This window comes from Apteryx mantelli, chromosome 1 (genome assembly GCF_036417845.1).
Source record: "Apteryx mantelli isolate bAptMan1 chromosome 1, bAptMan1.hap1, whole genome shotgun sequence".
NCBI lineage: Eukaryota > Metazoa > Chordata > Aves > Apterygiformes > Apterygidae > Apteryx > Apteryx mantelli.
In genome coordinates, this window is record NC_089978.1 from 134,870,857 (window position 1) to 134,925,715 (window position 54,859).

The 54,859-nt window shown below is 46.9% G+C and overlaps 3 protein-coding genes across 12 annotated transcripts; 2 read left to right on the forward strand and 1 right to left on the reverse strand.

Moving 5' to 3' along the window:
- The first annotated feature begins 679 nt into the window (after positions 1–679).
- On the forward strand, positions 680–3,741 carry COPS7A (COP9 signalosome subunit 7A). 2 transcript variants are annotated; one of them, XM_067302960.1, is made up of 8 exons: positions 680–914; positions 991–1,066; positions 1,443–1,531; positions 1,608–1,810; positions 2,284–2,389; positions 2,634–2,785; positions 3,119–3,184; positions 3,467–3,741. In XM_067302960.1, exons 1-7 carry the CDS (start codon positions 753–755, stop codon positions 3,156–3,158), a joined length of 828 nt encoding a protein of 275 aa, XP_067159061.1. In that variant the 5' UTR covers positions 680–752; the 3' UTR covers positions 3,159–3,184; positions 3,467–3,741. The 2 variants fall into 2 exon arrangements, with proteins under 2 accessions (XP_067159061.1, XP_067159056.1); XM_067302955.1 differs by having other exon boundaries at positions 3,119–3,741.
- Positions 3,742–16,458: 12,717 nt separating this feature from the next.
- Positions 16,459–26,792, reverse strand: MLF2 (myeloid leukemia factor 2). Of its 9 annotated transcripts, none has more exons than XR_010885349.1 (9): positions 26,713–26,792; positions 23,350–23,422; positions 21,111–21,237; positions 20,608–20,646; positions 18,998–19,051; positions 18,450–18,575; positions 17,938–18,097; positions 17,605–17,845; positions 16,459–17,047 (listed from the first exon to the last, which is right to left on the reverse strand). XR_010885349.1 is itself a non-coding variant. In XM_067302970.1 (8 exons), exons 1-8 carry the CDS (start codon positions 23,885–23,887, stop codon positions 17,667–17,669), a joined length of 1,026 nt encoding a protein of 341 aa, XP_067159071.1. In that variant the 5' UTR covers positions 23,888–23,902; the 3' UTR covers positions 16,459–17,666. The 9 variants fall into 9 exon arrangements, 1 of the variants encoding a protein (XP_067159071.1); XR_010885344.1 differs by lacking the exon at positions 26,713–26,792 and adding an exon at positions 23,620–23,902 and having other exon boundaries at positions 20,608–20,643; XR_010885342.1 differs by lacking the exon at positions 26,713–26,792 and adding an exon at positions 23,620–23,902.
- A 5,745-nt stretch (positions 26,793–32,537) lies between these two features.
- Positions 32,538–37,751, forward strand: PTMS (parathymosin). Its single transcript, XM_067303001.1, has 5 exons — positions 32,538–32,785; positions 35,023–35,094; positions 35,882–35,963; positions 36,121–36,185; positions 36,785–37,751. The coding sequence occupies exons 1-5, from the start codon at positions 32,738–32,740 to the stop codon at positions 36,833–36,835; spliced, it is 318 nt and encodes a 105-aa protein (XP_067159102.1). The 5' UTR covers positions 32,538–32,737; the 3' UTR covers positions 36,836–37,751.
- Positions 37,752–54,859: the final 17,108 nt, after the last annotated feature.

The following is a 54,859-nucleotide window of genomic DNA, read 5'->3' on the forward strand; positions in this document are numbered from 1 at the left end:
TGGCTGTACTGCTGCTCCTGTTGGCTTGTTGTCACCTTTGCTTTCGTCTAACACCGTCCCTGAATTCTGAAAGAAACCAACTGTGAGAAAGTCAGTATTGGCCTGGAAATGAATGTTTCCTGACTCCTCTTTTCCCCCAGCCCCCTGACAACTCCTCTCAGCCTACTGCATGATTTATATGTAAGATAAGACCTGTCAAGATTTTATGAAAGGACCCTCTGTTTCCAGCCCAATCACTGTAAAAACGTTTCTTTTGCCTCGCAGCGTGGCAATGCCTGCAGTGAAGCCTGCCGATCGTGTTAAACTATCTCGTTTGCCCGTGAGGAGGTAACTGAGGCGTATCGCGAGCGTTTCCATGCAGGGTCCGGGTCCGGGACCAGGCCGCGCTCGGGCGCGGGGCACCGCGCCGTCGCCGCATCCTGCAGGGGGCGCCCTCACACCGAGCCGGCCCCACCGCGCACCCCTCAGACTGGCCAATGGGAAAGCGGCGGAGGCGGGACTGGCTGTGTCCTCCCCCAGTCAGGGGCGGGGGCGTGGCGCGGCGCGGCGCGGCCGGGCGGTGCCAGCACCCCGGAAGCGGCTGCTCTGTGAGGGGGCTACCATAGAGAAGAGGGCGGGGAGCGGGGAGTTGCGAGGGAGGGGACCGAGCTGTGGCGCGGTAGGGCCGGGCCGCGGCGGGGCTGGGAGCCGGGGTGCGGGGGCCGGGGCCTGCCGGCCGCGAGCGAACGAGCGAGCGAGCCGACCGGCCGGCCATGGCGGCGGAGGGGAAGGTGACGGGGCAGAGCCAGGAGCAGTTCTTGCTGCTGGCCAAGGCCGCCCGCGGCGCCGCCCTCGCCAGCCTCATCCACCAGGTGCTGGAGGCGCCGGGCATCTACGTCTTCGGGGAGCTGCTGGACATGCCCGCCGTGCGAGAGGTGAGCCCGGCGGCGGCGGCGGCCCGGGGCGCCCCGGCGGCCCTGGCGCGGGGTGACCCTTTGCTCTTGGCCGCAGCTGGCTGACGGCGAGTTCGCGCCCGTCTTGCGCCTGCTGACTATCTTCGCCTACGGGACGTACGCGGACTACCTGGGTGAGTGCGGGCCCCGTGCGGGTTTGGGTTTCATTCACGAATACCACCGTTTATTCCTCGATTTGGCGAATCTGCAAGAACGTCTTGAGGAAGATATTGTTAGGGGGTGAGGGGGAGGGCCTAGGTGCCCACGGAGGTGTGCAGGCCTCCATAAGTATGACACCAAACTGACTAGAGGCCAAGGGAAAGAGGGCTCAGAAAAGGTCTTCTGAGCTGTGAATTACCAGTGGTGGCTTGTCAAGGCAAGTGTTGCTTGGGGGATTGGTATCTAGAAGGCTTAGGAAATAGGTATGGTGTAGATGCTTGTCTTGCAGCAATGGGAGATGGAAACTGGGACTTATATAGTCTAATACCCTCCTCTTTCCCTTGAGAATAGCTGAAGCAGCAAACCTCCCTCCCTTGACAGAGGCTCAGAAGAACAAACTGAGACACCTATCAGTTGTTACTCTGGCTGCCAAGATCAAGGTAATGGCCCTATTTTTCCTCCCAGTCCTTATTCCACTGGGATTGCCTCATACTAGTTACCCTCATGTTTCCACAGTGCATCCCCTATTCAGTGCTGCTGGAACAGTTACAGCTGAAGAACGTCCGGCAGCTGGAGGACCTCGTGATTGAGGCTGTGTACGCGGATGTGCTGCGCGGGAGCCTGGACCAGCGGAACCAGCGCTTGGAGGTGGATTACAGCATTGGGCGGGACATCCGGAGGGAGGAGCTAAGCACCATCACCCGCACCTTGCAGGAGTGGTGAGGAGGAAGCCCCCCGTAATAACACCTAAAAAGGTTGAAGGAGTCGTCAGGGGCTTCCCCAGATTCTCAGACCCTCTTTGAGGGGAGGAGTGTTTTGAGGTGGTCTACTCAATCCCATTTCCCATACTGCAATGGAAAATAATTTTTCAATTCTTCTGTTTGCTTCTGGGGGGGGTGATGACAGCTCAGCAACCTTTGCACAGTTATGGCTCCTGGCAGGAGACTTCCTGAGCATACATCTGTATAGCTCCTAATCTAATGTCACTTTGTTATTTGTCCCCTGCCCCTCTGCCATGTTATAGTGTCACTACATTTTTACATGGGACTGCTGCTCCTGGGTCTTCCCTGCCTGGTTTAGTCATCACCTTCCAGTCTTGTCGGCCTCTAGAGTTGAAATCTGTTGTCTTTCACTTTTCTTTCTGTGCTGTGCAAATCTATTTGGCCTGTTCAGTCTTATGTCTTCTCTACAGGTGCCAAGGCTGTGAAGTTGTCTTGTCAGGCATCGAAGAACAGGTTAGCCGAGCCAATCAGCATAAAGAGCAACAGCTGGCACTTAAGCAGCAGATAGAGAGCGAGGTGAGTGGGCTGGGGAGGGAGCAGCCAGTACCGCTCACTTAAAAATGACTGGAACCAGTACCATGTAGTTGTTTCTGTCTTTGCTTAAGTAAGGCATTACCTTTCCCCTAGGCCAGGGCCCCAGGGGTTTGTGCCTGAAGAGCCCTAAATCAGCTAAACGCTCCTCCACAGTACAGAAATCTGGATAGTTGTTAGCTCTTTTGTTTGACCTGTTTGTTTGGTTCTTGCTTTTCCAATATGACAGGTGGCAAATCTGAAGAAGACAATTAAAGTGACAACAGCAGCTGCTGCAGCAGCCACATCCCAAGACCCGGAACAGCACCTAACAGAGCTCAGGGAGCCAGCCCCTGGCACCAATCAGCGCCAGGCTAGCAAGAAAACTTCCAAAGCCAAAGGGTGAGGAGTGGTGGCAACTGAATGCCACTATTTGTGTGTATTGAGGAAGTGAACTGATGCAACTCCTGTTTCAAAGCAATGGGGTTACCGACTGCAGAGCTCTGCTCCCTGGACATGGGATGGTCACAGATGTAGTCCCAACTGAGCTCTGTCTCCTACTAATTTGGAGGGAAATGCGTGCAGTTCTTGGTCTGAAACAGAGTTCATAAGCCTTCCTAGTGTCCTGCCCTTCTCCTACTGAGAACATCAGCCACTTTTCTTTGTGCGCGTTTGGAAAAGGAAGTCAGGGATGAGCCTTAGTGCTCCACTCTGAAATGTTCTCTCTCTCCACAGGCTCCGGGGCAGTGCGAAGATTTGGTCTAAGTCAAACTAGTTGGATCTTCCTTCACAACTGGGAGGGTGAGAGGGAGAGATATTTGGTGGGGAGGAAGGGTGGTAGCAAGGGTCCCAAGTGTGATGCTTCTAAACTCATCTCCAAGATCAATTTCTTCAACTAATTCTGCTGCGTGTTTGTTCTCTTTCCTATCTTCTTTCTTTCCAGGCAGTCTGTCCCTCTTCTCTATCATAGCATTTTACTCTCTAAGCTTCCAGTTGTATGCGTTGCTATTTTCCCTACCCCTCAAGCCCCCATCACCACGACCATATGTTTCTCTCTCTCTTTCTCTCCCTGTCTTTCAACAGATTAAATTTAAAGAGCCATAAAACTGTCAGTCACCTTTGCACCAGTAGGGCATCACAGAAGCTTGGAAAGAGAGTGCTGGTGCTCAGCAATCATTTTGGCTTTGAGACCCCTGGGGTGCTTTGCTCCAGGATGCAGCTGCCATCTTTGATTGTTTTATCTTTGTTTTGCTGGGTCGGAGGGTAGTTTTTGAAGGGATTCTTTTAAAAATATATAAATATATTATAAATATCTATAAAACAATAAAAATATAGATCTATGGACATATCTATACAAACTCGTGCTTCTGCAGTGGTGTTTCATTATGCCTCATGCATCCTGGTTCTGGATATACCAGAATAACTTGTCGTGTTGAAAACCTCTGTCCAATCTATGCTTGGAATGCCCTCAAAATACTTACTTCCTGCACAAAAGAGAAGTGCTACAGCACCTGTTATTGGGATGAAGGTCCATAAAGCAGGAATGAATCGTAGCTCTTATGCAAAGAGTTTCTAGTTAGGATCTGCAACTGCTGTTGATCTGGAGAAGAGCTAAGACTTTGGCCTTACAGTGCTTCTGAACTTTGAGTTCAGCTGTGATGGAGGGAAATGTCCTGCTGGATGATTTCCTTTGAATTATCAATGAAGAAAAGATATTTTTAAGTTATCTTGTGTAATTGATTTGCATCCAGAATTTTCAAAACATGATTTTCAGTGAGTCTCAGAGCACTAGGAAGGTGCAGAGACTGGGAGAACATTCATATATTTTTGTCAGTACTAAGTGATATAGTACTTCTGTGACAAAGAATTGAGAGTAACAAAATTAATGTCAATCAGTGTAAGTTTTTGTAGAATATGTCTTGTTTTACCCATTCCTAGGTGATGTAATGTCTGGTTGAAAATAAACATTAATGTAATTGACTGCTGTGAGATGGCCAGAAAAACTCATCTGGTTCTTCAGAGGATGCATCCTTGAGACTGGCTTGATGCAGAGTCAGGCAGGTGTGAGTGTCAAACTGCTGTTTCATGTTGATGTAAGCTGATCTAAGTTGACATACATCATGAGTCCTTCCTCCACTTGATTCTGCTTATTGCTTTGTGCCAGTGCTAATAATGTTTGATTCCCTGAACCTGGATTGCTGTGTGTCAGCAAACTGGCAGAAAATTTATCCAACAACTACAACAAAAAGCCCTGGTGGTTGGCTGCAAGGGTGAGACTTTATCAGTTCATTAGCCTGGGCTAGTTTTTGTCTAGCTTAGTGAGCTGTTTCAGCTTCTTATGCAGATGAATGAGAATTAGAGCTAATGGACAAGATGGGACTGTACAGATAGGAGCAAGACTTGTGGGGATGAGACCATCTTTCTTTTGATGGTGGTAAGGCATTATGTCATCTTGGTGCTCATGCTTCACAATAAGCTGATCTGCGCCATCTTGTTTTATTTTTCTGATTCTCAACTGTCATAATACAGCACTAACCTTCACTGGGAAACCCCACTGTCCTGTGAACCCATAAACTCATAAGCGACTTCCTTCCCTGCCTGTGAACAAGGTCTGTGTGTAAGGTCACAGGGCAGGGATATACCAACATGCTGTGCCAGGGATGGGGATGTGTCAAGCTGTTCCTGGGTGACTGCTGTCACTGGTTGAGGTGTTGCAAAGAGCTAGTCCAGCCCAGCGCCTCTTCCCTGTTCTGTGACCCTATTCATCAAGCCTATTAGGTATAGTTGGTTGGTGAGGAAGTGCTTAGTAAGAGGGCTTTGGCATGATGTTCAGGCAGAAGATGCAAATCCAGCTCTAGGGAAGCATGAGGAGGGAGTTAAGCTTGTTTTGTCCCAACTCACCTGGAGAGGTCTGACTAGTTCAGTGCAATAGTGAGTTTACTTGACAAGTTGTATTTTCCATAAAACACAGGGAGAGGCTGTGATTATACTTTCATCTTTTGTTTAAATTATCTTGAGCCTTCCTCCGTCTGCATCACGTCACCTTTGCCTGTCTCAGGGGGGAAGGTCACCGTACTCTGTGCATTTACAGTTGTCTGTGAGAAGCAGTAATGTCCCTGTGCATCAAATTCTCCACCTCTTTAGGAAAGGCTAGTCTGGGGCTGAGGTGCTAATAGGGGATGTGATACCTGGCAAGCCCTGAGCACCTGCCAAATGTCTGTGGCACCTCATGCCCTTTGAAAGAGGAACCTCTTGTAAAGGCGTGGAGGTGCGATTCTAAGGAAAGAGCCAAGAATGGGCTCTCAGATGAAGTGGAAGAGCAGGACAAAGCACAAATACTAAAAGACTGTTGAAATCCAATGGGAAAGGGAGCCAGGCATTTCACAGTCACTCTGACCTTTTGACATGAATCCCTGTAATAGGGATGGAGTGGTAGCACCTCTAGGGAGATCTGAAGTGACCAATAATGGATGAGGATATTTGTGCCTCATAAGAGTCACATTGCCACTTATGGAAAACAAATATAACTACCTGGCACAGCAGCAGTAGGGTGTACTGAACATCTGCAGAGCTACCAGCAGTGCCAGAATCTGTGTTCCAAGTTTCTTGGCTCCTTTCTGACTTGTTAGTCTTTGCGTTCTTTAACCATGTTGTGGGCATTAGGTATGGAGGGTTTTTTTTAAACACCTTGGGTCCACAGTTTAAGTCCTGGCTTCAGAGTCTAGAAGTTGAGTCAGAAAAGCCCATTTTGCTCCTCGAATCAGTACCGAGAGCTCCATGCTGGTTATTCTCCGCAGTATTCTTGTCTGAGCACCCTTCATGTGCACACATTAATGCAAAGAAGCAACTGGGCTCTGGGCCCGTTTACATACACGTGCTCCCTTTAGTCTGGGGAGCACAAAAAATGGTGCCTGGCTAACAGCAAGCAAAGGGCAGGCTGAAACAGGGGCCCAACAGGGGTCTTGTTACACTAGCTTCTAGGCTATGCTGAAACCCAAGGCTCAGATACCTCATGGCTCTGCGTACGTTTGTTATCTTATTAAAGCCAATGTAGGTTTGCCTCTGTGCCTCAGCCATAACTTTATTCTGTGGCACCACCTTCACCCCTCCCTCCCTCCCTGCCCAAGGGTCAACTCAACTCTCCTGTAATGGCATTTGATAAGTGCAGTCATAGCTCCCTCTTCCTTGCACCTCTCAAGGCTTGTTGTGTTGTGGATTTCAGAAGAGTTTCAAACTAAATGGATTTGGTTGAGGGGCATTTGCACAACCCTGAAAGTCTTCCATTTTGTTTACTTTCAAAGAGAACCTTTTAATACCTCCATTAAAGAAAGGAAAGCAGAAGACAGCATATAAAATTATTTTAGACTTTTTTTAATGACTGAAACATCAGTGAGAGCTGTTCAGTGCAGAAGGAAAATATTGCTGCAAATTGCCTTGCCTGATGGCAAACAGCGGGCAGGATCATAGGTTTCCCTTCACCCTTCACCTAAAAAACCCAGCTTTTTATTTTCCTGCTCACTTCGGCCATGACTTTGAATTTCAGTCAGGGAGGATGTGAAGATTAATTAATTAGTTAACATTTGTAAATCACTTTGAAGATGGTGAGAGTGAGATAAGTACTGAGCATTATTCTTATAAGTTTTCATTTTAATTTTAAATGTCTTTGTGTTTTTAACCCTGTTTTCTCCTAAAGAAAAGATTGAGAAAGCAGGCCAAGTAGAGGCAAGCAGAAAGATCTGGACACATGACACCTTAAGCACTGGCAAGGGAATGAGGCTGGGTGGATGGCAGAAGAGGGGATATGAAGAGATGGGTTAGTCCTAGCTCTAGGAGCAGGAAATCTGCCAGCCCTCACAATACAAGTTTAAGGAATCTTGAACACTGATCCATTGCAACCCCTTGTTGTGTATTATATATAGGGCTTTGCCGTCAGGGTTCAAATAAAGGATAAGGGCAGGAGGTAGGACAGACGCTGAGTTGCTCTGTCCCCACACCTCCTATTCACACCTGGCTGTGGAGTGCGATGTCTGAATTTTGTCAGATGCTCCCCCAGCTGTCTTGTTCTAAGAGGTACCTCCAGATTCTTACTGGGAACTGGGGTTAATGATAATAATGCTCCTTATTGAATTAATGGAGCGGGGGGATGGGACAGGACAATTTCTCTCAAGGATATGGCTGTTCCTCTTCCTGTACAACATCTTCCCCCCTGATTGGCCCTTGGGAAGCTTTAAGACTGCTGTGAGGCTGCCCCCCCCCCCCATCCACACCCCACAGGCCCTGCAGAAATTCTTCCAGGCTTCTTGTGGCTTCTGCTGTCAATTACAGCCACACAATTCCACTGAGCTGAGGCATTAGCAGCTATCAGCCAGGAGCTCAGAAATCCCTTTTAAGCCCCTCAGGGGACTGGGGGCGGGGGGGGGGGGGTCAGCTTGGAGTAGGAAGTGCAAGGGAAAGGTGTGGTGGGTGTTCAAGAGGGGTCCAGGATGAGGGACAAAGAGACTGGTAAGTCATAAGAACAGAGCACTGGGTCACAGCAAAGGTCCAAGTAGCCCAACATCCTACCTTTAGCAGTTATCTATATGTGGTGACTAGGGAAAAGCATAAGAACAGGGCAAGCACTTTGCAGAACTTGCCCATATATTCTCCCATCCTCCAGTGATTTGTGCTCAGGGACTTATGGAGTCAGAGGTGATGTCTTTACATTTAATAGCTTTCAAAAGGGCTCCCTTCGATGGAAGGTGATGGCAATTTTGTTAACTGAGGTAGTTGAGGCTGTCCTTGTCTCTGATCCCCAAAAGGGACAAACGAGAGTTTTCTCAGATGGGCTAGTGCTTATCAAAGTGTTTGTCAAAAATGTCCAAACCTTATTTGTGCAGGGTTTTGGCGGGGGGGAGAAGACTCTTGACAACAGGTTTCAGAAGGCCTGGTTTAGGGCATACATGACCCAAAGGATCAAAGTCCTGTTTCCAGTTTGAAGTACAGCTGGTTTCCCCATCCCTGGGGCCAGTGCCTGAAGCAGGGACACCTCTCAGCACCCCCTTCTGCTGTGCCTCACCAGCTCAAAACCAGATCAAGCTGGCTCCCCTCAAACACTGAAAGAAGGGGAGAAACTCTCCGCCTAGCCTGCCCCTTCCACCCCTCTCCAGTGCCCTTTTTGGCTGAATAACTGGGGTATGGGAGAGGGGTACGTGTGGCAGGGGCAGGCTGTGGGGCGGCTCCTGGAGGTGGCCCTGTGCCAAGGGCGGCCCCCAGCCCCCCGGCCCAGCCTGGCCCAAGGCGGCCAAGCAGAGTGTGGGCTGCCGCTGGCCAGAGGAGCACAACAGGCCATGGAGGCGGCGCGGGAACGGGGCCAGAGCTGGCACGGGGACCCCGCACAGGGCGCCGAGCCCCCACGGAGTGTCTGCAGGAAGGTGAGGGTGGAGCAGGATGGGTGGGCAGCCTGGGCAGAGCTGGGGCTCGCAGGGCCCGTGTGCTGTCCCAGGGTGCCAGGCCATGCCCTCGCTGGCACCCACTGTGATCTCCCCTGCTTGCTCCCGGGCTGCTGGAGGTGCTGTGGAAATCACGCTTAGAAATGGGCCAGTGGGATGGAAGGAGCAGAAGAGAAACAAGGTCAAAATAAAAATAAGGGCAGAAGGAAGCCAAGGTAACCTGCTTGCACAAATGGGTTGTGCTAGTTCTGGGGTCAGCTTGAAGTTAAAGGAGTGCAACCCAAAGCGAAGTTAAAGGTGTGGACCAGCACTGCTTGGGTAAGGAGGATGGATCTTACTCACTTCTCCCAATGGAGAGACCTTCTAAAAGTGTGGGTTACCACCTTCCCAACTGAAATTAGTCTGGCAGCTTTCCATGGGATTTATAAGAGTTGTAGCACATGCTGGTGGTAGGAAATCTGCTGTGCAAGCTATATCCTCATGCATGTTCCCAGTGCCAGCCAGAGACTGGGTAGTGTGGGGTCAACCCACACTACAGAGGCTTGGGACTATAGAGACTACATCTGTGACTTTTTCTGTTCTTACAGGGCATTAGTTTGTCTCCCATACAAAGACTTTTGCAAAGGGTGGGGTACCAGAAGGTCTGGTCCACAAGATAGATGGGTGAACTGGTGTCTCAGTCTGCTTTCTTTGGAGCTGTACCCTCTCTCAAACTCTCTCAGTCAGCAGCAGCCAGGCTTTGCTCCATCCTCTTGCCACGACAGGAACCAGGCCCTGTGGGCTGAGCCCTGACTTTGCAAGACTAGGGCACAGTGCAGGTAGAGGGTTCAGCAGAGTCCCACAGACTACACCTGCAACTGCAGCTCGCAGACCTTGGACACCCTTCTTATCTCTGTTCTTTTTATGCACTGGAATAGTGACTTGTCCTATTCTAGCACCCTTCTTTCTCTGCCATCCTTTCCATGGGCATCTCTGTAGTACTAGGACCTGCAGGGCTCTTCTTTCCTAATGCCTTTTCCTAGTACTAGTCCTTAGCTGGCTATCTGTAGTACTCAGCAAAACCGCTTGAATTCTCTACAGGTTCTTCAGCCACCCACTTCTTGGGTGCTTCTCTCCACAGCTGCTCCAGTTTTTCAGGGGCATCCCTGTCAGAGCAATATAGGACAGCACTGGATTTTCATCTGCCATCTCTGCTGGGACCAGCTAGTGACAGAATCTCCCACTGCCAGGGGAAAGGAGTTCATTTGCAACAAATTTCTTTGTGTAATGTGCAATTATATTCATGTTGCGATGAATTCAATAGATACTGAAATGTCAGCTGGACTCAAGGGTTGTGCACTTTATATGGATAACAAGAATGTCCAGAGTTGTTACTGTGTTTGTGCATGTGTTAAAAACAACTCCAGGCCCTCCTGCTCTGAGGCACAAATGAAGCTCCAGCCAGTTCAGATCAGGAGAAAACATTTCTGGGGAGGGCTTACTTTGCCCTGCTTCCTGAAGGATTCCCTGCAGCTGCCTCTGAAGCATTTAGCAAAGGCTTCAGAGCACTGGGGGAAGAAGGATGCTCTGTTTGGTAGGAACAGAAACAAGACAGGGCCTCCTGGTGACAGAATGGGATCTCTTCCTGTTGCAAGTATTGTGTCATAATCCCTTGCATAAACTTCTCAACTGTTGACCTAAAACTGGTTAATTTTATTGTCCCCACTAGTGCTCTTGAAAAGCTGCTGCAGAATCTAACTGCTGCAGTGGTTACAAAATTTTTCTAATTTCCAGCTTAAATGTATTTACAGCTAGTTTATATTCACTTGTTCCTGTGCCAGTGTGGCTTTAGCTTAAATTGCTCTTTTCCTCCTTGGTATTCCTCTCCCTTGTGCATAGACTTTGCTTTGCTTGACTAAGCAAACCAGTCTCCTCTTACATGATGAGCTCTCTGTGCCATAGGCCATCCTACAAGCTCTTACTTGCACTTTGAATCCAGCTTTCTTGGCTAGAAATGAACATAGTTCCCATCCACAGGTGAGGTCTTATCAGCATCTTGCACAGCAACAGTAATACATGCCTATAGCTACTAGAAACACCTTCCTGATTGCATTTGTCTTTTCCTTGATGCCTCAGTAGATGCTTACAGTCATTATATGACCGACTGGTGATTTTGAGTCTTTCTTCTTTTCTGCTGCTTATATTCAAAAAAGCTCTAGTTTATAGCCAAGAAAGTCCTGATTTTAGTCCCTGTGTGCCTTTACTTTTCACTTCGGGATATTAACTTTAATCCCTTTTCTGTTACGGAGGTCTTTAAGGCCATCTACTTCCTCCTGTGTGATATTCTGATCCAGTTTGGCAATGTGTCCTTTTTAAAAAAAAAAAAAATCTTTTTTTTGCTTTTCTTCCTATTAATAAGGGATGGATATTATGAGGCTAGTATTTCTGCTTCCAGCTTACCTCTGATCACTATGGGACAAGCAGCTGGAGATAAGTGTCGTTTATTCCATTCCTCCTCCCCTCTGGCCCCCAAATCTTTTATCAAGCATCCTCAGGATTTATAAACTCAGTCAGCCAAAACAGCCAGATGTAAGGAGATAGTGGAAGTAACAATAATCTAAGTGGAGTTTCCCCGGGGGGCATTTTTTGAAATGTTATCTCTAAAAAAGAAAATTCCCAGGAGGAAAAAAAACACTCAGTTACATTTAAGTCAGGGTTGAAAAATACAATCAAGCCATTTTTTAGAAACTTTTGGAAATTTGAAAGTAGTTGCAAAATCTTGCAAGTGATTTTAAGCTAGATTCTATATTGAGCTCTAGTCTAAATCCTGTTGTTCTTCACCACTGGAGTCTAGCGGCATTTGTCTTTCGGATTTTACACTCTTTCCTCACTCAGATATGCATTTCTTTCCCAACCAGAATGTTGTGCCTACAGACAGCTGTTTCCTGTAACTTGGGCTTTTCTCCTGTCCTCTTTGAAATATTTGCCAAGTCACCAGTTCTCTTGCTCTCCTTCCCACTTTTCCCAGCAGCTTGGCACTGTTCCCTCTCTGATTCACAGATTTCTAAAGCCTGAAGGAACCGGTATGATCATGTAGTTTGGCCTCTCAAGTAGCAAAGAACTAGCTCACGCAAGTCTTGTGTCAGCTCTCTAACTTCTGCTTGAGACATCCCATCTAGGTTTAGGAATAGCAAAAGCTGGAAAATCCAGGTCTGTTGGTCTGATGATCACTCTACTGAAAGTCTGCACCTCATTTCCATTTGCATCATTAGGTAGCTTCAGGTTTTCTGCCAGGTTAAAGAGCCCTCTATTATCAGAAACTTCATCCCCATATAGGTAATGCCAGCCCATGCTCAAGTTAGACTGCCTGAGTTCATTGCATCTTATGGTGCCAGTCAGATTTTCCAGGCTTCAGGTCATCCTTGTTGCTCCCTTCTTGAGTCCTTCTAATATCTTTGGTGTCCTTTTTAATGGAGTGTAGTTGGATTAGCCAGTGTTTATGCACTGGTTTCACTACTGTGGTGTAGAGAAGACACTTCGTCTCCCTACTTGATGACCCCAGGCTGATGCATCCAAGTATAACCCATCCCCACAGCTGAAGAAATATGCAGGTAACATCCTTGGTTAACTTGGTTATCTCACAATTCCCAAATCCTTTTTTGGAGTCCCTCCAGAGCTTCCAGAAAACAGTCCTCCATCTTGAAAGAGCACAGATTACATTTATGTTCCCAGATGAATGTCTTTTTGCTTTCAGTACAGCCAAAAATACTTATTGTTTATAAATAAACACCATACCAGTGGATGCAGATAGCTCTGTACAGCTCATCTTTTTCCACCGTTTATAACCTTCAACTTTCCTTGTGTCCTCTGAAAGCTTCATCAACACTGGTTTAATACCTTCTTTCAGACCATTAATCAAGATACTAAAGAGTATTAGTTTCAGAACAGCATCCTACTAGAAATACTTAGCTATGCTGGGGACTCTTTTTTTTCCTTCATTGTCTGAAAACTTTCAGTAAACTAGAATTTGTAATATAGGTCCCCTTGTTCTTTTAATATATATATTTTTAATCAGAGAATAGTCTTGTGTGATTAAGTTAGATATCTTGTGTGGCATAACTTTAAGCTTCTGTACTGCTTTTGTTAACTCAGCCCATGATCTCATCAGAAAATGTTACAGCTGTTGGACAAAAACAATTTTGAGAAGGTGAGAGTGAGAACATCATAACCATCTTTCTTTTTTTTTTTTTTTTTTTTTTAAACTGATTGCATTTCCAGTTTTTTACCTTAAGTTGGCATCAAGTCAACTTGTTTACAGCTATGGATATCATCTTATTTACTGTTTACAAATATTGGCACAAGGCTGGCTTTCCCAGGGCTGTCACATTTCCCAGCATTCTACAATGCTTTAAAAAGTATCAGGAAAGGTGCAGAGAGCTCCAGGGCTTCCAACATAAAAACATTTAAGGACAAAGTTCCTAATAGCTCAAACAGCTCTTATTTTCATGACAGATTAACAGATATGGGAAACTTTGGCTTTTTTGTTTGTTGTGTATTACTTTAAGACTATATTCTATTTGCGTGTAGCTAATGTACTCTCATCTGGTGTTATGTTATCCATCTCATCCCTCTTTCTGCCAGTGTTTCCTGTTTCTCTCCATTACACCTCATTCTGCTTACCTAATCTTCTCTATTATTTTTTATTTTTATTTATTTTTTTGCATGGCAGGCCCCCTTTTCTCACTCAGTAGGTGCCCTACTTGAAGACTTATTTCTTCAGCAAGACCCACAAGTGCCACTGAAGTGCATTGCTCTGGTGCTTCAACAAGTCCCATTTGAAGTTGATAGCTATGGGAAAGGGAGTGAGAATTGCTTTTATCTTCTTCAGATGGACAAGATGACTTGGAAGCATGCCCTTTGCACCTTACACAAACATTATTTGTTTGATTTTCATACTGGGAACATCCAATCTTATCTTTCTCCATTCTGCTGGAGGAGTTGTCATAGAAGTCTCAGAAATGTAAAACAAGATTCATCCCAACCCTTCAGCTTGCCCTGATACAACATGTGGACTATTTTTAACAGGGAACCATTCCTAATTGAAACTGTAATGAATGTGAAAATCAGGGGGATAAAAATAACCAAACTTAGGTGTGGTCTAAATGCAGAAGTTATAGTGGTTTAACCAAAAGTGGGTTTTCTAATTGTGTGGGTGTTCTTGTTTTCAGGCAGTTCAATTAAAGCTGTGCACCTTCTGTGCACACAGACTACACCTGCTTACTTAAAACAACTTACAGCCTCTCACAGATTGTCTAAAAACAGAGGAAGAGGAATAACTGAATGGTGTGCATGCATAGCTTTTTGTTGTCACCCTGCTATGCTCTGCATGCCCTTCTTTTGGATTTTAACATCCTACTTCAGTGATCAGTTAGTCAGTTTTAATCAGACCAGGGTATTGGCTGAAACGAAAACCCCAAGCACAAGTAGCGCTGACTCAGCAAAAGGCACCAATGACAGTAGATCTTACTCCCACTGAGACACAGATCTGTCATCTTTCTCCTCACCTTCACATTCTTTCCTCTTCTCCACAGTCCCTCAAGCCACTGATCAAAAAGCATTGCCATGCCTGGATCAATGCCAGCCTGGAGCAGTTGAGAAGGCTTCTTCAGCAGACCCCAGAGCAGCAGGTAAAGAACTGCCTTATGTGATAGGAGGAGTCAAAGGAGCTTTACTACTGCTCTTCTTTCAAAAACAACCTGCTGCTCCCTGAAGTCAGAGGTTCACATACTGCCATGATCTGCAGACTGGCAAAAGAGAGAACCCTCCCATATGCTTCTTATACTTACTTTTTGATTCAGAATCTCTAAAACCTCTCTCCTGGGCTCCTGCTTTTGCTTCTCAGCCTTAACACAGCATATTTTTCTAAACAGCTCTCTTTTCCATTTTGCCAGAATACCAGAGCCTTGTCATGCCTAGAGAAGGCTGAGATCTTGGAAATGACCATACAGCAGTTAGCAAGGCTCAAGAAGCCAGGTAAATCTTTTTCTGTCACCTCTCCCAGAGTGCAAGAGTACACAGTGGTTCGAGATCTGTAATGGGAGTGGCACCTAACCAGGCAGAGGGGCTGAATCCAGATAAAACTGTGTCTCTTTAAGAAAGGCATGATTGCTCATGTGTCATTCCAGTTTGCGGGGAGTCACTGTTAGAACAAGTTATGCCACTAACATCACTGTTGCTACACTTCTATCTGTTCTTTGTCAAAATTAGGAATTCCATGCCCAAAGATAAATGTATCCTCATATCTTAAAGTTCAAAGGTAACTCTTCCCCCTGCTATGTCCATCTGCCTGTTCTCATTCTCAGACATTGCCTCAAAGAATGGCCAGGACTTTGCTGCTGGTTACTGCCACTGTCTCAATGCTGTAAGCACCTTTCTAAGCTCAGTTGGTTCTTTGATGGATCAAAACATCAGATCTCACATCTTGCATCAGCTAGAGACTACCACTGAGATGAAGGCTGCTATTGCTCCAACTCCTTCTCCCAAAGTCTGGCAACCCCAAGGTGACTTGCCCTCCCCTAAACCTCTCCAAAGCCCTGCTTTTCTCCACGTAGCTACTCCTTCAGCCTTGCTTTCTTCAGGACCTGCCTTGACTATGACATCACCAGAGACTCAGTTCACTCCCAGGGGGCAGCTGGCTTATCCCTCTCCAACACTTACTTCACTGTCTCAACCAAGTTTCTTCCCTTTGCTTTCCCAGATGCTGGAGACCTCTCCAACTGCACCCCAGATGTGGAGGCCCTGGTGAGCTATCACCTAAAGAAGAGGACTCTAACCGTATTGGGGTTTTCTATGGGACAGCTCAGAGTGTGGAAGTGGGGACAGAGCCTGCTCTCAGCTCTGTGCTTCCCTGAAGGCTGGAGCATGCGAGAACTCCAAATTTTAAGGGGCCAGATTCTACATCCTATTTTCAGGGCAGGAGAATCGGTACTCAGTGATGTGTCTATCCCTCTATTAGTGCCCAGATGTACAACATGGGAATACAGAGCAAGATCCTAGCACAGCATGTGCAAGTGGTAGATTTAAGTCATGCATCATTTCCTTTGTTCTGTTCCAAATACATTTATGAAAGGGTTTACATAACAGTGTTTGCTGTGGCAGGGAACTGCCTCAAGAACCCAGGAGATCTTTTCTAGTCCTGTGTTTCTAATGACTGCCCTTCTAACTAATGCTTTCTAAGTTTCACCTAATACTCAAGAAGTAAGAAAAGACCATTATTTCTCTGCAACTGAGGCTGTTATTAATAAGAAAATAGCAGAGATATTCCCTGGATTATGCAGAGATTGTGCAGACCCCAGAGGCCCACTCAGGGCTGCACAGGATGACCAGGAAGCAATGAACACCAACAAATCCCCTTGGAGTGCATTGTGAAACGACAGCAATTAAAGGGTATTTTTGCAAGTGGTGGGTTCCTGGGTTTTCTTTTACAATTTCCATGTTGTCATTGCGCATTATTTCATCATTTTGTAACTACAGGGGAAGGCTTTACAGAAAAAAAGCCTTAAAATTAGACACCAAGGTTCCTTCAGATTTCCCAAGGACATGAAAGAGGTTACTTAGTTCCACAGCTGGCATACTTAGATTAGCAGAAGGCAAGAACTGATCCAACAATTCTTTACAGTTTGTTTCTTTATTCAGTAAACATCTAGTTACAAGTTTCACAAATTAAAAAAGTGAGGGAGCTGACTGAATAGGGGCCAGGGGGACAACAGGCTGGTCCAGCTTTTGTTTTGCTCCTCCCTTCCCTATCACACACATCCTTCTGCTTCTCCATAGCTGCACCAAGGAGCAGGAGGGGAATAGAAGCCTTTGTCCCAGTGAGGGGACTAACACAGGGTTCTAGCAGAATTTCCTCTTTTGTTTCACAGGGGACTAAATACAAACTTCAGAACCAGCCCAACCCAGCACAGAAAAAGTGGAAAGGATGGAAGAGGCAAGGCCGCAGCTTCTCATGCCCACCACTAATGGCAGAAAGAACAGAACCAAGGGAGAGCAGAAAAAGGATGGGCAATGAATGTGTTCCTTGCACATCAGTGAGATTCTCCATGCCCCACTACAGCACCCAAATGGGGCAAGAAGAGCAATGCAGAAGATTAGTTGCTTTGTTTCAACTCTTAAGGGTGGAGGGGGAGGTTAATATTAAATTTGAGGAGGGTCCAAGTGGTGCTTTGAAGGGGCTTCAGAGTTTCACTGTCTGTACCTGGAAGTAAGGGAAAAAAAGGGAGAATATAAAAAGAATAAGTAGTGATTAGAAAGCAGCACAGAAGACAGATAAAGACAAGTTTAAACTTGAAGTTTAAAGAGTGAAAACAAATCCCCAGTTCTAAGCACTAGATCACATCCTAGTGAACCCCATTCAAACCACAGGAGAGCAGACACCAACACTTATCTGCTTTGCCTAAACTCAACTGGATTCCATCTTTAAAAGTAGACGAATTGACTACAAATGGGCTCTAAGTTTCATACAATGACAATATAAACATTAGCTGCTTGTCTCTACAGATTGATATTCCCACACCATTTCAACCAGCAGTTAAGGCTGATACCACACTTTTTTCTTGAAGACAAAGCTAACTTAAACAGCTTCCACCTTCCCCACTCAAAATATCCATCTTCCTCTGCTGTCCAGATTTAGTGGGAAAATCCATTTCCAGCCCAAACTGCAAAATAGTACAAGATTGGGGCAATAAAAAGAAAAATCATATGGCTAAGAGGCAACCACACAGTGGAAGATGAGAAAAACTTGTTAAGACTTACAAGAATGTGTAGGTAGATTTGGGGGTGACAACACAGCACCCCCCACAAAGTCTGCTTTGCGTTCACCAGTCATACCGACGGGACTGTCTGGAAGGAGAATCCTCAGGGCCCTGGATTGCAAGACGAGTCCCCTCAGCCCGGCGGCCATTGCTGCCTTCATGACGTCGATAATCCAGCCCCCGCTGCGGCCGGAAACGGGATGTCTCTCGCCTCCACTCATCATCAAATGCAGCTGCATCACCTACATAAGGAAAGAAGAACAAGCTCAGTTGGGGAGGAGGTGGGAAAGTGGCATCCAGATTTGCTGATGAGAAGGACACAGACAGTACTCACTTTCATCCATATTGATGTAGTCCTGCCTCTCCTCCTGGTCACCTGTACGATGGTTCCGGGATCGCTGCATGATGTGGGCTCGCTCCCTGATGTGGTGTCCAATCGACATTTGCTCCAGGCCACTGTCTGAATCCCTTACAGTCCGTCTAGTTTCACGTATCTGTGGACAGATTCCCATGCAGAATAACATTTCAATTCATCCTCCCAGCCCCATTAGGCACTCAGATTCTTTCCTGCAGTATTTCAGTCACATACCACCACCACTACTCCCAGGATGTCAGAAGCAACATAATAATGAGGGAAAAATGGATTCCCCCCTGCCAGTACTTCCTATCCCCTCCCAATGGCCCTCAGCATGGTTCAGTGAGTCACACTGGGTTCCTCAAACAGCAACTGACTGCAAAGCAGAAGTGCTGTGGGTGGCCAACACCATGTCATCAAATGAAGTCTATCCACCCACAGCAAAACCAGCTGCCTAGTGCTTGGTAGACATGCTCCAGTCTCCTCCTTACCCCACCAGGTGCTGAACGCATCTCTGAGGTCTCTTGATAGACTTTGGGCCCATCACCCAGGTTGGAATAGGAGATGACAGTTGAGGAGGTAAATGTCTGGCAGTTGGCACCACTTGTCATATGCTCCTGAAAGAAGAAATGGGGAATAGTATAGAGAAGGGACCAGGGGGAAGAAGAGATGCCAGTTGCTTCTCTCTCTCTGTAAAACAAAGTGGTAAGAAATTACATATAGGAAGAGTACAGTCCCCATGGGTCCATCTTTCTGAAGAATACCTCTTCCTATTAATTCTGGTTCCTTGCTGAACAAGTCTACTTCTGCACCTCTTTCCTCACCCATTTCCCTCCCTGCACTCAGCAGGCATGCCCCAGGAACAACCTATCCACTGCTCCAGCCTGGACAGCAAGCCGAGGTTATAGCCTCTGCCACTTTGGCAGCTTGAGCATGACCAATACCAAAGAATCATAGTAAAACGAGAGACAGTAAAGAGGATGGCAAAAGCACCCTCAGCGCTGCTCTTAATATGAACCATTATATGGAGGATTCTTACCATGTTTCCAATCATGTCGTTCATCATTCCAAACATATCTATGAAGCCACCCGCCTGAGAAGAAGGAAAATAGAGTACAGGACAGTCAGTTTGGAAGGATACAGGAGGAAACAACAAATCATCTGCAAAGGACATAAAACTGCTGTCTAAGAAGAAAAAAAAACTTGTTCTTTTCCCTTTCTTTCAATAGGGCAGAAAAGACAGAATTTAGGGTTGCTGTTCTCCCCAGTCCCTCAGGTTTCGTAGCCCAAACCTTCTGTCCCTCAAGATCTCTGGATAGGGCAAAGGGCATTTTTTTCTTTGGGTCTGATTCCTGATGCACTGGGATTCATGAGTCCTTGCACACAGTAAGGTTAAGAGAAGAAAACTCAGAACATGTACAATGGTCTTACTACAGAACAGCCATCCTTGTGGACGTTTTAACCTCATCATTGTTAACCCACAATTTAAACCACAAAGATGTTTCTGTGCGTTGTATTTGTTCTAACATAATAATAAGTTCTCTTATTTTCCCTATAAACACTTGACTGTTTTTCATCTTGTAAACCTAAAGGCTTTGCTAATATACTGGGCCAGCAGGTCTCACAGGTTAATTGTGCAACATGTAAACAAAATTACTATGTCAGTTTAAACTTGCTGATTTTTTATTTTGAGGAGCCTCTTTTTCTTGTTTTCAGAGGACCAACAATCATGTGTAATATTATTATCCTTTGAAGTCTATTAATCCTTCTCAGAACTAGAACAATTCCAGGATGCTTAACCTTTTTCACTGAGGCAATCCTGCAGAGCAAGTCAGCTTAAGTTACTGAAATCTGGAGTAACCCCTTTCCATTGTATTTTAGAGGATGACAAAATCCATACAATCCAAGAACGATGCTCTCACTCATGTACAGACATTCTCATTCCATTCCTGTTCACCTGAAACATTCTGTTGGCTTTTCCATCTTCCACTGCTGGCCAAGGAGGTTCAACGATCACCTCTGCCTAATAATGGCCGAGTCTTCTCCCTGAGTTGTCACAGTTCCTTCAGGAGCTCCAAACTGAGCTCCTTGGTTTCTTTTTAGACGCATGAGGTTAGTAAGAGTCTATCTGCTCTCCCTAGATATTATCTGTCCCTTTTCTTATGGAGTATTATGCCGTAACAGCTTTAGAACTCTTCTCTATTTGAGGTTCAAATACAAACCCCCAATATAAGAATCTCTCCTCTAAAACAGCTCATAGACTTGATTTAAACATTAGAGAGGAAACAAGAGACTGGCCTGAAGTCACACAGCAAGTCAGTGAAAGAGCTCCAAGAGAAACCGGCTGCTTTTGGTTTCAGTTCAATACTCACTTCACTATTCCATTTACTATGAATCTAAAGCTCATTCTGGTGTCCTCACCTTCCCATCCTCACTGCCTGTTAAGACAGACTATCTTGGTCACAGATGCTACATTTTAGCACTACTTGCACAGAGCACTGACTCAAAAGAGCCACTAGTTGTGAAGCCTCAAATAAGATCTAGTGACCTTATGAAACCTGTGGGACTGGGAGAACAGCAACCCCAAATTCTGTCTTTTCTGCCCTGTTGAAAGAAAGGGAAAAGAACTCAGAAAAACTGAGGACTCACCATGCCCAGCATTCCAAAGGGTGAGACAGCTCCTGCCTGCTGGGACAACAGAAAAACAGAACAGAGAATGATCTTACAACATCCAGCTATTAGAACCTCCTCAAAGCACCCTCATCCTTTTTGGAAAAAAGGACTGGTAACACTCAGACCCAACAAATAGTGTGAGAAAATACCCCACAAACTCATGGTAGTTCAAATTATACCACCCCTAACAAAACAGACAGAAGCGATGCTCATAAATTTCTCCCAGTTATATTGACTTAGGGCCTTGAGAAATCGTATATATCCCTTCCCTTCCTCCCATTCACCCTAGAACGCAGTTGCCAAGGAATGTATTAATGAAAGTGGAGCAAAGAAAAGATGCAAGAACACCACTGTTTTAAGAGGCCAGTTCTGCCTCCACCATCTGCGTGAAGGTGAGGGGCAAGCCCAACCATGGTGGAAGACAGCAACCAACCAGGCAGTTTAAGAAATCTGATGCTGTACTCAGCTCCTCTTTTTACCTGCATCCTACGACTGGCCTGGCGAGCCCCAGGTGTGGTCCCATCAGTGATGCCAAGCAGCGGGCCAAATCCAAAACTTCCAGAAAGCATGCGGTTCATGTGCTGCCGGTGGATAGCAAAAGGGTCCCTTCAGAAGGGTTGAGAGAACAATAATGAGGAAGGGATGACAGAACACGAAGCCCCAAATAATCCTCCTGTTCTGACTCTCAGTTCCTCTTACGTAACTGTGACTGTACCTTCCTCTCCAAGTTGAGAGCCCAGAGGCCCAAAAACTTAGTGTTGTGTATGCAAATCCTTGGGACTGGCAGATCCCATCCTGTTTCTTGCTATTTTGGGTAGTACACCCTAAAATCCCTCTCAGGCACTAACAGACCTCTGTTCAGAAACCTGTTTCTTGCTATTTTGGGTAGTACATCCTAAAATCCCTCTCAGGCACTAACAGACCTCTGTTCAGAAACAGCTAGTACTCTGCTCCTACTAATGCTTTAAGGCCAAGCGTGGCTTAAGTCCATTCCAGAACCTCACTGTTCTGATAAAAGCCACTTCTCAGATCTGCAGCCCAAGTATCACCATCCTTTCATACCCATTTCCTCTTGTGCCAACAAAATCACGTAAGTTAACAGCTCTGCTAAACAAATCAAGCTCTTCTAGAGGAGAGCTTTTCATTTTCCAGGGAAGTGCATGAAGGCCCTTCTGGCTCCGCAGAGGACTACACCTAATGGAGTTAGATAGCATGCAACCCTAGTTATTGCCCTCTCATCCCTTCACGTGTGCACAAACACTCAAACACAAAGACTGAAACCTTCAGAATACACTGCATGGCCTGACACTAACTGTTTGGCATCCCTCCTTCCCCAAGCACCTCCATCTGCTATTCTTCTGCAAGGTTATGTTTACACCTGTCAGAGGCTGAGACCACATAGAGCTTCTGTTCCATACTTCAGTGTGGGAGGGAAAGGAAACATTAATTAGGGTCTCTAACTGTTTTCTCTTCTTGCTTTCTTTTGCAGCCTCCACTTTGAGGGCTGTACATATTCACCACATGCTAGAGGAGCAAGAAGAGAGAAAGGAGAACAAGGAAAAACTGTCACAGAAGACAGTGGACACAATAAAAAAAAGTCTGAGAAGCATCATAGCATTCCTTTGCACCTGTTATAGTCTGGATTTATCTTTCCTGAAAAGTATATAGTATTCCTGAGATCACAAGAGCACCTAGTACAAACCAATACTTTTCTTTCTCTACTGGAAATACTTTCCATAATAAAAGCTAGACTCACACCTGCCACATCAGTGAGAACATACAGTCATTCTGTGACTAACTGGGAGATCAAGGGCTCTTCTCCTGCTAATTTGTTTACAGCTGATAAAATTCTTGCTTTATCATCAATTTTATAAGCAAAAACCTGACTTTGTTCTTCTACATAAATTAATTTCATCGAATTTCTAGTAGTTCCATGCTTAACACAACCAAATTCTTACTGTATTACATTCTAATCCTTATCTGCTTTGACAAGAACTGTCAATTCAGTTTCACTGCCAAATTTTATCAATAGCATCCAATTTCTGGATTGTGTACAGAAACAAAAATATTCAGTAAAATGAATCCCAAGAATAGTTCTTGGAACGTTTGTTAGATTTCAAGACTCATACAATCCCATTTTAAAACTAATTGTTGTCATCTTCTCTTTACTTAGTTCCTTACAACTTTACAACTGCTTTAGCAGTCTTCTCCAGCTTCATGAATGATATCCTGTGTGGAACAGTAACAAGCACTTTACAGAAAAGTAGGTTTTACATAGCTGAAGTCTTTCCTTTTCTAAAAAAATAAAAATAAAAAACCTTTTAACAAAGAAAAAGGTTAGGTATTCTAGCACACTCTTCCTTAGATGATGCCACAGTGCATTTTGTCCTAGTTTAGTTCATTATGCTTTCCTCCAAAAACATGCTCTAATATTGCTGAAATCAGACCAGCATGAAGCAGTTATTCCCGGTGCTACCCCTTCAAAGAATGTTTACAATTTTCTCCAAACAGCTCCCAGGTTGCAGTATTTACTGGAACCTTCAAGGCCCTGTGTCCATCCATTTGGACATTAGGATAGAGTATACCTGGTGCCCTCCTCAGCCTCTCAGCTCTGTGGGGAGCTCTGTCTACGCCGCAGCTACCAGCGCTCTCTCCCGCTCGCCCCCAATTCACCTGCCCTCGTCCTCCCTCCAGAACAGGACTTGGAGCTCCGCTCACATGGCAAACAGGGGATCCTCTGGCTCGCCATCCCTCATTAACCGGAACATACTTCCCTTGATCGGGGCGGTCTCTGCAGAGAGGAGAGGGGGTGAGCACAGCCGGGGGTGGGGGGAGGAGCGGCAGCGACACCCCGCCCCACAGCCCGACGCAGCTGCCCCATCGCGGCCAGGCCAGGCCAGGCCAGCGCTCCCCACCGCGGCGCCCGAGGCCAGCTCCCCCCGGGCCCGGGCCCGGGCCCGGCCCCGCTCGCGCCCCTCCCCTGCCTGCCGGTGCGCCGGTCGGTGGCGGGCGAGGTAAGCGGCCCGTCCTCTTCCGCAGCAGCGGGGCACCTGCGGTCGCTCACGCCTCGGCTCCCATCGCGGCCTGCACCCCGCTCGCCCCTTCCGCTCCGCCCCGCCCGCACCAGCCGGCTCGGCTCGGCTCGGCTCGGCTCCCCTCGCCCCGCGCAGGCGCGCACGCAGGTGGGGAGGAGGGGGGAGAGGGGAAGCGGGTCCGGCGCCCCGCCCCCGCCTCGCGCAAGCGCAGCCGTGCGCATGTCCCAATGCTCTACAGTCACTGCCACCGCCCCGAGGAGGCAGGAAGTGACGCTCAGCCGGCCCCGCCCTCCCGGCGCTGCCTCCGTTGCTGTCTCCCGAGGCCGTTGCTCGGCAGCAGCGGGCGCTGGAGCCGCAGGACGCTTCCAACGCCACGCGGCCCCGGGGAACGGCGCGCTGCGGCTGGCCGCGAATAAAAACGTGCCCCAGTCACAAAGAGCCATTGTTTCTGCGGTAAAGCTGATGGCAAACGGCTCTGGCAGTGTTTCTGATTTGCTGCTGATCCTCCCGCTGTAAGATGGGGGGGCTGGCTGGGGAGGCCAGCACTAACATGGGGGATCAGAGTAACAGGGGACACTCTGACTGGGCATCTCTGCCAAGGTCACAGAGACGGGAGACAACTAGCATGTAAATGTCACCACAGAGAAGAAGGTGGTTGCCATCTGGCTGCTAATAGCAATAGCCCCCAACAGTTTGTGACCAGTTAGTTCAGTGTCTGAGTCTGCAGCCACGATCTCTGAGTAGCTACAGGGAAAGCACTTTGCCCAAGTTTCCTGGAGAATGTGGAAATGGAGGAGGTCACTGACCAGTTTGTTTGCCTGTGCTGAGGTGATGGACAGCATACGTACACCTGTGTTCTGCCTGGCAGGGACACCAAGATTTGACAGCAATATGGAGGGTATTTTATAAAACAGCAGTGGGTCATCACTGTCCTTGGGCAGCAGCCTAGACCATGTGAGGCACAGATATTCAGTATGTTCACCTACAGTGGCAGAGGGAAACCCTAACCCACCTGGTGGCCAGCACAAATGAACAGTGTAAAAGCCTCTTGTGTACTCATTTAACCATCCCTGGGGAATGCTGATTGTCTTCAGCTACCACCCGTTTCATTGGATTAAAAGGAAGACAGCAGATTGACTCATTCAAGCTTGAGACCAGTGCACACTTCCTTAGTGGTATTTTTGTTGACTGTTGCATCCTGCCCACTATGTGCAGGAGCCAGACTAAACCCATGCCAGAAAACTAGAAATAGCAGGCTGCAAGATGTGGTTGACAAATCAAACTCCTGGGATGTGGCAGCAGCTATGTCCTTGGCTGTCAAAGTCTGACAGAGGAAAATGAGCTGACAGCATGCTCTGGGGTGGAACACATAGGGGACTTGGCAACAGTTCTTGCTATGGTAGGTCTCAAAATAATACAAGAATACAAGACCTCTCACTGGAGGCCTGTGCCTATATGCATGCAGAAGACTCTTCAGGTGTCCCCCGCTGTGCCCAGTAAGTGGCATTCTCCAGAGGTTGAGAGTGAGCATCCACAACAATGGAAGCTGTGGATAGCACAATGATACAGGACCGGTGGATGGAGACAGATACCATGGGCAGGGCACTGGCTAAGCAGAGACAAAACTCTTAGGCAGTGCTTGTTACTGAGACTGTTCATAGGTGAACTGGAGAAACATTGCCCTGTCATCATCTCAGAGCTGATCTGCAGCACAGAAGTTCATACAAAGCCTCTGCTAAAGCCATTGTCCTCTTGAGGCAAGAGACAATCTGTCCCAACCTCTCTGTCTCTTTTTTGCAATCTTGAATCATCCCTCAGAGACCTACAGCAGTCTTGAAAGCATTTCCTGTTTGGTGTGTTTTCTTTTACTTTGAGTCTGGTGTGCTGTTTGATTGGAGTATGTGGAACTGATCCAGAGTGGCAGGATTCAAAAGCAGGTGAAGAGCTTCTTGGACAAGAACATAAGCATCTTTTTTTTTTCTTTGGAAGCTGTAGGATAAAACCACTTGCCATCCTACAGTTACCAGTGATTTTCTCACTCATGGAACAACCTAGAAATGGTAGGACTCCCTCAGGTTTTTTTGTTTTTTTGCAAATACTAGTGAGTCAGGCAGTAGTACCTCCCAAAAAATGGAGGTAGAGAAAGGAAAACAATAGAGGTTGGCAGCAAACGCTTTGCAGCATTCTTCTGTTCCTAATGCTGCTTCTTTGCAAATGGTTTGGGACCCAAAAGGTTGACATGATATTGGGGGCTGTGGCTGTGTACCTTATTAGACATTTCTCTAGCCTTGTATGCAGTCCTTACACTTGATGTCAATGTAACTGAGGTTACCAAAGACTACATTAACAGTGATACTACCAGTTCAACAAATCTTGAAGGAGTCCAGCTTGCAAAGAATTGTGCTGGTGGCTAGTGCTGGCTGAAACCCTGGAAGGAGGGAGTGGAAATGCAACCTTTTTCTGGAACATGGACAAGCCCACAGAGCTGAGAAACTCTGAAGCAGTATAATTGCACTATCTGTACATAAGGTTTCTGTATACTAATCACTACATTATGTCTTATGTGCACCAAGTGGATGACCGTTTGATAGGCTATAATAACTAAGCATGGGGAGTGCAAATGAAAAGCAAGGTTCTTACCTTGCTCGTGTTACTTCTCTATCTAGGCTGTTTCAGTTTTCTGTCACGAATTAAAGCTGTTAACTACGTCTGTCATTTCCTTTCTTTTTTTTTTAAGCTGTCCAGGTTGTGCTGGAGGTGGTGGAGGATGGGGGAAGGGAGAGGAAGAAGGAGCTCAGCAGGCAGCCAGGAGGAGGTGAGTGAAGGGCAAAATGGAAAAGAGATCACTGACGCCAGTGCCCTGACTCCACCTTCATCCGCCTACCGCTGACTTGCTGCCAAGCTGCTTCCCTCCCCCTAACATCCCCATCACCACTAGCAGCACAGGCAGCCAAAGGGGCAGCCACAGTGTAAGCATTTTAAAAGCAAACTGAATATCACGTGGTGAAGGTAAACTAACAGCACGCTGAACATCATGCTTTTTTACCTGCTTATTCCAGGGACTGATCATTTTGGCCAAGGAGATAAAAACAGCTTCTTTATGTATCCAAATGTCCAAGGGCCCCTGTGGATGCCTATAAGACAAAGAAATCCTGGTTATCAGAAGGTATAGCTACCCACAGCCATTTCCTCATTGGTTCCCTTCATCTGTGCCTGTTACGTAATCCTCACCCAACAACTAACTCTGACCTCAGATGAAGGGCACCCTGAATGAAGTACAGCTCTGATTTGATCCTCAAACGTGACAATTTGGGATGCTAGAGCTAGTTTATGGCAGCTGCAGTTTGTGTTGCACAGCAGTGATTACTTTCAGAATATTTTGCTCGTGTTAAGGATGTCTGTCATACTGTGAGAACCACAACCTCCATCTGTGCTATGACAGTGAAGACAGGTTCACAAAAATTATGATTCGACACCTCCCCCCCTTTCTAATCTTCTTACAGGTTCTGCTGGTGAGACAGAGTCACTCCTTAGTCACTCCCTTCTACTCATCTTTCTTCTTATCATGTTATCTACTCTGCTTCCCAGCCACGGTCAATGCTTATTATTTGTTTCCCCTCAAGAAACCATTTCCCAACGCAAAGCTTGGCCAGTTGTTGAATTCTTGAGCATTTCCTTTTGACTTCAGGATACAACATCACAAAAGAAGAACAAAAATCAATAATCTGCTTGGATTTTTAATGGACATAAGACAGAAAGATGATCAGCATAGATTAAATACCTACATACATGCAAGTGCATTCCCTCCTCACACTGAAATTTTACTAGTCTCACTTTAAGTGAAAGGGTAGGTACTGTTTCTGTCTGAATTTATGTAAATATATGAAAAGCTAATGCAAATATATGGCCTTCTGCTCTCTTGCTGTTCAGCAAACAGTTTGGAAGAGTTTTGGAACCATTTATGAGTTACTACACAACAAAATTCTTGAAACATCCAGTATGGTTTTACTGTTACTCAAAAAATGTCTCAGTTAGCTCAGCCTTCAACATAATCTACAAACTGCCCTCCCCCACTAAGCAGGATAGGGCAACAAGACTAGCAAGCTATTAAAAAGAAATGTACAAATATTTGCTTCTAGGTGCATGCACACAACTCAGAACACACACCCTGCATATGCTAGAAGCAGAAAAACACATACCATACATATAAAACCCCCCCCACATACGCAAGCACATGCTCACAAAGACATGTAGGTGCAAACTTAAAACATGTATCAGTAGAAAAACACCATACTTCCTATACTCGCAAAAGTATATGCAAATAACAAAGACAATATCATCACAGTACACAAACTTGCACGTATATATGTACATGCATATATGCTATATGTATATATATGCATATACATGCACACACCTGCATAAACACACAGCATAAACAAATCGCAGCACAAAAATTGTAACTTACCATACAGAGAAAATTACATTCATACTGTTCTCCAAGCTGCATACAGACATGCATATTGTCTGTGTTCCCATACAAAGCTCTATCGTGTAACTTCTGTATGTCTCTCATTTTGTTTAAGGGCATATGACTCCTAAAAGGATGGAGACAATTCTGCTGAGTTTGCAATGCAACTTAAAACAGATAACAGAACATACTGAAAAAGGGCTCCTATGTACATACTCCATGAGTATAGTTGCATTTGCAACAAAGGGAAAAATACAGATGGGAGAAGGGAGTTGATCCAGTTGCAAATGGATCTGGCAGGTGAGAGTACCACAATGTGATGGAGGAACAGAAGAAACAGGGACAAGTTAGGTGAGATGGTTATGGGAATGCCCTCAGGATCCGAATGAAGAGGTGCACACCAGAAGCCAACAGCATCTCAGTCATGATTGAAGGGCAAGCATAGCTGGGATGCAGAAGAGGGCATGCTACAAGGCATGGAGAAGAGTTTCACATAGGATATAAGGGAAATCATATCCAATATAGGCACATAAGAGAAAAATGGACACATGGAAAATGAAAGTGGGATGTGAAACAAATTTTGTATATAAGATGAAGAATGCTGATAAGAATAGACACGAGGGAAAAGTTAAGAAGGGTCAGATTAGATAATAATAGCAAACAGAATATGGTGCAGCATGTGGATGGGAAAAGGTAAGGATGCATACTGAAAGTACTAGAGCGTACTGAGGGGGGAGGAAGAGGTCACAGGTGGCACATCAGCTTGCAGAGCGAACCACATGGTCCCATCTTACAGTTTGTAGGAAACAAAATTTCTCTTACGCAAACAGGTGTTTGTGTATTTGCATCTGCGGGTGTGTTGTATTGATAAAGCTCTTTGGGCACAGGCACATCACTGAAGTATAACCCTTGCTTTCTCCTCTCTAGTATGCTGTGCCAGGGCCTATTTGTGCATTAGTATGAAAATGTCTCTGCTATGGGATGTCTGTTGGTGTAGTTTTGCATTTTCAGTAGCTGACCATGTAAAGGAAGGGATGAAAAGCCTGCACTGATGAAGAGCAGAGCAGAGCCATGAGCCGTCTGTCTCCTGAAAAGGAGAAGCAGATAAGAATGGCAATTGGCCACTTCATAGATTTTTTTGGGCTATGTTGGGTGTATCTCCAGAAACGAAGCTTTTTTCCTGCAGAAGAGAGGGATGAAAGAAGGGCACTTGAGCCAAACCAGGGCTTGAATGATGCTAGCAGCCAGGCCTGAGAGGCTGGTTGGAGGGGCTTATAAAACAGAAGGGAAAAAATGAATGTATTTTCACAATTTGCCTTTTTGGTACTTGTCCAGATGTGTGTGTCTGGGCTGCATTACAAGTTCTTTGGGGCAGGCACTGTGCACTGTATGTGGCTAGGGAGAAGCATTGGTAGATTTGTCACATCATTGGAGACAAGCAGCTGTAACTGTGGAGACAAGAGATGACAAGGTGGGATCCTCCTACTTTCCTGTCACACATTATAATTTATCCAATCTCTTTCTCACTTTCCTCTAGGAGATATTTTTTATTAGATGTTCAAACTGAAAGAGATTTGACTAAACCCAGAGCACCGATTCTAAATTCAGACTTAGCACTGAGATTTACTGAGTTTGTATCAGATACTTTTTCCATATAGCTGGATTAATAACTTTGCCTGGCACCTATGAGTATGTGCATGTAGATGGTAGCCATTCACACGTTTTTATGTGCATGCTTACTCTTGTACTTACATTGGCAAATGCATGCAGATTTCTTTGTGTGCATGTATACTGTGATTGTGAGTAGGTTAATATAAATCTTCTAGGAAACAAAAAGGGAATTTAGTCATCCTGGTCTGTTCAAGCTGTTGGACAGAAGTATGAAGCATGGCTACAGAGACATTTATTTATTTAGTAACAAGCCTTCATAGCTGAAAAACACAAACCACCATTCTGTATAAAAGACTTTCACTTAAAATGAGAATTACAGCCCTATTGCTGGAAGGCTTTGTATCACTTACCTTATCGTGCCCTGCCCCAAATCACTGCAAACACCACCTCTCCCGACCCTGGGCAAGAACAGATTTGGTAACCTTACGGCAAAAGCCAGTGTCCTGGCAGCCCTGTCGCCAGTTCAGGCCTGGAGATTGCCAGTATAATGCTGCCAGAGAGACAGCAGGTGTCAGTGTTGCACACCTTATCCCGCTCGAGCTTTCCTGCTCTTCGCTCAGGGCTCTGGCTGCTCCCTTTGCTCAGCCCCTGGATGAACCAGAAACGTTTTGCATGACCTGAATCTCACCGTCAGCATCAAGGATTCGGCGCAGATGGCTGCAGCCGGGATACTGGGCTCTGGGCTCTGCCTGGCCTGACTCGGGACAGAACTGAAAACATGATGAAGGGATTGCCCCTGAAGAAGAGCATCATTACAGACTGCCATGTCTTTGGGCTGCCAGCTGCGTCGCCCTCCTTGCATGTGCAGCATCCACTGCAAACCTCTGCGCTCAAAGTGAGCCTTGACCGCTGCTGTAGTATCTGCTGTACTAAGATAAATGCGATCAATGAAGTTATCAAAACGTTGACCGCAAAGTGTGGGGATCTGCAGGAGAGCCCCACTCGCACAACTAAGGGCTCTGGTTTAAATGCTGGGTGCATACCACGGGCTATGTGTCCCCAGAGATGCCCATGTGCTTTGAAAAACCTCCATCTTGTCCTCACAACCAACTTGGGATGTGAGCCAGGACCTGCCTCCTCACAGCAAGAGGGCAGCTCCCGTGTAAAAAGGGGAAGGGTCCTGTCCCGGGTCACTGCTGCGCCCCGCTGTGCCCCAGCCCCCGGCGTGCCGAAGAGAAAGGGTGCAGCGCCGGCGTCTGTGGCACCGCTCCCTCGCGCACCTTCCCCTCAGCCCCACGTGCAAGGGGCCCCTCCCACCTCACCGCACAAACGTTCCTGCACCCCCCTCCCCCATGTGACCATCCCTCCCGCCAGCCAATGAGAAGGCTGTTGCCAGGCAGACGGCTCATTTGAATTGCCCAATCAGACGCCCATTATTAGTCCCTCCTTATATGGGGAACCAGGATGCGTTCGCTAAGCCCCCCCCCCCCCAACTCCCTCACCAACGCGCGCGCTAGCCGTGCCATGCCGCGCCCCGCCCTCTCCCTCCGCCGCAGCTCGGAGCGCGGGAAAAGCGGGCTCCCGCCCCGCCCCCACCCCGTCCGGTTCCCGCGCGGGGGACCCGGCCCGGGCAGACGCCTTCCCGGCGGGACACGGGCAGCTGGGGAGGGAAAGAGGGCCGCTGGGATGGCGGGAGGAGCCGCCGGCTGGGAGCGATTTCAGCGGGAGGGTAGGCAGCTGGAGTGGAAAATTCCAGGCGGGAGGAAGCATGAGCGAGACCGTCGCCAGCGCTGCCCTCCCACACAGCCCCGCTGCGATACGCCGCCGCCCGCCCCGCAGCACCTCCTGCTGGGCACGGCCCGCGCTGGCCGCCGCCGGCCTGCCGGCCCCCTCCGGCTCCTCCTGGGCGAGGCCCGGCCGGCCGGAGGCGGGAACTCTGCCCCCAGCCTGGCCTCAACGTGGCCGGGACTGGCAGGCGTCTCGAGGCAGGGCGCCCCCTCCTCCTCGGTCCTCGCCTTCCTCCCCCCCCCCGCAGCAGGGGCGTCCGATGGGCAGGCGTATAGGGAAGGAACATGCACGGACCTGCTTGCGGCTCTAGACCGTGAGGCCCTCGTCTCCTCTGCTAGCAGGAGACATGGCTAAGCTGTATGACAGCATCCCCAGACCATGCCGCAGAGACACTGGGTCCGGGGCAGAGGGCTCCATTTTCCCAATGGCAGGGCCCCACCCTTGTACATCCTGGCTATGAGCAGCAAGGGGCTGCACAGAGCCCTGTGCTGTCCGGTGTGGGCAGGAGTCAAGGGTTCAAGGGTGAAATGAGGGCAGGACATCTGCGGTTAACACCCCACCCCCTGTCCAGCCTGGACAGGCTGGGCAGCTGCAGCGCAATGCCCACACTGGCAGGCTTCAGCTCAGTCCCTGCTGTGTGTTCACGTGCTCACTGGCTCCTTGGTGCTTGTGCGGCAGCTGTGCCGTGCCACTGTGCGCGGGACACTGCTGAGACGTCCCCGCTCAGCCAGGCGAGAGGGAGGGCAGAGCACAGAGCTGCCAGGGGCAGCGACCCCTCCAAGGTCAGGGCCGCAGCTCCCATCTTAAGCCCCCTTTAACCCCCGGACCACCTCACTGCTGTCCCCCGCTCACAGGCACTTGCCAAGCGCTGAGCGCACATTGTTCTCGGTATTCCGCTCTTTCCCGCAGCCTTTCTCTCCTCCCTCTCTCCTCCCTCCCAGTCCCTCTCCCCTCCCTTCCCCAGGTCCCTCCTTCCCTCGTCACCAAGTGGTGTATAAATCCCCTTCTCCAGCGTATCCCCCATCACGGGAGACCCTGGTACTTTGGCCCCCTGGGCAGGAGCTGCAGCCTCCGGCCTTTGGATCGCTGGGACTTTGCGCTCCCTCCTGGACCCCTCGCTCTCAGCCCCGCTCACTCTCCAGAGGGGTTTCTGGACATTTCCGACTGGCCTCTTCCCTTCGCCTCTCGCTCCTGTACCAGGATGTCAGAAAAACGCGTAGAGGAGGTGCCAGCGGAGCTGAGCACCAAGGTGAGACCCCCAGCCTCCCTCCCGCTAGCCTGCTCACCTCCCCCTGTCCTTGACCCCTCCGGCTCCCCGCTGTCCGGCTCCCCGACCCGGGAAGCACCCCGCGTGGAGGCATCGGGACTGGGAGAGCACGGCGATCTTCCCCACTTATCTCCTCCACAGGGTCCCTTCGCCGCCTCCGTGCCCGCTGCCCGGGGCCCGCCGCTTTGCCCCTGCGCACCTCCAAGGCGCTGCCCTTTTCCTGCCCTCCTCACCTCGCTGAGCGCTCACTGGGGTGTTCCGCGCCCGCTCGCTGGAGCCAGGGGGCCGATCCCGCCGTCGCCGCGGGGGCGCGCGGGGGGGGGGAGGCGGCGCGTGGCCCCGCGCGCTCGGAGATGCCCGGCCAGCAGAGGGGCGCGCGCGGCTGTGCGCGGGGCAGCCAATGGGGCCGGGCGCGGGGCGGGACGCGGGGCGCCAGTGCCCGCGCGCGGGCGGCTCGGCGTGGCTCGGCTCGGCGGCCGCCTGCGGGCCGCGCCGCGGGGGGGGAAGTCACAGGCGAACGATCCCAAATGTAGGCGAAGGAGCAGCCGGGCGGACCCTCCCTCTGCCCCCCGCGCGTCGCGCTGGCGTCAGCGGCGCCAGGGCTCTCGTCAGGGGCAGGAGTTGCCCCCTCGGAGGCTTCTTTGCGTCCCGAGCGGCAGTTTTGGCAGATCTGCTAGGAAAGGTTAATGGAGTTGAGCGGAGAAATGAGCGGGGAAGAGCGCGGACAGGAGGGATGGGGGCAGGGCTGGGCCGGGAGTGTGGAGGGAACAAATGCGACCGCGGTGACTTAACGATCCTCGGGCAGACCTAAGTTGTTACTGCATTTGGACAAAGAAAAGCCCCAAATCGTAAAAGACTAGAAAGCCACCGGAAGTTCAGCTGCTGCGAGGATCAAAGAGTGGCTGTAGTTCCTTGTGCTCATTGCAAGCTTAGGCAGACGCTCACCTCCCGAAAAGGAGTGGGAAGGATGAATGACAAAGATCCTAAATAACATGTGCCATGTGGCTTTGTGTTTTTTTACTACTTAGCAGCCCGAATAAGAGAGTCTTCTACTCAAATCCCTTGTGGCAACAGGGAGCATGGGGTAAATGTCAGGGCTACGGCTGATCCTCTGTGGCTGATCCTCTGTGTTGTCTTCTCCAGAAACACTTTGCACTGTAGAAACGGGAGTTGTTCAGGGAGACCCCCTGAGGCTCCTGTGCTACTTAGGGCGAGATTTCTTTCTTTGGTCATTGCCACAGGGTTCCTCGGCATGCAAGTACTCCCATTCAGTGTCCCAGCTGAGAGGTGCCAAGCTCCTAAACTGGAAGGGATGGCTTGGGAGCCCCTAAATCCAGTCTCTGTCCTCTTCCCTTCCAGCCTAAACAGTCCTGGTCAGCTTGTCATGCCCTTCGCGCACTTACAAATAGTTCTAATCAGTTACAGCTTCAATGAGGCTGGGAGACTGAGGCCTCTGAGTGCCCCCCAGAGCTTGACCTCTTTAGGCAGAGCTTAGAAACCACTGCAAACTCTGGAGGGTGTCGGAGGCTGGGAAGTTACCGTGCCAGAAGGCTTGGAGTCCCCTTGCTGCAGGCACTGGAATCCAGTAGCTTTAGGCGCAGTTCAGACAAGCCGAGTGTGCGTCTGTTATGCGGCAGGAAATTCAGAGAACTTTTACGTGACCCTGACCGCGGCAAGAAAGGACACTGTAACCACTCCAAAACACCCTCCGGCGAGGCGTGAGGCCATGGGGCTGGGGCGCTGCCCCAGTGCTGGGCGGCTGCGGGCCGCGGGCGGGGTGCGGCCTGGGCCACTGGCCTGTTGGGTTCGTGCCCTGTGGCGGGCAGCGGCCGTTGGGGAGGCCGAGCACGCGGAGCCCCTAGTGGGCGGTGGGGGTAAGGCTGGTGGGAGGGCAGGCTTATGCCTCCACTGCTCGTTGGCTCCAGCCTCAGGCCAGAGCCTGTGTTTGAGGGAAAAACTTCCCTGTTTCATATAACTTAAGATTTTCTCATTTTTTTTCTGAATAAAAGTAATTCCGACATGTATTTGCAGCTTTTCTATGTCATTGACTGCTCTTCTGCGGAACTGGGAGGCCAGATTTACTGCCTAATTTATGTTTTCTGTCCTCATCAGTATTTTGTATCTCCTTTCTAAACCCCCTTTATTTAAAACTAAGCGTTCCAATCTTTTTTGTTTCTTGCCACTGACCACTGGAATGATTTTTCTCATCTTGCGTATAGGAAATGAAAGAAAAGAAGGAAAAACTAGAGGAGAAAACAGTCCACAAAGAAAAGAAGAAGGAGATAGTAGAGGTGAGGCCCAGTATAGCCCTTCTGTGGGGCATACATTTAGAGGAGTCTGGGAGGATTTTATAAGGGGTGGTTAGCCTGGGAACCTCAGGTCGTGAATATGAAGGGAATATGGGAGATTAATTAAAAAGAGAGGGGAGGCCAGTGGAGCTCATAAGGGAGAAGGGCAAATGAAGAACGAGCGATAGGATAAATGTGGAGAATGAGCCTTGAAAGATTTAGGCAACATAGCCAGTGTGGCCCAGTGGGAAGAAAGATCAGAGGTGCATGAAGACAAGGTCTGGTAGGAGTTAGGAGGAGGTGGCATTGGGAACATAGTACTGAGAGTACTCTGAGGTCCATAAGGGGTACAAGGTGAGGGAGATGGAGGGAGTAACAGTGAGGAGATACAGATTGTCGAAGGTCAGAAGGAATCTGGAAGCAGGTGTGTTACAAGCACAGGCTAAGTCACATGGGTAACCAGAGAGATGCTCTGATTGTTGAGAAGGGATTTCAGCAGTTTGTTGGAATTTAAACTTGTGGAAGTCAGGGAGGCTAGGGCTGGTGGGAAGGGTTTGGAAGGGTTGGTTTTGTAAGGGATGCAGGCTGGGAGGAGGGTTTCAGCTGTGTGAGACAGTTGGGATGGTGGATGTGACAGGGTCTGAATAACAGTGCAGAGGTCACTTACTTGATGTGCATCTGACACTGGAGTCTGAAATAGCTGGAGCTATGGGGATTATACTTGTGCAAAGACAGCATGGGAATATCAACCTGATGCTAATTTCTGCTCTGGCCAATTTGTTTTACTCAGGATGAGGAAAATGGAGCCGAAGAGGATGAGGAAGAGAATCCTGATGATGTGGATGAAGATGAAGGTGGTGATGAGGATGAAGGTGGGAATGATCAGCTTGGGGGAAATGGGAGGAATCAGACTGTGGGAGTATGAAAGATCATAGAGACGAAGTCCTCCTCCGAGCCCTCTTACTGAGATTAGATTTGCCTAAAAGCTGCCTCAATTAACTTGTGATTTCCTCTTTTGTTTGTGCTTAGATGGAGATGAGAATGGGCAAGAGCAGGATGGACATGCAGAAAAACGATCTGCAGAGGAAGAAGAGGTGCGTGATAGTCTGGGGGTAATGACAGTGAGAAGGAACTAGGCTACCTGTTGTGACTTGAAATCCATGTGGATGCCATTGCTGAGCATCTCAAATCAGCCTCAGGTCTCATTGCTGCTTCACTGGGTCAAGAAATCTGATGTGGCAAGGGGATAACAAAACCTCATAGACCCTTTGTGGAACTGATCCAGGTCCTTCCCCCCGGCAGTCAAGGTGCTTTAAATTGTGTTGGGTGATGATCCCTCAAAGAACAGTGATTTCCATGCTTCAGGTCAGAAGCTGGATGCCAAATGGACTTTTAAGGTTGATCTCGGGGTCTGTCTGAGGTGGTGTGAGTCTGGGCTTATATATCTGCTGAAAGTAACACAGCAGGTATCCCTACAAGTGGAGCTGTGCACATCTTAACCATTACCATTAACAGAACAGCTGAGTGTCAGGCACTCAAAGATGCTGTAAAGAAGAGTGGATTTAGGGTAGGCCAAACAAATATTTCCATGTGGAGGAAAGAGCAGCAGTAAGAATCTCATGGAGAAAATATGTGCCTTGGTGTGGTGATTGCTTGATGGTAACACCTTTTTCCTTCTCTTTCTCCTATATAGGATGAAGTGGATCCAAAGAGACAGAAGACAGAAAACGGATCTTCAGCTTGAGTCCTCCCTTCCCATCTTTTCTATTCCGTCCATCTCTCCTCCTCCATTCCAGCCCATGCTTGCACTGTCCATTAGCCTCTGGCTTCACACAGTCTCAGATTAGGAAAGATTAGAAATGCTCTCAGACAGGGAAGACAGCAGTTTCCTTCCCACCTGAAGATCTAGCCCATCTACAACATTCCCCAGCTGAAATTATTCCAGTCTCTCACATCCTTTCAACTGTGCCCCACTTACAAATGATCCTTTTCCCTCAAGAATCTCATCTTTTCCTGTCTCCCAGTAAGTAACCTTACCAGGCCCATATGCCTAACCCTTCACATGGCAAACATGTCTCATTCTTTTTCACTTGCCCTCTCTTTTCACGAATATGATTGAGATTCTTACTGGCTTCTGCTTCTCAGACCTGCTGTCAAATATCCTCCCTGGATTCAGGAGGCTGTGGGCACAGATCTCATGGTGCATTTTCCAGTCCTAGGCCTCCTATCATCTTCTTTCCCGTTGAACCCTGAGAGACAAAGAAAAAGAATATTACAAGCAAATAATGTTTCTATTAAACCACACACAGAGACAGAATTTATTTTAACCTTTTTTTTAAGTTTACATGACAAACAGCAAGCTGGCCCTCGTGAATTTTTTCAGAAGATAAAGGTTGGTTTTATATATGAATTTCATCTGAACTGCATATTTTTTTAATTTGGAGGCTTTTTAAAAACAAATCAAGAGATAAACAATTGAGGACCAAACTTTGATTTCCATTTTTCCCTTCAGATTCTCTTGTGACCATTTTTTTGTAAATTAAAGGCAATACAGCCACAGCATTTTCTATGGCACAAACATCACGAGGATGATAGTTATAAATATATATATTGTTTTCAACTAGCACTGTAAATAAAAGCATTTAAAAATATTTCAAACAGCTCATGTGGAAAGGTGTGTCTATAAGTCTTAGGTTATGTCTTGATCTGATGAGGAAAAGTCAATTTGCACAAAAACAATAGAGTATATGTCGGCCTGACCAGCAGCTGGTGAAAAGAGGAACCTAAGTTTAGTCAAAAAACCTGTGTTAATTATTTGAATTGCCCCTGCATATTGGAGACCAGTGTACATGGATTCTGTTCCCTCCCTCTTGCATTGCTCCATCTGCCAGGCATTTACAATGAGGACGTGCCACAAACATGAGATAAAACTCCAGGCTTATTGTGAAGCTCTCAAAACCAGACCTCTGCACCAGATGTTAGAGGTTCAGAAAGGGAACCTAATCTGTGACTAGTGGACATAGGCAAGGACTGCTCTAACTTTATGCTATTCTGCAGCCTACTTGCTCTAACTCACATCAAGTGTAACCCGTGTAGTATCAGTCATGCAGAACAACAGGAAGGTGTTTTAAGAAGCAAGAGCTTCAGTTCTTTGTCCCACCAGCTGCCTGGGAGAGATCTGTCAAACATTTGCGTTTTATCTTTGGAGATCTTTGAAGTAGCTATTGGTTTTTCTTCCTTTTTTAACTTTATTCTGAAAATCAAATAATGAGCTACCAAGACTGGGAGCTGTAAATAAGGTCTTTTTGTCTTAGCATCAGTGGCTTTGTGTCTGTTCAACTACAGCAACAGATCAGATACTTGAAGCACAGTTGCTGACCTCTGTAAATGGAAAGTGTCAATCGTTTATTTTTCTCCAAATGACCACCTCTGGCTGAGGCATTCTCTGCCCTGCTTTGTGGCTGACCCCAGGGAGCAGAGGGACACAAGCTTGGTGCAAATGGCACAGCTACTGGCAAGCCCCTTCTCACCTACAAACATCTCTGGGATGCACATGCCTGCCTGGTGGGTTCTCTCTGCACTGCAGGGTGTGGGTGCACTGCTGCCCCTGGCACCCATTTGCTTGTAGAGTCTCTACTGGGTCTGGGCCTGTCTCAGCACAGGGGTCACTGCAGTCCTGGTGCTCCTGTCTCAGCCCCTTCGTTTCTTCCCAGCTCAGTCATAGGGAACAGATTTGGGCCTTTCTCCTCCAGGCAAGGCTGGGTCTGGCTCAGACAGGCTCCTCCAGCTGGGAGGGACATCCCGTCTCCAGCTGGAGCCATGTGTTTGGTGCTGCAGTTGGTCCTTTGTTGTGAAGCTGTTGCAGCCATTTCCTCTCACTGTTGCCCAGTGTCAGCTGGAGGCCATGTTCACTGTGACCCTGTCCTGCTTCCAGAAAGCTCTCTTGGCAGTTGGATCACGGCTATTTGGGGTCTCCTCCCAGTGACCAGTATTGCAGGTAGCTGTGCATCAGATTGACTTGAAATGCCTCTCTGTGCTCCCCCTCGCCTTGGGCACAGTGACAAGTGAGCCAGTTCAATCTGTTTGTATATTTTAACTGCACTTTTGCAATTTTATATTCCTGCTATTGCTCCATTTTCCCTTGATAGATTTTAGTCTCTGTTCATTTCAAAATATTTTCATACTGGACCGAGTCTTCAGAATTCCCCTGAACTTTCCGCTGGCCAGTCATCTTTTACTGTGCTGTATTGAAGATAAATCTGTAGAGGATGGTCTAAGTTCTGCAGCGGCTGATTCCAGTTTTCATGCCTCTTCCCCACCATGACTGCAGCGATGCAGCAGTGCTGGCAATGAGTAGTGAAGTGTGTAATTGCACATGAGGTATGGAGAGATGACTCCATCTCTGCTTTCTGTATGGATACAACAGCAGTACGTCTGGTTCTATTCATCTGGACATACAGAAGTATGTGAGGGAGCAGATGATATGGCAGCACTAACTGTATGAACAGCCATTCCTCATTCTCTCTGAGGGAAATGCTGTAGGATGGAGGGAAGTGCTCAAGGGCTGCCAGTTGGGTTCCATGTGTCTCTGTGGAGTCCTTGACTCCAGAGCTTCTACTAGTTCTTCCACCTTATTCCTTTGTCACTATCTATGGATAGGATAGTTGAAAGAAAATCTGCTTTGGTGTTTGATCATCTCAGTGACCTGCAGGATATCATCACTGACTTGAGGTGAGCGTTAAAGATAACATAATGAGAAACTGCACAGTTTCTTCCCTTTCCTCAGATCTGCAAAGATGCATGCTACATCTGGTGCTATTTTAGCTGCCAAGTCTATCACAGCAAGAAGTTGCATAGATTTCCAGGAAAAGTTGAGGATACAGGGCTCTGCACTTCATCTCAAGCCTGCCTATGCGCTTGGTTTGCACAACGCCCATCTTCTCCAGTGATTCCTCAGCAGTAATGATACCATTCAAGGGCCTTATTCACATTTCTTGACTCTGTGCTAATCCTTCACTTACTTCATTTAATTCCTGCGACAATCAGTTAACCTCATCAGCTGGTGGTAGAACTCCCTCAATGCTATCAGTTTTGCCAAAAGTTACACTAGAAATCAGTGCATGCTGGGCTTAAACAGCAATAGACTGCGCAGGAGTGTGTACCAGCTGAACTTAACTGTCTTTTCATCAAGTCTTACAACTGGGACAAGTGTGTCTACAGACCAGACCTTAGTTTTCAATAAGCCTGCAACAAAGTCCTCTGGTTTCATCTGAGAGAGGCTTTGTGCATTAGGAGGGCTTTCCTAAGTAACTTTCTTGCCCTTATCACAGTATTGTTATAGCCTTCAAGGAGGTGCTTGGTGTTCATTGTTCCTTCCTTGCTCCCAATGGAACTTATTCCAAGCTTCCAGCAGCTCTAGTCCTGCCAACAGAGCAGTGTCAAAGATTCCCTCCTTCCTAGTTTTCCTCCAGGGCTGCTTGCTTTAAGAGGATTGTGGAGGTGGCACAGTCACACACTTGCAGGCTCTGCTAGAGTTTCCTCTAGACTGACAATTTCTGCTTCTGATGGCCCTTTTGTATGGTTTAGAAGAGCAAATAGATGCCAGTGCATGGCAAAGCGGGTAGAGCAGCTTACCAGGTCTTAGCTGGATTCCTGTCATAGCTCAAAGTGAGTAATTCTCTCCCTGGCAGGGATCAACACACAGCTTCAGGGACAGGTCCTTGCAGGGAAGGGCTGGGGTGTTTGATGGTCTCTGGCTGTACCCCAGATGATATAGGGCAGGTGCATGTTGTTCAGTGAGATAGCGCCAAGGAGTAATTTCTTGCCCTGAGTCCTGTGACATAGACTGGCTGCATACATGCTATATGGTGTTTGGATTTGGGTGAGGTGTCCCCATAGCCCTAATATTTTTTGACTGTGTTTTTCAGTTCAAAGCACCTGAAACAATGTGATGGTTGGGCCATGGACCCACTGGAGTGGTGAGCTCATAGCCTGAAGCTGAAGGTCTGTGTTTCATGGTCTGGGGTATAGCAGGAAGCAATGCTATGTTTGGATGCAATGTCTGCTGGGATAGTGCTGGAGGACTGTAAGAGAAGCCAAATTGGGGGCAGCCTGGTGCATACCAATTGCCAGGAGTGGTTCCTGGTGAGCACTGTGCCCTGGGCTGCACCAAGGCTTCCTTGTACCAGGTCAGGACCACAGCCAGGAGCTGGCTGGCAGGGAGGCTGTGAGCAGACAGTGCCCAGTGCTTGAGGTCCCTCCCTGCTCCTGTTTTAGTGACCATTGCAGGCACAGCGGTATTTTTTCTCTTGAAGAAGAGAGGTCTGGATGTGGTGCTGAGCTGTAAAGGATAAGCATGAGAGGAGACAGATAATTTCAGTGTTGGCTGAATAAAATCTTTCTTATACATATAAAACAACAGAGCAACCTGATCTAGCTTTGGAGTCAGCCCTGCTGTGAGTAGGGAGTTGGACCAGAGACCTCCAGAGGTCCCTTCCCACCTACATGCTTCTGTGAGTCTATGAAGAACTAGAGGCCTGTCATGGAAACTCTGAACAAAGTCTGAAGATATTTTGAAGTGCTGAACACAGAAACTTATGCTTTTTGCATCTTGAAGCTGTCACCTCCTCATTTCCACCTTAGGCAAATGATCCCCTCCTCCCAGCCTCTTTGGTCTTTCACACCAGTTTTAAGTCAATAAATGAAACAAGACTGGTGTAATCAAAACCACTGCACAGGCAGAATCATGAACCCTCCTTCAGACCTGAAACAAGTGAGCCCTCCAGCCACTTCTGGTCTAGGAGGAAAAACTTTTCTTGCTTTAGTAAAGTCCGTAATTATCCTGTTATATTGGCTTAAAAAAAAAAAAAGTGAAAATAAGATTATTTCCCCCCCCCCCACCCCTTCCTCTGGGACTGGGAGCCTTTTTAGGAATCACATTGCTCTGCCTATTCCCGTATAGGAAACCAAAACAACATGACTTCTCAAATGCCTAAGAAGCCCATGTACTTTTCCCTCCCACCTCTCTCCCTTGTCTCAAGAGCGGAGTCACAGACAGACACACTCATGGTCAATCCAGTCTGTATGTTTTCTCAGGGAAGAAGTCTGTGTTTACATGTGTGGGCTCAGACTGGGTATATATCACAGATTGACAGGACTGGAGCGCTGTGTATCACAGGATCACTTTGGGGTTCATATCCTGGTGAGCTCTTACCATTTTTGCAAAACACAGACAGTCACAGAGGTGAGGAGTGATCCAAGGTGTTAGTATGCAAGGGTCCCAGACACACAAGATGACTGATGGACCAAGCATGGTACCATCAGGTACAGTTCTACTCTTGGGGGAGGCATTTGGGGCTAGACACAGAAGAGGTTGCTTCTTATCTCAGACTCTTCAGGAAGAACTGACCCCAGCTGCCAGCTGGAAGTATCTGTGCACAACATTGATTCCTTAACTGAGCCTCAGAGAACTGGAACATCAAAGCAGACAAGTTTCATCTTTTTTGTTGTATCTGTGCAAGCAGGTTATGGCAGATGACTAGATGACTAGTTGCACATCATCCATTAAAGAGGATAGAAGAGCACAAGACCCAAGTATGAGCTGTTGGTGATATCTAGCTGATGTTACTTGTCACTGGGTGGCTGTAGGAACCGGACATTCTACAGACCTCTGACCTTTCTTATAACAACATTTGTCATTCCTGTTCTCTACCATGTATCTTAAATACTTTGTCTCAAAAAGTCCAATTCAGAATTTCCAATGTCCTAGTGGGATTCGAGATGATTTCTTCTCTATTTAGTTGCATAATCCACGAAGTGGTGTCATAATGTCACTGGGGTGTTTGGCCACATGCCCTGCAATGAAGAATCTTGTCTCTAAGTCTGAAAAGTTACTGGAGCTTCATGTGTCCCAGATGGAAGATCCTGAAACTGGTGGAGATGGTAGAAGGTAGCAAAAGTAATCAGCTTCCAGAGCTCTGCGGTTAAGTGTGTCTTAACCTTTGACAGCTCAGGTAGACTAATATTTTGGACTTTCCCAGGTCTTCCTGCAACTCATCCATCAATTAAGGCACTGAAGATGTCAGAAACTTATTTTTGGAAGCTTAGTAACTCAATACAAAAACAAATACAATGATCAGACTTTGGAACTAAACACAATTAGGCTACATAATTTGTTAGGAAACTCTTCAAATCCCCTCTAGCTGAAGCATCCTTCTACAGTTCTGTTGCTGAACAGCCAAATGATGACACAAAAGAATCTCTGCTGGAGAGCACTTCAGAACATAAACTCAGGTAGCTCTCTGTTAGGCTCATCCATAAGCACACCAGGAAACCTATCTGCAAAATTATAACTTGTTGCTGTTTTTCTGAGTGAAGGACAGTTTCTTAAATGGTACCTACAAATCTTTTCCTGTGTCAGATCCAAGGTCTTGAAAACAGCTGAGGTTGTAGGATGTGGGTCCAACAAACATCCTGAGCTTTCAGGACAGTAACATGGTAGACCTGGACCCAGTTTTGAGCTGAGAATTTGCAAGTTTCCCACTAGGTAAATTTCAGAGAAGATTCAGTAGAGAAATTTGTGAAAGCTGGCCTCATAATTCAAATGTGCCTGCGATCAATTTTGCTAATAACTAAAGAAAATGCAGAATATGTCTGGGGCTGTGCATCCCCTTTCACATATGCAGGAGTAAGCATTCTTGTTAGAGCACTGCTAACAGTGTGCCATGATGACTGTAGATTCTCTTTGAGAAAGGATCCCATTCCAGAAAGTTTCTCTATGTTTTAAAGGGATTCCAGATCAAGTTGTGGTTCAAGGTCTCCCATCTTTGACAGGATTCCTATAGGTGGCCCAGAATTCCCCAGTGCTGCTTTTGCTTTTACTTCAAAGGGTGAAAAACCCACAGATACCCAATGGAAGTCCAGTTTGCAAACAAGGAGGAAGGCTATTGTCATGGAATTAGGATACAGTGCTGACACCTGCAGTATCCCTCCTGCTATACAGCAGAACATCTCAGTGCATGCTCCATGGTGAAGACTCCAAGAGGACCTCCAGTAGGACCGAGTTTTTCTGCATTCCCTGGGACAAAAAGGCCAGGTCCCAATCTGTTTTTTCAAGACCTCTACTTGTGCTGAAACAGAACACCACTCCAAGATACCAGGTACCACAACCAAATCTAGCTTAAGTTGATATCTATTCAGCTTGGAGGGTGAACCATATCTTGGTCCTTTCAAATGGATTTATTAGAGGGAGAGGAATCAAGAGAGTCCTTTAGGATAGATCTACAGCTTTCCTGCATCATGTGCCACCTGGTGGCACCAAATTTAACATCTGTGTGAATACTTGGCTGAAAGACTATGAACAGTAAAGTAACTTGAATTTCTCCATAGCCAAAATTCCCGGCACAGAGCAAACTGTGAGCCACCTCTCAGTGGCTCACAGTATGACTGAGGAACAATGAATGATGACTCTGATCACACTGCCAGTGTTATGAGAGGCCTAACTCAAAATTGGGTGAGAGTTCCCCATAAGGTCAATCAGCATTACATTTGTCTTGGCCATTTGTCTATAGAATGACCTGAACACAGAGGCTGCTCTCTGGCTCCCAGAGGAAATGGTTCTTTGCTCAGAGAATCCAAGGCAAGCCTAGGGGACCTGAAAGGAGATTCCTCCTCCCTTGAATCCACTCCTATTAAATGAGACACCATGTTCCTTTCCTAACATTTGCTCCAAAAAGCTTCTCTCCTGGCCCAGTACAGCTCTTACAGTATTTTTGCCTAGAACAAGAACAGTTCTGGGTCAGAAAAGGGGATGTTTCATCCAGTGTGTGCTTTCTCAAAAGAAGAGTCTTTTGGGAGTTGTACCATACTACCAGGTACGTCAGGTGCAGTGTAACCATATCCTTCCCTCATCTGTTTTTCTCATATGCCGTCAGAATAAGGTTACCTAGAAGGTAAGGCTGAACAGAACTGCTCCTGTTCCTTTGCACAGTTTCAGGAGCCATGAAGAACCTGTGGGAACGTTCTACTAATTCCAAAACTCATATCTCATCTTCTGTGGATAGGGCTGGATCCATCCATGCAGGTCCAAAAGTCCCTTCACTAGAAAGGCACATATACACTCATGGAATTTACATCTTCCTAGCTGTAGCTGATTTTAGACCCTTTCCCAGTAGTGTTCCCTCCCTTATTGGATTCTCTAGGAAGACCACACTTGGGGAGGGTCTTAGAGTTTAACTATCACTCATTAGGAAGTGAGGGTCCTGTTTTCCTCATTGTCTACAATTCCAGCTGGGTATCAGCAAAATGTGTTGGATGCCTAACAGCAGAGCCATTATCTGGGATCAATGCAACTTTTGGAGAAGTTCTTTTAGGGTTATTAGTTACAGAATTTGCGGGGGGGGGGGGGGAAGGGGGAGGTAAACAAACTTCTGTGTTTCACTGGCAGGTCCACAAGCTACAGAGTGACTGCCCCACATATCTTAAAATCTTTCAGTGCTGCACTGTCAGCTGGAGTTAGGATACTATCTGGATAACTCACTTCTCCCAGAGCCATTTGCAGAGCTCAGTCAGCCATTCAGAGTGTAATTCTACATGGCAATAACGGTATTTTAAGAGTTTTCTATCCTCACTACTCCCAGCATGGTGTATCATCTACTCAGTTGTGCAAGGGCAACTGCCTTTAGGAACCAAACCATGGAAATCATCTGAGTTAATCCGTATTCCAAATACATTCTCACCTTTTCTTCTTTTAAACCTAGTGTCTACATTGGTCTTGCTTTCCACCCCATGACAGGTCATTTTATGACAAGTTGTGGCAGGGTAAAGATGTAGCACAGGGGTAGTAAGTCACCATGACAGTGGAAGAGGAAAGCACAACTTAGAAGAGAATCTCTTAAATCAGTTTCCTCATGTGAGAAGCTCATGGAATCCCACCCTCAAGCACCTGGGAAGGTTCCGAGGTCATCTTCAGACCCTTCAATATGGATTCCCCTTTACTTTTAGGAGTTCTCTGTTTTTTATACCTGCCCCAAACATTTGTTTTTCACAGCTCAGGGCAGGAATTGCTGTTGATCCTTGGGCTTTTCTTGAAAAACTGTTCTTGGCCAGCATTTTGTATGACTGTAACTCCCTTTTTCATTATTAAGGCTTCTGGACTACCTTGTCTCATGGATGGACTATTATGTCCATATTTTCCCTCATACATACGCTGATCTGCTGGTCTTACAGTTCAGACAGGGGCAACCAGAACCCTAGGGGCTACCAGTCTTTCAGAGTGACTTTTATTTTAAGTAAATAAGCAACACACAAAAGAAAACTAGGATATTAAAAAACATCAGAAAAGAGAAACCTTTACATCTCTTTCAGGTCTGGAACAAGTGAGCCCTCCAACCACCTGTTGCTAGGGAAAAAACAGAAGGTCCCTCCTAAATTCAGGGGAAAGTCCCCGCACCTACACACTACCACCACCACCACCACCACCTCAGTTCATTTGATTCCAGGGTCCTTTGCAGGAACCCTTTCCTTCTATTTCCCTGTGAGTTATGTCCTTCTGCTCAGCAATCATGCTTCTCCACTATTTCTCAGCCCTACTCTGGTGTTTTCCTGCAGAACAAGAATAGCTGATTTTTTTTTTCTGAGTCTTAAAAGGGCCCATATGCTCTTTCCACCAGTAAGAAATGTGAATAAGGGAAAAGCCTGGGGAAATATGAATAGGTAGTGCTTTAGTCTCATCATGCTGATCAACTAACTTGTCTTACTCATTCCTGCAGAGAGCTGAATATCCTAGGGCTCAGCAAGAGGATGCCATCAACCATTTTTCACATCAACAATCTGCAAGTGGTGAAGAGCCCACCACGAGTGCTTCCCATGATGAAAAGCCTTACTATTAAAACATGCATCTCATTTCCAGTCAGACATTGGCTTTAACTTCCAGACCCTGGTGGGTGTTACACTCCTTTGCTGGAGTAGGGAACCTGCCACTATTTCACATCTTCTCCTCATGGGGAGAAGATATCAAAGATACATTGTGAACATAAGAAAATAAAAAATGGTTGGTTATACTGGATCAGACCAATTGCCTCTTGAACTTAATGTTCTGTTACACTCCTGGCCAATAAAAGATCCCTAAGGAAAGGAAATGAGAGACAAGGCATGTATAGTAGCTTTCTGTAAACAAGAGTTAAGGGACATCCTGAGTTGGCAGTCATATCCAGGCCATCATATTTAAAAGCCAGAGAGGAATTGATCCTCCACAAATTACTTAATCCCTGTTTGAACCCATGTATAATCCTGGCCTCCACAACATCCTCTGGTGATAATTCTACTGTCTATATGACATCTGAAATGAATTTCACTTTCACTTGCCATGTGAGTTCATCACTGCTTCTTTTGAATTAGGTAAAATAAATCAAACTCTTTAAGTTCTGTGCAAGATCTCCATGCCCAAAGTCAGTGTTTTTGTAGCACTCTTCTAAATCCTTTTCCATTTTTTCACATCTTTTTTAAATCATGGACATGTTCCAGTAACTTGTGCTGTAAACAGAGGTAACACAATATGGATAAAGAAATAAATCCATTTTGATTTACAATTAGTCCTTTCAGTTTAAAAATGCACCATCTCCTTCCCTAGCATATTTTGATCAAAGCAAACTGATTGTGGATCACCAGATCGGATCACTTTATTCTCCTTAGCAGTATTCGCTCTTTGAGATCCCCTTTTGCACATCTCTGGATCATGTTACCTCCCTTTCTGGTGTCTTTTTTCCTAGGATGCTGTATCCTGTTCTGGAAGTGTGATCCTCATACTTTGTTCCTTGACATATAACCTTATGTTTTAATACTAAGCATGATTTTACCAAGGGTCTCAGGAGGCGGTTTCTTCCCAGAGACAGTCATGCCTACAGAGCTGTGAAGCCTTCCTAACTAGATTCTGGCAATATAAGACAGCCATGGACATCAGAAAGCAGTTGGATGTTAAACAAATCATGTGGCAGCCTAGCACTGGAGGTTCACAGAGTCTGAATTTCTAGGATGTTTTCATCTCATCAGCAAAAGGTCTAAAGTATTTACACAGGACACAAAAACATTAGCTGCTTTAGCTTATATTCTCACACAACCTGTTCAGCTAGAGAGGGCCTCTGGTCTTTTCTAGTTTTCTGAAAAAAAAAAAAGCTGGCAGAGAACCCTGTTAAAGTGAAATGAAAGTTATTCAGCATGGTCTGATCACCTGGAGCACAGGAGCTGGCATCTACAGAGACGTCTGAGGACCAGGAAAAATGATGAATGATAATTACAAATGATAAATAACCAAAAACCCCTGAACTTAAAAACACACTTTCCCCACATGGCCTTAATTGCACCCCAGTGACCAAGTCTTGTCAGACCTTCCTAGTATATAGTTTGTTGGAGCTATATCTTGAGAACCTAGATGTCTCCCAGCCCTCATTGTGACATGACCGGTCCCGCCTCTTCTTGTGAAATTTAAAGCCCCTTTACACAGACATTTAGTTCCAGCCTCTTTGGTCAGTCCAAACCTCCTTCAAGGGCAGGTAAAAGTCAGCCCTTATACCAACAAAAACTGTTGTATGTGCCATAATGACAGCCAATCATCTTCCTGCGTGATGAGAATGAGGTTACCTCAGAGCCATCAATGTGTCTTTGCAGTGATGAAGGCCAAGAGTATACTGGGCTTTATTAGCAAGAACATAGCCAGCAGTGATTAATGCCATCTTCATGGCACATGAAAGGCCACATCTGGAATGCTGTGAGATGTTGGCAAATAGGAGCAAGTTCGGCAAAGGGCATTAGGAGGGTTGTGGGGCTAGAACACTTGACATATGACAAGGGATGTTTGTTCAACCTAAAGATGAGAAGGGAAGAGAGGGATCTAATTGCTGCCTGCTACTACCTAAACGGGGCTAGAGAGAAGACAGAACCAGACTCTTCTCAGAGGGGCACAGAGAAGGGACAAGAGATAAAGCAAGGATAGCTTGCAACAAAGGAAATTCCTATTGGACATAAGGAAAAAACTCTCCTTGGACGGTGTTTCAACACTGGAACAGGTATCCAGTGAGGCTGGGAATCTCCATCCTTGGAGATGTTCAGGATTCACCTGGCCAAGGCTCTGAGCAACCTAATTTAGCTCTGGAGTCAGCCCTGCTGGGAGCTGAGGACTGGAGCAGAGACCTCCATAGGTCCCTTCCTACATCTTTCTGTGATTCTGTGACTAACAAATGGGTTTATTTGATTTTTCAGTTGTTTTTTGTGTAGCAGTAGAAGCTCTTACAAAGTGATACAAGCTGATACCTCCCATCTTAGGTGCCAAAAGGAGAAGAAAGTGAAAAACCAGCTCAGCTGCCACCACACTCTGAATTGTAGTCTGTGTCATACAGCCATGTTAATCCAGTATAAACCCATAGTGTTGCAGAAAGGGGCGATCCCGCCTTCCCTTTCATTTCTCCTGCCACCTCTCTTCTGACAGCACTGATGAGTTGCATCAGAGAATTGACCCAGCTGAAAAGTAAATCATAAAGAAATAAATCCATTTTGATTTACAATTAGTCCTTTCAGTTTAAAAATGCACCATCTCTTTCCCTAGCATATTTTGATCAAAGCAAACTGATTGTGGATCACCAGATCGGATCACTTTATTCTCCTTAGCAGTATTCAGGAGCACTGCTCTCCCCTTCCTTGCTGTGCTCTCCTCCACATGAACCTTCCTAGGGATTGTATTCTTCTCCAAACCAGTTCTAATAGCATCACATGCCCCTTTAGTCCCCCCCTTCTTTTTTATACCTCGCCTTCCCACTAAGAAAGAAAAAGCATTCTCACTATTAATAAGTATTTGCCTGTAGCTTCTAGAGCTCCCATGCACCATAAAGTAAGGGGTCATGTTCTTCTGCCATGATGCATCTTGGAAACACAGCACATGGACCAAATCTACTTTTTCATGGTTCCTCAGGGCACATGTGCGTCAGCCTAGAGCCAGACCTCTTCTGTGCCCTGTGCAGTGCTCATCCCCCAACATATATGTTCAAGGTGCCTCTTCTGCATCAGACAGATCCATGCTATTGCCAAGAGTAAGACATAGAGAGAATTTAAGCCTCATGAGCAGAAAGAATGACACTTTGGCACTCCCTTCTCTAGCAGTTTTTCCTTGGGGGAATACTTTCTCTCTTGTCAGTTGAGAGTAACTGGAACAATGTGGACCTGAGCCTGGCATTTCTGGATCAGCCTATCTCTCTATTGGCACCCAAGAGAGCATCAATATTTCCTCAGGTCAGCTGCTGGAAGTTCTTACACTAGCAGACATGACCCATGTCTGTGGGTAACACAGCTGCTCTAGAGATCCGCCAGCCCAAAACAGCTCTCAGGGAAGCTTGCCATGTAGTCTCCCTGTGAAACTGGAGAGACTGGCAAACCAAAGAAGCTACATCTAAGAAGGGGCTTGTGTGCAATCTGTTGGGAAATCTGTGTGCCCTGACTTCACTCCATGTTAAGACTGTCCTGTTAGCATCATCCTCCCAGCCTGTCCTGACTCCACTCCTACCCCCAGTCCTGGCACTGATGGCTCTTTCAGAGGACTTATTTGCTGGCCACTTCTGTGAGGGCTCATGCATTTTCTGCACTACCCCAACATCAAGCACACTTCTGTTGTCCAGCTCCACTGCCAGCACTGGAGTTTCTTGCCTTCCTGGGCCCAGGGACCCTGAAGACGGTAGGATCCTTTCTCTCCCTGAAAGAACAGACCACATTTTGGGAATTTTGCTTTCAGATCTAGGTTCAGCTTCTATCAGAGTGCTCCTCAGCTTCTTTCAGCCCATGTCTGAGTCAAGGGAATCTTTTAGGATGACTGAACCCAGAAAAGACAAACATAACTTCTGTCACAGATGCTGTGGGGGGACTGCAGGGCATTCCCACAGGTATAAGAGGCCAGTTTTCCCTCAAACCCTCACTCAGGCAATATGTTCTCCCCTGCCCTCTCCTCCCTCTCCTTATCCCCCAGTCAAGCAGCAGACAGTGCTGCATGGTCACATACTCATGCACATTCGTTCAAAGAACTGACTCGTTCACCTCAATGTCAGGGTCACCCTAACAGAGAACTTTCCCCTGATGCTTCTCCCATCCCTTGTATGCATTAGGCTCCTGGATACCTCTTCGCTCTTGAGAAACCCCAGTGCAGCCTTGGGACATTTGGGAGACTGTAGCATATTCTTCACGCTAAAATGCGTGGCACGAACTCTGCAAATAAGAATTGAGTCAAAATGTGACCTAGCTTGCTGGATAGATGGATTTTGTAGTTGATCCCTGTCACCCTCTGTGTTGCAAAACCACATCTTGCAGAATCAAATACATTTCTTAACTAGACACTGGCCAAGGATACTGATGCACACCACTATCCCCACAAGTAGTTGTGGATGTCCAAAGAGGATTCAGCATCATCCTATCTCTCTTCAGGAGAAGAACCTGAAGGCCTTTTGCAAGAAGACATATACACTTATCTACAGATAATGCTGGCCAGATACAAGGTGCTAGCTGCCAAATATGATTGCAGCATTCTCCACCATGTCTATGAATGCTGCAAATTCTCTTCAGCGAAGAAATCACTGGCCTTTCAGCCCACAGTTTCAGTCAGCACCCAACACTGCTATTTATGGCTCTCTAATTCAGGCTTCTTCTGGGATATGCAACTATCTGTGGAGGTCTGTCACACAGAGGTCACTTTCCTTTTAGCACTGTAAAGCATGAGGCTGCGAATTTGTCCAATGACTCCTCCCATGAGAAGCTATGCTTTCCTGAGGGTGTTCCCATGGGATTCTGGGAAGAAGACCACCTCTAGACTCTCCTTGGCTCCATATCAGAGACCTATGGTGGCCCAGGCACTGCCCCTTCAGCAAGTCCTCCTAAAGAGGACTTTCAAAAGTGTAGAGCCTCCCAACAAATGTCAGTTAGCCAGCTATTCTTCTTCCTCTGGCAGTACTTCTGCAGAGCTACATTTCTTTTCATCCAGAACTACTGGGAGATATGAACTTTCTCTTTGCTAACCCTCTTCTCCTCATCTGTTTTTGTTATCTGTCACCTCAGAAAAATGGGTCCTGGACATTTTTGGACAGAGCTGTTTGGTATTGCTCAGCTCTGTAACACATTTCCACCTACCTGCCTGGTCCCTTCTCGAAGACCACTCTCTCAAACACAAGCTACCCAAGCCCTGAGAAGACACTATGCTGATTCCAGGCATCACAGAGGGACAGAACTCCAGAGCAACTATTTCCTCCTATGAAAAAGGAAGCAAGCTTGGTACCTCGTTCTGGACTTATGGAGACTGAGAAATTTCATATAGAAAATGAAATTCTCTGTTTACAGTCCCTTGGCACAATGTTATTAGTTATCTCTTATTAGTAAGTAGCTTATTTTGGCTCATTATATTTGCTTTAGCTTTGGGCAAACAATGATCAGGACATTTTCAAATGAGCTCCATTTGGGGAACACTCTATCTTACATATGCTCTGACCAGCTGATCTCAAGAGGTACAGCTGCCAACCTGGTCTTCAAGTCACACTGCAATTTTTCAGGTCCATTACAGTCTGCAAATGGATTATAGAGCACCTCAAAAAGTCAGCACAAAGCAGAAAATTCTGACTATCTTCAGACATGACATTGCAAGGGCCAAACCATGAAAGTGGAATCACTCAGAGAAAAACATGGTACAACAGAAATCTGGAAATGCAACGGAAAGTTCCTTCAGCAGGACTAACTCAATGATACTGCAAAATAGTATTTTCTGTTCCTTTTTTTTCTTGGTAAGTGGAGTTTGCGCCAATGCAGCATGCCAAGAAAGACAACAAAAACAATGTATTAAGGTTGCCCATAAAGTGACTGCTGCGGACAAACCTGGAACCTGGCAGAAGCTAGTTAATGCCTAACATAGAGGAATATTTAGTGATCTGGGCTTCTGTACTCAATCCCTGGCCTATTCCAGTCCTAGCCTGCTTCCCATTCCCCATAAGTCTACCATAGTAGCATACTCTTTCCAGTCAGCCCCTTTGCTATTCAAGCCCAAAGGGGTCCATGCACACCGTTCTGAGAAGGTGCCCCTGTGCTGATCTTGCTCCAGTCACTGTTATTTCTGTGGCAGGGTCCTGTTCTGGGAGATGACGAAAATGCCATTCAATGGAGTCAGCATTTAAAATGGGTCGTTAGGGAGAAACGTCACAGGTGTCTTTGCTAAAGATAGCCTGGTGCTGAGTAAAACAGTGCCTCCAGAACCTTCATTTCACAACATGCTCACTCAGCATAATAACCCCTCAGTCCAAAACATCCCCCAGTGCCAGACAGCTCTTGCTGCTTTCTTATGCTCTCCACCAGTCCCTTGTGATGGTGCCTTTTGGGGGAAACAGCAGCAGGATAAGAATATATCTTTATCCTTTGCTGATTCATGCAAGAAAGAAGCATTTCCTAGAGCATGAGCATGGATTCAGTTAAGGGTGGTTTCAGGGACTAGATGGAAATAGTGCCGGGAAACTGAGGCTAAGAGATGAGAGTGAAAAGCAGGGAGGGTTTGAGGAGGAGACCCAAGAACTTTGTGCCTCCATAGGGTGGGGTCAGGGGAAGAGGTGGAACAGATGGTAACTGGCTGTGGAGTCCTACGTACCTCTCCACTTTGGTTCAATCTCCCTTCTCTTTCTCATCTTCACCCGCACACTCACACCATTCTTGCATTGATGACTCAGGGGAAAGAGAAGTTTATGCTTTCAGCTTGGACTGGGCACCACAAATTGTTTTTCTTGAACAGGAGGAAAAATCACCTCCTGCCAATTGTCACAAGTTCTCCCCCATCTTCTCTCTTCTCTTCCTCTCTCATGCAATTTCATGGGCTGTGTAAGACAGAAGGCATGAAGGACCATTACTAGCAAGTCCTCTGGCCTTCCCCCCGGGACATCACAGCACAGAAAGTTTCACCAGGTTCCCATACACTGAGGCCAATCCTCAGAAGTCTGAAGAATTGTATGTGATAAACAGAGACAGGAGAGATCACTGCAACAGGGAACTGCTTAAGTGAGTTGTACCATTTGCTCTCTTTTGTTCTCCACTTTCATCACTCAGCTGAGGAAAACCAGACAGCAAGCAATGATCCTTCAACAGAGAAGCTGCCACACTGAGTCACCTCCCTTCCCTCACCTCAAGGAAAAGCCCCAGCCCAGTTCTTGGAGGATGTGCAGCTGAGGGGCTCAGATGTCTGACACCAGTCACAAAGGAAGAGTCAAAGCCAGTGGGTGCTGGAAAGTGTGAGCCACAACAGTGGGGATTCTCTGAGGAAAAAGGGGCCCCAAGAAGCACAGGAAAGGAAATGTATTACTCTATGCAAAACTGAGCAACTACACTGGAGCTAGGACAAGCCCCCTCAGCACAAGAGCTTGGTGGGGTTTCCCCAGCACGACAAAAGAAGGGTGATTCCTTCCTCACACTCCTCACAAAGTCAGAGTGTTCAGTTCTCCCTTCTCAGTGCTGGTCATTTTTCCTGGATACTCCTCTTTCCCCTACTGTGTCCCTCCAAACCAACTCAGCTCTGTCCCAGACTGCTCCTAGATTCTAGATTGATGGGTCATATGTGCCCTGCTTGGAGTTCACCATAGAGTCTTTTTGTTATTTTCCTTGCTTGTTACTATTACTTTTTTCATGCTCTCTGTGAATTGACCAATGAGAAGAAACCAAGAAATCAGCCATATTTGAGGAATTAAGGAAGAAAAAAAAAAAAGACAGAAAAAAGACC

Coding starts and splice junctions, on each gene's coding strand:
- PTMS (XM_067303001.1), top strand. CDS start 32,738: ATGTCAGAAAAACGCGTAGAGGAGGTGCCAGCGGAGCTGAGCACCAAG. Junction 35,964..36,120: donor AGGTGGTGATGAGGATGAAG/GTGGGAATGATC, acceptor GTTTGTGCTTAG/ATGGAGATGAGAATGGGCAA. Junction 36,186..36,784: donor GATCTGCAGAGGAAGAAGAG/GTGCGTGATAGT, acceptor TCTCCTATATAG/GATGAAGTGGATCCAAAGAG.
- MLF2 (XM_067302970.1), bottom strand. CDS start 23,887: ATGCGCACGGCTGCGCTTGCGCGAGGCGGGGGCGGGGCGCCGGACCCG. Junction 20,647..21,110: donor AGGCCAGTCGTAGGATGCAG/GTAAAAAGAGGA, acceptor CTGTTGTCCCAG/CAGGCAGGAGCTGTCTCACC. Junction 18,576..18,997: donor ACGACATGATTGGAAACATG/GTAAGAATCCTC, acceptor TTCTTCTTTCAG/GAGCATATGACAAGTGGTGC.
- COPS7A (XM_067302955.1), top strand. CDS start 753: ATGGCGGCGGAGGGGAAGGTGACGGGGCAGAGCCAGGAGCAGTTCTTG. Junction 1,811..2,283: donor ACCCGCACCTTGCAGGAGTG/GTGAGGAGGAAG, acceptor TCTTCTCTACAG/GTGCCAAGGCTGTGAAGTTG. Junction 2,786..3,118: donor AAAACTTCCAAAGCCAAAGG/GTGAGGAGTGGT, acceptor CTCTCTCCACAG/GCTCCGGGGCAGTGCGAAGA.